A 72,089-nucleotide genomic window follows, 5' to 3' on the forward strand; every position below is an offset into this window, starting at 1 on the left:
GGCCTATTCTTTGCACGAATGCTTGTTTCTGCAGTCTCAGTGGTTCTAAAACATTTACCAAAATTCAAAGAAGAACTTTGAAGAGCCTTACAAACGTCTTGAGTTGATTACCCAACTGGCAATGAGTGAATAACAGATGTCTGTGACATGGCAGTGCATCAACTCGAATCCCCAGAAATGCAATCCTTCTTGTAGCCCTTCTGATTTCACCTGAATTTCAACATGTATCTGATGTTAGTGTTATTCTATCATGTTGTGTGCATCATAGAATTTCATTATAATGCTTATAATTGTATATTTGCATTCCACTCCACTACAGGTAATGAGACATTACCACATACAATTACAAATGTGTGCTCAAAACCAAGGTCCACTTCACCCTGTCAAATTAAACTGGGTACCAGATCTACATTACAAATTGTATAAAACATGTCTAATATTCGATAAAGCAGAAGTATTTCTACCTCTAAACCATCTACATCATTGCCCCGATAATATTGGTAAGCACGAAAAATATAAAGATCAAGAGAGGGAGGAAAGAGGGAAACAGGAGGTTGAGACTCACCCTCCTCTATACTGCGTAGCAATCAAAAGACAGTCAACCTTGGATTATGTGAAGGGCGCTCACTCGTTCTAGAAGGAAAACCTTTTTCTTAAAAGGAACTCTAACTCACTGTATGTTATTATGTGGAATATGACACTTTACAACGCACGTGTTACAACGCGTGTCATTACAACTAATGTTTTACATCGCAAAATCCATTACAACGCAATTACTATTCTAATTCTGCCAGGGTGTTACTTTGGGGAATGCGTTGTAATGGATTATGCGATGTAATGAAATGCGTTGTAATGGTTTTCGCGTAGTCAAACATTTGTTTTAATATTTTTTTTTTTTTTTTATTTTTTTTTTATTTTTTTTATTTTAATGCTTATTAAGCGCAGCTGTCACCCAGCGGGTATCCTGGCGCTGAGATCAGTTCCACCATCTGTTCTACCATTTATTCTGCTCTAGGGAAGAGAAAGGTTTTAAGGTCCTTTTTAAATAGAATCAAATTTTGACTGCTCCTCAGTGTTAGAGGTAGAGTGTTCCACATTGTGGCGGCCGTAAAACTGAAGGCGCGGCCGCCCATTCTCACTCTGTTTATTCTTGGGATTTTCACTAAGAACGCTGAGGCGGATCTCAGAGGTCTGGCAGCCTGATACCACGAAAAGAGATTTTGCAATGGTATTGGTCCTTGACCATGCAGTGCTCCAAAAACCAGGCACAAAGCCTTATAGGAGATCCTCTGCTGGACCGGTAACCAATGTAAGATTGCCAGGGCTCCGGCAGAAGAAGCCGAGCGAGGCAGGGATAGGGCTAGTTTAGCCGCCATGTTTTGAACCCTTTGTAATTTATGGATCAAAACCTTTGGGGCTCCTAGAAGTAGTGCGTTGCAGTAGTCTAACCTACTGAGGATGGTACTACGCACTACTTCTACTCTGGCTTCCCGCGGGAGAAGCGGCAGTATCTTCCGTAGAGCACGGAGCAGGCCCATACATGTCCCAACAGTCCTGTTCACCGAGACGTCCAATTGCAGGTTCGACTCGAACATGACTCCCAGATTGCGGGCCGAGTCTGCTGCCTCCACCGAGCCTGGAATGGAGCTAGGCCAGAAGTCTTCCGGCAATGGGCGAGGGAGTCGGTCAGAAGAGCAGTGCAATATCTCCGTCTTTGCGCCATTGAATTGGAGTGAAATGGCTTGCAACCACTCTGCTGTGGCCGACATACACTGATGGAAGGTGTCCCTCGACACTGCCTCTGAACCCTCAAAAGAAAAAATCAATTGGGTATCATCGGCATAGTTGATGACTTGAATACCGAAAGATCTTATAAGTTGTATCAGGGGGCGGAGGTACAGATTAAAAAGAATCGGACTTATCGCCGAACCCTGGGGGACACCCTGGTTCACCTGGCGTATGGCAGAGCGGAACGGTGGTAATGTTACTGCCTGTTGTCTGTTATCCAGGTATGATGATAACCAGGCTAGTGCTGAGCCCGTTATTCCCGCATTACCGAGACGGCCCAGGAGGACCTCATGGTTCACCGTGTCGAACGCGGCCGACATGTCAAGCAGTACTAAAAATGCTGACTTGTCCCTGTCGACACGCGTTCGCAGATCATTCAACACGGTAACCAGAGCAGTCTCAGTACCGTGGCCCGGTCTGAAGCCAAATTGAGCTACATCCAGACTGGAGTTGGATTCCAGGAAGTTGGCCAAGGCTCTCGTAACCCACTTCTCTAAGATCTTTATCGCGAATGGTAGCAGCAAAATAGGCCTATAATTGGCTGGGCAGAGGGGGTCCAAAGTAGCCTTTTTTAGCAAAGGTGTTACAATAGCCAATTTCCAGCAGTCTGGTACAGATGCAGTAGCTACCGATTGGCAACAGATTGAGTGGAGCGGGGGAAACAGCTCGCCCTGAAAGGCCTTCCAGATCTTGTGCGGCATGGGATCAAGGGGAGAGCCAGATGATACACAGTTAGCCAGAGCACAAAACTCCTCCAGCGAGGGTATTGGAAAACTCGGCAACTGACAGGCAGACTCCTTGTTCATACTTGACTCAGAAGCCGGGTGGGCTGGGGACACAGAGGGACAAGAACCAGATGGCATAGGCTGCATAGAACCCTCAAAGCCCTTCAGAATGTTCCTAATTTTGTCATCAAAAGCTGTGGCTAAAGAGTCACAAAGCTCCTGTGACACCGGTGGAGATGGTATGGCACATGTAGGGTTGGCTAAGCTCTTTATCAATTTGAACAGGGTCTGTGATTTATTCGATGCCTTTGCCAATGTCTCTTCCAAGAATTTGGCTTTGGCATTTCTTAACTGGAGCTTATATTCCAGTAAGATGCCTTTATAGATAGCCCTGTCCTGCTCTGAATACCCTTTCCTCCATGTGCGTTCCGCTTGTTTACAGCGTAGCTTCACCTGGCCGAGTTCCTCTGTGAACCAATCATTGGTCCCTCTGGATCTGTCCTTCAGTTTCCGTAAGGGTGCTACCTCGTCCAAGGTTGTTAAGATTCGCTGACAGAGGGCATCATAGCTCTCACCTACGCTGTCCTTTAACTCAAATGTTCGGGACAGGAACATAGGTTGCTTAATCTCCTTTAACAGGCGAGTCCATGATCGATTGAATGTAGTACTCCCCGAACTAACTGGTTTTGATAGGGCCGGCTGAGCTACAGTAAAGAGGATCAATGAGTGGTCGGTCCAGCATTGGGTTAAAATGTCCTTCACTAAGATTAGTTCATTATCCGCAAACACCAAGTCCAGTATATGCCCCTTCGTGTGGGTAGAGGAGAGGACAAGTTGTAACACATGCATATTAAACAATGTTTCCCTATTATGTGACACACTTCATCACCAAGTTCTTCCCGATCCTCTGAGGATCCGGTTATGCTACAATCTTTTACCTTACGAGGGTGCACTTTTTAAGGAAAATGGTGTGGGATCTATATGAATATATGATTCAAATTGCCTAGGCAGTGTCCATATCAGTGTTTATTCGAGGGTCCGTCTGGCAAGATTAAAATCTGGGAAAGACGTGTTACATGAAGTTACTATCACTCCTTAGCCACAATTATGATCAACTAGTTTCTGCCACATGCACCAATACAGAGGCTTTCATCGGGATTTGTGAGTCCCTATCAGTACCTTTTGGGAAGGGGTGACTGGTTATATAGTGATCATTCTTACCATGCCACACACACACACATGCACGCACACACACAGTATAGTGCAATGCAATACAATAATATAGTTCAAAGAAGTGGGTCTACCCAAGAATATTAAAATACGTTAGTCGAGCAGTGGACTAAGGGTATTCACAAACAAGTCAAAGGTAATTAGCTAGAAGACAACAATCGCAACTCTGTTTCAAAAAGTGAAATTCTGAGTGTATTCATTGACTCATGCTAGCCTCTAAAGCCACAGATAATGTCATGATCAATGTTAGCAACTCCCAGACATTGATGATTCATAAGACCCCACCATGTGTGAGTTAAGGTTTGCATGTCTAGAGTGCAAGTCTTGGACTGAAGTCCCAACTATAATGTGTATTTATTTTATTTATATGTATTTTGCCGCTGAAAAACAAAAGCTAAAAACCACTGATATTAAACAGTTAGAATTAAATTGGGCATATCTTGCACCTCTGGTATCACACGTGTTAACTGACATCATTGATGACATCACTGATGAAATGACATCTCAAATGACATCATCTGTGTCATCGCTAATAACTTTTCCTACGTTTAAAAAAAACATTTTGTAACTATGTTGTTCAGTTCTTTAAAGCTGAAGACATTTTTTTATGCCATTTTTTGAGGTACTGGTTCAAGGCACGTGAAATGATAGTTATGTTGATCATTCATTTTGTTTCCATTTATTGCACTATGTAGAGAATAACTACAAACCTGGGTCTTATTCCTCTTCTATCACTTGAAGGACTTTGGTGGTGTACTTTTCTCCACCCCTTACTCCTTTCCCCGTTTTTAGAATTCCATTCGAGAGTGTTCATTTGGGTGCATGACTATCAGATGTTTGATCACAACTCTTATGCCAAACGAGTTCTTCCCGGGATGCCCACACTGCAGAACCTGATAAGACAAAGAGCACATCGGTGTTCAGACATTAATTTTTTTCTCCACTGTGGGGTATGTGAACAGTTTCCACACCAGAGATTCTCTTCCAAAATTACCAGAACCAGCAGTCCTTGAAGATGTTGCCACTTCAACACCATCTTCTTGTTGTAAGGCATCAGATGGCTACCCTGGGCTTAATCTTCCTGTGTGCTTGCCTTGTCCTTGTCTAGACATTTTAAGGTCAGCACAAGCTTTCCTTTTTTAACCTTGAGAGTGAAAGTCAAAATAGTGTCCTCCAAATGGTTGGCACATTTTTTGTAAAGGTTGCAGATTTGTTTTTTTGATGGTGTGAAATGCTTAACTAATCAGAATCTCCCTTTCTTTTTATTTCGGTGTTTTCATATTTGCGGATCTTTTGCATCTCCAATAGAACCAATACCATGAAGATGCAAGTCTTTTTACAGTTTCACAGCTCTTGTGAGGCAGGAGAGGCAGGACTTCCTTTCCAAGAGCCACAAACCTGAAACTGGAAGCAATGAGTCCTGCACTTTTCTTTATAAAATTGATTCTGGTAAAACAAAAAAAAATGTTATTGTTTGAGGGTAAATGTTTTGTAATTGCAACTTAAATCTCATACCTATGGAGGAACATTGCAAATATTCCACATTTTAGCCCTTTCCTGGAGTTGCGGTACTGGTAATCAGAACGCATGATTCCTGGGCACATGAATCCACCCATACCCATTTTCCAAGAACTGCAGTGGAGGTTTAATGTGTTCCTGAGAACTATTGCTCCACTGTCAATTCAATATATTTCAATTCTTTCTTTATTAGAAAATAGGTCATAAAAGATACACCATATTAAAAACATAATATAAAATCGTACACGTCTCAACAATACAAAACTAATTTTCTATTTAAAAAGAGTACAACAGCAGGCAAATACTGTAATTTTTCTCTGAACCAAAGTGACAATGCAAAGCGATTGGGTTCATAAGTAGCAGCAGATATTATCTAATAGTGCAAAAGACAACAGCAGCCATCAATAGCAGCAAATAAATAACCAATAATACATGTATAATAAAAATCAATCCTATAGAGGAGTTAGCAGCAGGGGTGGACATTTTAGCAGCAATACAAATACAATCCGATTCGATTCGAGAAATCTTTATTTCGATCACAAGATCATAAAAGATGCATTACATTTCATACAAAATTTAAAAACGTATTAAACAACAGTAGTGATCCAATGATAAAAAACAGTGATAAAATAAAGTGACGCTATTTCAGTCTATCTCAAGTCGACCAATCTTTTTATACAAGCCTTTTTACCCATCGACTTCGAGCATACCACATTGAAGTTAAAAATTTAGACAGGGCAAAAACTACAATAGGGGATAAGTCTGTCTTTAAAACTCTATAGGCGGTTTGGAAAGATCTAAATCCCAAATTCCTGAGTAAGGGGACTAGCCAGTATTTCCTGCTCCTCTCATAGCCCTTGCAGAAAAAGACTATATGAACATCGTTCTCCTTGGGATGTGCACATACAGGACAAGTTTCTATGGAGGAGCGACATGACCAGGATGCAGTGAATGATGCTAAGGGAAGAGTTCCGTATATCCATTGGAAACATAATTTCCTAGTTAGTACAGGAGACATGGCGTCTAAAACACTTTCAAGATGGTAGGAGTCTTTAGCTTTTATGAACAGGTAGGTCAAAGATCCTTCTCGTGTACCATCGATGGCTCTGGTGAGCTTCAGTTCTTGATAGGCTCTCACAAGTACCTTTTTTGGGATCTTTGAACAGGTGTTTAGAGGGTCCAACCATAGTTCCGGGAAACCAATTTCCTCCAGTATTCCCTTAATGTAGGTCATCCACGGGATTCTCCTGGCGTTGGGTAACTGCAGGAATTCCTGTAGCTCCGCTCTATAGTTTGAAAGATCTGGGCTACACCAAAGATGCCTCCAGAATGTCAGAGGTTTGAGACCCAGCTCCTCCGTTATTGGTCGGATGCCCAAGTCCAATCTAAGAGGAAATAGTGGAGTGCTCTGAGGGAGGGCAACAATCTGTCTCAGGAATTTATTTTCAGTTGATTGTAATTTAGACGATTGAATATGACCCCACAGCTCGCCCCCATATGTGACACCCGCCCGGGCTTGAGTTTTGTAAATATGAATAATGGGGGTAAGTGGCCGATAGGGAGAATTGTTTGCCAGTCTCATAGTGCCACCCGCCAACTGAGCCAGTTTGATGGTCACTTTTGTCTGGTGAGTCGACCACGTTAAATGTTCATTAAGAGTGATCCCCAAATATTCAATAGTATGCACTCGTTCTAATTGGACCGTGCCTAGCCAAGGTGGAGCTCGGTTATGATGGTTAGGATTGAGAATCATGTATTTAGTTTTCTGTGGGTTAATTTCATGTCCCCGCTCTGAGCAGAACTGCAAAAATCCGTCCAGGACACGTTGAATGCCCATAGGGGATTTAGACAGCAGCAGGGTGTCATCTGCAAACATAATTGCAGGCACCCTGCTGCCGGTCAATTTTGGGGCATCAGTGTTGGCAATCCTGTTCAGGTGGGCAACGACCCCGTTCACAAACAGGCAAAACAGGGTTGGTGCAAGCACACAACCCTGTCTTACCCCTCTGCGAACGGGGAACCTTTCGGTTAATTTGCCACCTCTGCCACACCTCACGCGGGCATAGTTGTTATGATGTAATCTCATCAGGATTGCCAAGATGTCTCCAGGGACATTCAACTCCTCCATGACTCTCCACAATTTCGCTCTAGGTACCAAATCAAAGGCGGCACGTAAGTCTACGAAGACAGTATACAAAGTACCGCCCTCAATTACAGCTGTTCTCCAATAAAGGAGATTCAGCCTAAAAATTTGGTCTATTGTCGATACACCCTGTCTAAAGCCCGCCTGGCAGGGGGACAGAATACCCATCTCGTCTATCCAGGCCTGTAGCCGGTCCAAAATCAGTCTTCCAAAAAGCTTTTGGGATATATCAATAAGACTGATTGGACGATAGTTGGCTGGGAGCAGAGGGGACCCCTTTTTGTAAATTGGGACCACCTCTGCTCCCATCCAAGTATCCGGAACCTCCATTCCCCCCAAGATGGCGTTGAATATCAATGTGAGATATGGGGCCCATATCCCTGGTTCCTGCTTAAACAGGTCCCCAGGCACCCCATCGAGGCCAGGGGCTTTCCCTGCGGCTAGACCAGTAATGGCCTCCCTCACCTCTTTTTCAGTAAAAGGAACCCCAGTTGGATCAAGAGCCATTGTACTGCCTGCTATATTGGGAAACCCTTCTTCTTCAGAATACAGCGCCTGGAAATGACTCTGCCATATCATAGGGGCTATGTTGGGCTTGATTGCTGAGGATAAATCCTCTGTGCCATTAGAGACTATGCGCCAAAATCTGCGCGAGTCTCTGTTGGTTAGTGATCTAGCGAGGTTTTCCCAATAATCTTGGTCCCATTCCGCCCTCGCGTTCTCCAGGAGCTTTTTGTAAGATCTTCTCCTGGCTTGGATTTCTTCCTTATTATGGCGTTCTTTTATTGCAAGTAGCAATTTGGCCTTGGATTCCCTGCAGGTGGCGTTATACCAGGTTGTCTTAACCGGGGGGCCTTTTCTTTTCCCTGACGATGAGAACAAATCCAGCTCTAAGGTACTAATTATATCTGCATGTGTTTGTGCAAGCTTTTCTCTGTTATAAGCACCTTGCACCTCCTTCCCTATCTGAAAGCCCTCTCCAGAAGCTGGATAATCCTTGCGTATAGCTGTGGTATTCTGTCTACGCTATTGGCCAATTTCTCCCACTTGACTTTTCTCCGATTGTTTTCAAGTAATAGTCCCGACTTGTCTTTGTCCGTTCCATAGGATGTGGCCTCATGCCCCAGTATGGAATATGACAATTCCAAGGCGTTGTGGTCGCTATCCATTCTTTCGGTGACTTTAAAGTCAACTATTTGTGGCCACATAAACAATTTAATGAGGATATAATCCAGTCTCGATTCACTGCCCATTTTGTTATAGGTGTAAGTGCTAGGAATGTCCGATTTACAGCGGCCATTGCAGGCCCTTAGGCCTTGGTTTAAAGTGAGGGCAGTTATCTGTAGGGCCAGGGGAGTCCAGGCCCTGGGGGGAGGGGCCACTGTCTCTGGAACAAGCCAGCATGAATCTTCCTCGAAAGAGGGGCCATCACGTAGGCCAGGTAGTGGTTCGTACTGTGAATTTAAATCGCCTCCCACCAGGCATGCAAGTTCCCATGGAATGCCTTCTAGGAACACAGAAAGTTCATCTATGGTACTAGATTCTTTTGACATGGATACCGGCCTTGAATATATGTTAACAACTACCAACTTCGAGGAGTTTGGCCACTCTAATAGGACAGCCAATATGTCGTCTGAGGCGGTCTCTAGACAGGTAGCGTGGCAGCCTAGGTCCGTTGCTACCCAAGTCGCAAGTCCTCCCGATGGCCTGCCCCTTCCCCCCCACTTAGCGGGTTTGGAAAAGGCTGCGTAACCCTGAAATGATAATTCCTCACGCGCCCAGGTCTCCTGGAAAAGTAATATGTTATTGGAGCTGATGTAAGAGCCCCACTCTGTGGAGTCAATTTTATTAACTAGGCCTGCCACGTTCCATGAAATCAAGGTTATGGGGTGCAGTTTGGGAGTGGCTGGTCCTGTAGTGGAGGAATTGTTAACGTTATGCTCCATGGACGCCAACTGACTTATGGGGGAATGGCTCTTGTCGGATATTATATCAATAGGGGTCAGAATAGGATCCTCCATGCTTGATTCTGGAGCTAGGTTTGGTTCCACTATATTTTTTACCCTTGTTTGTATAACGGGTGGTGGGAGTACACTAATCTCAGTCCTAGGAGATACTGGGAATTCTCCCCCCTCTTCGTCCGATTGTCAGTCTACCATTTCCAAAATACTGTATCTGTTATAAGTAGGTAAATAGGCTGGATAATGTATTCTGTGGGGCCCCGGAATTCCTCTCATGTATCCTCCACCACCACCCCTCCTCCTTGTGACAGTTTCCCAGCCAGCCTCCTCCCCATACGGTAAGAAATGGTCTGTAGGTCGTCCCCTATGATGAGGAAGAACATTTCTCTCCCTATGGCAACTTTCCCAATCCTCCAGCAGCTCTTGATGGTGCCCCCATCTCTGGTCCTCTAAGTTGTAAAGGCTTGATGGGTAGAAAAATGAGAGAGGAAGTGATTGAATGTTACTGCCAAAATCATCAGAAGCCCAGGCGCAAATATATGCAGCTGTGTTCTGCTCTCTAAAGGTAACCAGAATGCAGTCTCCCCTTATAGATTTTCTGGTATAACCCACCTACGTGGCCCGCCTGACCATGGAGATATCGCTGGTTATTCCTCTTGGGAGTGGTCTATTTATGGAGAGCCAGCTAATAACTTTATTCCTAAGTGAAGTTGTTGATTCAAATGTCAAGGGTTTTAATTCCGGAACCCCCGCCAGGACTAAGGTGTAAGGGGCTGCTTCTGGGGGGAGGTTAACGGATTTTTGTTTGCAGGTGGGGTTAGATTTCTCTCCCGTAGATGGTGGATCGCCCTTAGTATCGATCAGAGTCAGAGCAGTATCTTTTTGGGGGGGGGATTGTTTTTGGAGTGGCAGTTACTGTGTGCTGAATTGTAGTTGGGGCATTATTAGCGTTTGGGGTTGCAGTGTTTTGTTTGGAATGGCTTGAGGAGTTTTGAGGTTTGTGGGGGGTAGCTTGTTTTTTGTAGCTATGGGGGGTCCGTTGCCCTTATTGGACTTTGGTTCCGGTCCCCCTTTTGCTGCTTTAGCTCCACTGATGTTGAGTTTCCTTGAATCAGCGAGTTGCACAGTAGATTTCTCAATGATGACTAATCTAGCTTCAATCTTGATCAATCTAGCTTTGAGGGGGCTCAATAGGGACCTAAGAAGTGCCTATGTCCTCCAGTGTGATTTCATCGGAGGAGTTATCCACTAGAGCGATGTTAGTAGGCGGTGGTAATGGCGTTATATTGCGGATTCTAGGGGGAGTTGTTATTCCCGACTTCTCTAGGGTGGTAACAGTGATAGCTCCTTTCCCCCCTTTACCTCTCGGCTGTTTGGGTTTTGGCGACTTTATCCTATTATCTTCTTTATTTTAGACCCCCTCTTCTTTTTTTATATTGCCCCTTCCCTCACCCCCCTATCTCTATCTAAGCTAGACTCTTTATCGTTAGCTGCCTCTGTATTGTTAACTAATATTGTTTGGGGGATTACTGCTGGCGTTTGGTGGATTTGGGTATTAGGTAGAGCCATTAGGCTCATGTCCTCAAATTCACTCGGGACTTCGATAGTAAACTCAGGGTCAGTTGTTGTGATACATGGGAGTGGGCGCGGTACTAGTTCAGTCCTTTCGCTGTTTGACACTTCGGGTCTGCCTTCTGGAGTTCTGGCTTGAGCCATTGGGCCCATTGAGGATCTCCTGACCCAGTCTATTTCCTGAGAGATTCTTCTCTCCAGCACCTCGATTTCCTCAATCAGAAGGGATCCAGCTTTGGCAAAATAAGTGTCAATAGGACCCTTTACTGCTCCAGCCGCAGCTAAGGAAGTTTTGCTTCTAGTTTCTCTAGTGCTCATTGTTCTGGTAGTTAGAAGTCCTGAATATAGCAATGAAAGGGGGGGGGGCCCGGACCGGACTCTCACGTACTCGAACGGCCTCAAACGGCCCGCTCTTTGCCCGGTCTTCGCCCGCGCCTCCGTCCGCGCGCGTCCCGCATTCGCGTAAGGAGGCTGGGCTTAGTAGGAGGAGGGGGGCAGGAAGAGGCACCAGGTGCGCGGAATGATGTTGCTGCAAGCGCTCCTGGTCCTCGCAGTCCCGCTCCCGGTCGCTGGACGTAGTTTCCTGGTTTCAGAAGGTGACTGAGCACACGGGCTCCCAAGTCACAGGCAAGTCACTGTTAGGCAGGCTTCAGGGCAAGAAAGGATCCTCAACAGTCCGACTGCGAGCGGCTCCCGCGAAGCGGGGGCCGCGAGTCGTTTTGAGCTCACAGGGAGGAGGGGGCGGGAAGAGGCACCAGGTGCGCGGAATGATGTTGCTGCAAGCGCTCCTGGTCCTCGCAGTCCCGCTCCCAGTCGCTGGACGTAGTTTCCTGGTTTCAGAAGGTGACTGAGCACACGGACTCCCAAGTCACAGGCAAGTCACTGTTAGGCAGGCTTCAGAGCAAGAAAGGATCCTCAACAGTCCGACTGCGATCGGCTCCCGCGAAGCGGGGGCTGCAAGTCGTTTTGAGCTCACAGGGAGGAGGGGGCGGGAAGAGGCACCAGGTGCGCGGAATGATGTTGTTGCAAGCGCTCCTGGTCCTCGCAGTCCCACTCCCGGTCGCTGGACGTAGTTTCCTGGTTTCAGAAGGTAACTGAGCACACGGGCTCCCAAGTCACAGGCAAGTCACTGTTAGGCAGGCTTCAGGGCAAGAAAGGATCCTCAACAGTCCGACTGCGAGCGGCTCCCGCGAAGCGGGGGCCGCGAGTCGTTTTGAGCTCACAGGGAGGAGGGGGTGGGAAGAGGCACCAGGTGCGCGGAATGATGTTGCTGCAAGCGCTCCTGGTCCTCGCAGTCCCGCTCCCGGTCGCTGGACGTAGTTTCCTGGTTTCAGAAGGTGACTGAGCACACGGGCTCCCAAGTCACAGGCAAGTCACTCTTAGGCAGGCTTCAGGGCAAGAAAGGATCCTCAACAGTCCGACTGCGAGCGGCTCCCGCGAAGCGGGGGCCGCGAGTCGTTTTTAGCTCACAGGGAGGAGGGGGCGGGAAGAGGCACCAGGTGCGCGGAATGATGTTGCTGCAAGCGCTCCTGGTCCTCGCAGTCCCGCTCCTGGTCGCTGGACGTAGTTTCCTGGTTTCAGAAGGAGACTGAGCACACGGGCTCCCAAGTCACAGGCAAGTCACTGTTAGGCAGGCTTCAGGGCAAGAAAGGATCCTCAACAGTCCGACTGCGAGCGGCACCCCTGTGCAATAAAGGAGAATAGTAAAGTGCATTGAAATTAAAACAGCATGCTTCTTCTCTTTGCTAAAATACACTTCAAAAAGCTCCCAACAGCAAAGCAAACATCATGGTTATTGATTTGCTGCAGAAAATACAAAGCTGCTTTGCACTTGGAAAATTTGTGTCTGCACGAGAGAGGTATTAAAAATGTCCTGGTAAATGGAAGATAAAACTGACCAAAAAAGACAAAATGTAAAATGGTTTGACTCAAATGTTCATCACAAGGGCAGATAGTAATAGATTCCGAAGAATACTGACCCAAGGGAAAGCATACCAACCATCGAAACGACCCCATCCTGAATCTAGTCAACAAATTCCTTTTGTGCACATTATTTACATATAGTAAATACAGGGCAATATAGGGAGGTCCTTGTATAAGGCAATAATCCCTGACAGTGGGTTTGGCTACTTCGGACAGTTCCCTGGATGAGTCTTTATGTTTTTGAAAACCCACCAAAACCCTCTGTCGATCCCCTTTGCCAATTAGATCTGGGTGCTCAAACAAAGAGGAGTAACCAAGTTCTGTAAGGCTTGTTTCAATGTATTGGAGCCAGGGGATACAAAGACCACAAGTACAGCTTAAACAGACTCTCATAATTGCCTGATTAAAATCAGCCACTTCAATTGTCCAGATAGAACACCAGGTAGCTAGAGGTGCAGCATTCATGTTATCTTGGACATACTCAAGACCTAGCTACAAATGGAGGGAAAAATGTGGCGAGGAAGGGGGCACTCCTAAAACTCTACGGCAAAATCTATTCACCTCCAGCTGCATAGCAAAAACATCCTTACAACCCCAGATCCCCATACCATATGTTAAAATCTGAATACATTTGCGATTTTAAATCTCTAAAATTGGGGCTATGGGCTTTTTACCTATGGACATAGTAAGTGAATATGTAGTGCCAACAGCGCGTGTCAATCTTATTATTCTAATATTTATGCAGGTATTCCATGTACAGCCTTCACCAAAATCCAGGCCCAAATACGGGAAGGAACTAACCCTTTCCAGCTTTTTACCCTCTATATTCAGGCTACAAGACTTAGTATTTTTGGGGCCACAAATCATGACAAATTTTCGTATAGCTTGGCTCCGGACCCAAGTCCTTCATTAAGTTGGCATAGCTAGAAATCCTTGCCATAAGGACTCCATCATCCACATAAAGAAGTGCTGGCACAGCATTTTTCTCAACTTGTGGCACGTCAGCCCCAACCGTAACTAAAGTTTTCTCCAAATCATTAGTATAAAGGAGAAATAAGATTGGGGTGAGAACACATCCTTAACACAACCGGCGCTTAATGCTAAACTGTTCTGAGCATTCGCCATCATTGCCATACCTCACTGAGGCAGAAAGATTGTGATGGAGAAGCCTCAGAAAGGAGACCAGACCTGCATTGACACCCATGTTTACTAAAATGTCCCACATCTTAGAGCATGAGACATAGTTGAAAGTGCTGGTCAAATCCATAAATGCTGGATGAGTAGAGGTGCCCTTCACATATTTATATTTAGCCAGGATGAGGTGCAGATTAAAGCACTGTTCGATAATACCTAGGCCCTTCCTAAACCCGTACTGGGTAGGAGCTAGGATATGGTTAGCATTTATCCAGTCCAGGAGGCTGTCTAGCATTACTCTCCCAATTACTTTGGCCTAGGTGTCCAAAAGAGATATTGGTCGATAATATCTGGGATCGTGCACATCACCTTTTTTGAAAACAGGCACTATCACAGATGTACGCCAGGATTTTCGAACTCCCTCGCTGCAAACTGAATTAAATACAGCTTTAAGTACTGGGGACCGGAATTATGGGTCTTCCGTAAACAAATCCAGAGGAATTCCATCTGGGCCCGATGCCTTCTTTTCTTTATTGTTGAGAATTGCTTTCCAGACTTCCCTTTCATAAAAAACAAGATTTTGCTTCACTGTCAAATAGTTGTTGACTTTCTTACTTACATAGATAACTGCACCTTCTGCCTTAGGGGAGCTCTGCATCAGTGTTTTTCTTTTTTGAGTAACCAAACGTTTTGATCAGAAAAGAAGGAAAACAGAGGAACACTATGAGGAGAGAACTTAAGAACTTGGAGATGTCCAAACTGAGGATTCAAGATCACAACCTGAATCTATCTAGTACTATACCATCTGGGGAAAGAATGACCTCCTAGCATGTGACATGCACGTTGTGTGATAAGAAGCTCAGCAGGGTCACATCTTTGAGGCACAGGCATCTTATTGCTTGTTATGAAAGTCAGTTCAATGCCCAAAAAAGGAAGAGGGACAAAGAAGAAGCATCTACATCTGCATTGCGCACACCATCCTTCTTGGTAAAAGATTGCAAGAAGATGTTCTGCAGCATGTCCAAAGTGAAATGGATCCCTGTTTTGCCATTGTAAGCCAGCACTACTTAGTGTGTGGCACTGTCATACCTTATGGAGAGCTAGAAATAAGTGGGAGAGCATAGAAACATCAGGTGCTTCTCCAAAGGAAAATAAAATGCTTTTCGATCCAGTTTTTTCTCCACTGTTTTTTTCAAAATATTTACCTGAGGGATTGGTGTGCCAGAGGCATGGTTCACTGCATTCACCTTGCAAATGAAGGGGTTGATATTGCTTTGATCGAGGGAGGCCTACAGTGACTCCATCAGCTCCCATTAGTAGCAGTGTGGCATTCTGTAGTAAGAAAATATCACTTTCATGCTACACTAATTCAAGGTACTGAAACAGACAGACCATAGATTCACACTGGACCTTTTTGCAGGCGTATCCCCAAACGTTATGCCTTCTTGCATCTATTTTTCTGACCGTTTTATTGGGTTTAGGACTCTGGGACCTTTACCAATGCTAACCAGTCTTAAATTGGATGTGCTCTCTCCTTTAAACATGGTATGATTGGTTTACACCTGTTTGGCATATTTAATTTATTTGTAATTCCCCTGTACAGTGGCATCCCATATACCCATTGCCTGTAAATTAAATGCTACTAGTGGGCCTGCAGCACTGTGTGTCCCAACCACTGACATAGCCTTTCAAACCTGTCTCAGCCTCCCACTGCCAGACCTCCATGTGCAGTTTACTGCCACTTTGATTTGGCATTTAAAACTACTTGTCAAGTCATAATCACCTCTTTTATTACACGTAGGTCACTCCTAAGGAAGACTCTAGATAGCCCTAAGGGCAGATGACTGTGTACGTAAAAGGTAGAACATGTGCCTTTAATGTGTGGCATGTCCTGGTAGTGACAAACAGCATATTTTGGTTCTCACTGCTGTGAGGCCTACTCCTCTCATAGGCTAACATTGGAAAATCCCTAACATGTGTTTAAGTGGTAATTCCTGATCTGAAAGAAATGCGTTGTCATGTTTGGTATGTTTAATATTGTACTGGTGTAGATGGATTTTGAATTACTATTTTAGAAATGCCACTATTAGAAAGTGGGAAGGGAGTGTCCCTACTATGGTTGGGAACACACTTCTCGGGTCTGAACGATGCCATTCCCTGGGTCTACTGAATACTTGAGCCACTTACATAGGAAAAGATATCCGTCTGATGCAGTCTTGTGCAACTGTCAAAGGGCCCCTTCTGAACGAAAAGCCCTCTCTATTTGAATACATTTTTATAAAAAATGTAATTAAGAAAAGAGAATCATAATATACTGAGCCCAAAATACTCCGTAGTAGATATGTCAAAATAAAGGAAATTAACCCCATTGATGCTTGTGACGGAACCATTCCATCATCAGTCACGGTTGGGCTGTGCTGATGACGGAATGGTTCTGTCACGACCACACCCATTTCAATGAGGGGCAGCACAGGAGGGGAATCCCATTAGCAGCAAAGGTGTTAAGTAAACCTAGTTAACAGGAGAACTTTTATGAGACGTATTAGACTAAACAATAAACCAACTCCTCCTTATCTTTCACTTACATGCCTAAGTAAGAACTGAAGTTACAACTTTATCGAAATCGGACTGACCCGATTTAATAGAATTCTGACTTTGTCCAAAGTTAGATCAATAAAAGAGTAGGCACGAACTCCCTCCTATTAGTAACAAGATTAGCGAAAGTACAAACCATTCCAGGCATGCATGTTGGATAAAAGTGCCTCTTAACCAAACGCGCATGCGCACTCTTTGTAACACGCGACCACGCATGCGTGGTCGCGATAGGAGCGAAGAGACGGGCCCCATTACCGGGAAACCAAATATGGGCATACCCGGTCTACTATATTGCCAATTATTCAATTAGGGGTGAGTCACAAACGGTATAAAAGGGCTCTTTGCAACACCTCAGCACAACCAACGGAGCCGGCGTAAGGGGCAGCGAAGAGGGATTCTCCTCATAGACTCGTGAGTAATGCAAAAACCACAGAACCATCTTACCGCCTCTTCGAATATGTAAGTACCGGGCAAAGCAGTATCTCTCTTTTATTCCTCACAGGCAGCAAGGAAGCGCGAGGGATCCCTACGTTAACACGGTATCATGAAGTAGTAGACTCCTGACAAAACAGTATGTTAAGCACACTGTGAGCCTCACAGAGTATTTTTTCCACGATATGTATGTGATCCAACAATAACCACAGGGGCTATCTACAACCCATAATCCGCCTAAAAATAGAGTATGTGTTTTATGTTCTATGTGTGTTTGTCTAGTATTTGTCTTTTTATAAATTTTCACTACAGGCACGTTCTTCATGTGTAGAATGACACCAACGTGTCTAGAAATTCGAACCGCACCTTTTTATGACTGTATCCACAGGTCAATACACCTTTGTTTTTTTTAAGGAACGGACCACCTGAAAAAACTTTTTGTCCTTTTCCTTTACAGGTTAGCTAAATAGCGGTTATCCAGTAGGTACATTGTATTACCTGCACTATTAAATTTCACTTTTTTAGTATAGAACATTCTGAAAAAGTAGAGAGACGTGAGGAAGGTGGGGATTTGTGTACCCCAGTCATGAAGAAGGAGTTTTTACACCGAAACATGTTGACACACACATAGGAGGTGGCGCACATAGGTCACGCCAATACCTCCTCTCTCACCCCTTTTTATTAGAACCAGCCCGGGGGCCAAATAAAGTTTTTTGTTACCCCACAAGCCAGGCACTTTTTAAACTCCACTCACTATCAAACCCCACCACAGCACTCACATAATATTCCCTCACTCACACCACACATAGCCACCATAAGTGCCCCCATGCAACCGTAGGTCGCAGCACGCCGCATCCCGTAGAGGGATGCGAGGACCCCAATGATGAACCATGACACCAAGGGGCCTGTTGGTGTGTGAGGGGTACCAAAAACAACCAGTGTGTTCCCAACCATCGTAGGGACACTCCCTTCCCCCTTCCTAATGGATTCTCTTTGTTTATAAAACTAACCCAGGGAGAACGAATCCATTTAAGATTATTCTCTCCCTCCCCTTTTTGTTAACATTACCATAAGAAAGTGAGCATTTCTCTGTTCTTATGGCTCTTCGTGCTTTGCAGCCTGAATTCAATAAATGACTCGGCCTGGGTGACAGCTACACTTTGTGCATACTTCAGACAGCCATGACATAGGAAGGGTTGGGTGTGACAAGGTTACATCTACATTCATCTGCATGCTGATTTTCATTCTGGGCTGGCAGAGAGCATTCACACTTTACAATTGTATAGGTTGTGTCCTTCCCTCACACAAAAAGGCTGATATACCCCCTACTGTTGTCTAGAGCCAGGGGTGGGTTTAAACAGAATGGTGCACACCTTTAAAGGTTCTTTTTGAAGTTCTTGCTTGAACAAAGACAATTTTGAGTATAAGTGCAGGGGCACTGACCCCATGATTTTAAACACCCCATGGGACTTGTAACAAGATGCTGTTGGCTCTACATGCTGCACATTGCCAAAAGACTGCTGTGCTACTAGGAGAACCCACCATTTGGACTAACTGCTTTTTTGTGCTGATCTGCTGCCTTTCTGATTGCTGAGCTTCAAGAGAGACTGACACTTTTCAATGTACCTTATGTGTTGGCCTGCTACCTGCCTCCCTGCTTTGGTGGCCCATAGTTGCTCTCCAGGGATCAAGTGTCTTGCTTCCTCCCGGTTTGTGACATCTTAAATTTACTTCCAGCGTCTGATTTGAACTTCTCGAGACCAGTGCGAGCTGAGCACTTTGTGCTCTCCCACTTTCCATGAGAGAGCTTTCGGTGGGGAAATGTGTGTGGAGCACTTTTTCTTTCCATGAGGAGCATCCTGACCAGCCAGGGTTGAGCACTTTTGTTTAGACTGATCCATCTGCTCTGTGATCACCGGAACCTTTGTCATTGCCAGCGAAAGATATCTGTGATGTGCTGGTTCAAAGGGGAAGCACTATCCCCATGTAAAGCCGCTAACTGTCAATAACCTCCTCAGCGCGGCCCCTCGCACTGATGAGGTTGCAGGGCTCGGCAGCCGGCATACAGAGGGAGACCTGGGTTATGAGAAATAGCAGACCCCACTCCTGAGGCCGCAGATGCAAGAGGTCACCTGTGACCTAAGAAGTTCTGGCGGGCCCACTCCCCAACGGCCACCAGATGCTGACCTCCACCTAGAAATCCCTAAAAGGTACAGAATAGTGATTCTTGCCCTGCGTGGTCAATAGCAGGGGCCTGAAAAGTTTCTCTTGTACCCCGCAGAGTATTGAGGGTGAGTGGGGTCGGGGAAAGCGGTGAATCCATCCCACACTCCTCCGTTCCATGGCAGGAGAGGCACCCTTACCAGTTCTTCTCTTTGAGGGCATAGGTGGTGACCCTTTGAGGACCTGAGAAGGCTCCATAGTCGCTAGAACTTGGGGCATTCATTTACTCTATTTTATGTGGTTAAACGTTGATGAAACCCACACCCCCTATAGCAACTTGGATACAATTGTACCACCGTATGTCAGGTAGTAGGCCCACAGGTATTCCTGTGCCCTATGTCTTTTATCCAAGTGCCACATAAAAGTTTAACAAAAGCGCAGGTGCTCTGTGCCCTACTTTTTGAGGGTAATAATTCGGGATTTAGGTACCTTTTTATAAACTTCAGCATTTTCATGCTTTAAATATGCACAGTATTCATGATTCATGTGGTTTTATTCCTTAATCTGTTGCATTTTATGCCCTGAGGTTATGGTGTATGTCATTTGTAATTCATGCTTTGTCTGGATAATGAGTTTTTAATGCCGGTGGACAACAAATTCCACTCCACCAGTGGACATCACTGAGTTTTTGCTCTAAAGAACTCCATGAAGCGTCCAAATTGGATTTTTCCTCTCGCGCAGCTGGCCAATGTTACGTTTGTGAGCCAGAAATATCATACGCTAGACCACCTCCAGGCAATTGAAAGCAGATTGTTGCAAACTTCTAAAGGTTCTTTTGATGTTTCCCCTTGAACAAATGCAATTTTGAGTATAAGTTCAGTGACTCTGGCCCCATGATTTTAGGCACTATCTGGAACTTGTAACCGGATGCTGCTGGCTCTACTTGCTGCAGATTGCAGAGGACTGCTGTGCTACCAGGAGAAACTGCCATTTGGAATACCTGCTTTGTTGTGCTGATCTGCTGACTACTGATTACTGGACTGCAAGAGGGACTGCCACATTGCTATGTCCCTGTGGCCTGCGGCCTGCCTCTCTGCTTTGGTGTCCCCCAGTTGTTCTCCAGGGACCAAGTTGCTTGTGCCCTCCCTGTTTGTGCTGACTTAAATTCACTTCCAGTGTGCGTTTGTAACTTCCCCAATTTACATGAGAGAGCTTTTGGTGGGGAAGTATGTGTGGTGCTCTTTTCCTTTCCAAGAGGAACATCTTGACCAGCGTGGTAAGAGCGATTTCGTTAAGACCGAGCCAACTGCTCTGGTCTGTAATCACCAGAACTTTTGTTGCCAACAGCAGGGCCACCAAACAGGGGAACAGTGACATGCAGGCTCAAGATGGAGGTAGCATCCCCCTGCAAAGTCATCAACTGTAAATAACCCACTCAGCGTGGCCCCTCGCAGTGACTCTGTTGTAGGACTCACAAGTCACCGAACTGAGAAATATGTGGATAGTGTGACATAGCAGGCCCCACTCCTGAGGCCTGCTGACACTTGTTGCCTAAGGCAGGAGGTCGCCTGTGAACTAAGAAGTCCTGGCCAGCCTGATCCCCAATGACCACCAGACACTGAGCTCCACCCAGAAGTCCCTGGAATGTATGGAGAAGCGATTGCTGCTCTGCGTGGTCAGTAGAAGTGGCCTGCGAAGCTTTCCCCATGCACCCGCAAAGTACTGAGGGTGAGTGGGGCTGGGGGAATCCATCCCGCCTCCTCTGTTGTGTGGCAGAATGGGTGCGCTTACCAGTTCATCTCTTTGGGTGCATCAGTGGATGAGGACCCGAGAAGGCCCCGGGCTTCTGAGACCTTGGGGCATTCGTTTTCTCGACATTAAGGGGTAAGAACTCAATGGAGGCCCCTACCCCGATATGAACTTGGATAGCATTGGGTCACCCTATGTCAGGAAGTAGGCGCAAATGTACTCCTGTGCACTACGTCTTTTGACCAAGTGCCAACTAAAAGTTTAATAAAAGCGCCGGTGCTTTGTGTCCTATGTTTTGAGGGTAATACTTGGTGATATAGGCACCATTCTATTCTATAATTTGTTGCATTCCATGCCTTGATGTTGTGATGTATGTTATTTTTTAGTCTTGCATTGTCAGGATAATGAGTACTGACCTAGGATTTGCATAGTATGCACAGTATTTATAATTTGTCGTTTTGGTCAATTATATGTACAATATAGTTTCTTTTTTACAAATTTCTGTGTGAAGTCCTTTTCGTCGTGTATTCATTGTGTCACTGGTGTGACTGTGCCTCGCAAACACTTTACACATTGCCTCTGATGGAAAGCCTGACTGCTCTTCACCAAGCTACCAGAGGGTGAGCACGGATTATCTTTGGTGTGTATCTGACTTGCCTTGATTGGAGTGGTGGGAACTGCCTGGCTTAGGTGCATTCCCCAGCCAATTTCAAACCCCATTTCTAACACACACCATAGCCCACACATTTAGAAACAGACTCATGGTTCTGGTTATAATAACAGGTGTTTAACATTATCTATTATCACTGCAATAGTGAGCTGTGCTATAAACTACAGATAACCAATGTGTTTGAGCTAAAAACCCTTTTGCAGAGTCTTCATAGTTGATGAACTTGATGGGTCCAATTCATGTTTATGTCTCAAAATATCCCCTTTTTCGTGTGCTAGTAATTCACAATAGGATTCCTGTCAGGCTTAATAGATTTACCACATTGAATTTCTCTGCCATGAGTGAGGAGCAGTGGCAGGCTACATGGATCAGGGTTGGTGAGGTGGAGGAGGGGGGCATGTAAATAAATAAATAAATACATAAATGAATAAAACCTCTTACCGTATCGCCAAATCCCTTGTCTCTCCTCTATTGTACAAGGCTGAACCAAGAAGCACTGCCAGTCTCCCCTGACCAATCACAACACTGCAATGCAGTTTTGTGAATAGTAAGCACCCAGGGTCCCCTGACCCCTCCGTGGCTCGGCACTCAAACAGTAACTGGGGGCTTGGGCAGTGCTGAGTTTATTTACCTAATCCAGCTTTCTCCTTAGAGACCTCCTGCAGAGGTGAAATAGGCAACCTTTAAAAAAGTCATGACAGGTGTAATTGTACCCTCCTAAGCCTGGACCTGACTTTAATTTCCAAGTGTACTATTCCACTTGTTTTGTGAATGGCAAAAGTGTGTAAAAGTACTTTGATGCACCAACATAGTTCTCAGTCAGTATTTTTACACTTTTCTTTGTGAACTGACTGTTCTATTTTTCCAAACTGCTGCGACCTTGGTGACACTAAGGAGAAAGCTGGATGAAGTAAATAAACTCAGCGCTTTTGACGTCAGGGGGTTTTGTATGCCCAGAGTGGTGGGTTTGCGCAAGATGCTGCTTAAGCATTACAACATTACAGCAGCTTTGGCTCTGCTAATGATGCTTCAGTTTTTGGGAAAGGTTTCTCCATAAATATAAAGTATGTAGCTAAAAGGCTGTAGTGGTATTATTGAACAGCTAGAATTCATGAAGTGCTCTTCCACAGTCTGCACATTTTTGTTTTTGTTTTCTAATTTCCTTACCCAGCTTTCAAAAAGTGAATTTCAAAGATTAGAGTTAGTTACTACGACAATGCTCAAACTGAACATTTTTTACGGAAATGTGCTTTATGTTCTACTGTTATGACAAAACATACCTGTTGGACTTGGCCCTTAAGGCAGGTTCACCCCTAATCTTTTTGCTTTTAATCTGTGATATGTGTGGATGATTTTCTGGTCTGTGCGCACTTTTTCTCTGTGTCCCAGAGTAAAGTGCGTGCATGTAGTTCGGCTGGCCTGCTCTCCCATAGGGATGCATGGGGAATGTCTGTGTCCCTAGTAATTCCTGATGTGTGGGGAGTGCATGCTCGAGTTTGGTATGTGCGTGTTCGTGGGAATGAATGCTTCGCAATGATGTATGTTGCGTGAATGTGGCATGTGTAGAATTGCCATTTCTGGGACTTGGCATATTGCTGTAAAATATGCCTGCAGTGTGATTGGCTGGAGCCAGCTGGTGAGCCTGGCTCCAGGAAGGCTGGATGGGTCTGCCCGGTGGTGAGTGCGAGATCAGCATGCTTGATGGCTTGGGAGGAGTGCACTTGGTCCCTGATGGGCCTGGCCTTTCCCCGGACAATGCTGGCTCCACCCCCTGTAGTGCGACTGATGGCCCTAGCCCTGCCAGTGAATAGAGAGGGTGGTTGGGGTAAACAGAGTACTTCAGAACCAGCTGCAACTGGTTTCTCCCCCACCCTGCACCATGAGACAAAGGAATTTACAGTATAAGAAGGGGCTGTGTCCCCATGCAATTTGTCCTGTTCTTGGTTCTGCCTAGGATCTTACCAGAGGGGGCTGCTGCTGCTGCTGGGGCCAAGAGGACCGCCACTTGGCTGTCTCCCTGCTTGGAGACCCAGTGTGCTGGCTCTGGCCCTGCCTTGCCCCTCTGCCTGCCTCCAGACCCTGCTGGAGCTTTGCTGCGCCTGGAGGCGCCATGACATTGATTTATAGCGCTAGGAGCGCTTTCCTTGTGCCCCAGCGCTTTGCCGATATTTCCAGCGCTGAGCGCGCTTCTTCTTTGTCCCCGAGCGCTTGGGAGCGCTTTATTTTGCATGGCCGGTGCCCACCCGGCATTGGGACCGAGATTGCCGATTTTGCGGCATTAGCGAGTGCCACCTCGCTGTATTTTTAATTAGAAGGCCGGTGCCACCCGGCATTGCCCCGTGGTATTTATTTAATTACGAGCCGGTGCCCACCCGGCATTTCCAAGGAATCACCGCCGCAGCCCGGGAGCATCGAGAATTGTTGCCGGGCCGCCGCTCTGCCTTCAGCGACCCGGAAGTCCCGCCCCTGACCCCCAGGGCCGCGCTGCCATTGGCGGCCCCGGCGGAAGTCAGGCGGGAAGACGTCGTGACGAGGCCAGGCGGGAGACCGAGGAAGCCTGCTCCCGTGTCCGAGAGGCTCCCCGTGTGGAGAGGAGCCCCGCGCTGCTGCTGGGAGGCTCCCCGTGAGGAGAGAGGAGCCCCGCCCGCCCTGAGACAGCCGGTGAGTGCGTGAAGGAGGGAGAGGGGCCGCGGGACACATTGCCGGTGTCCGCCCCTCCCCCATAGCGCGATCTCGCGCGCACTACTGCGTGGAGCCTCGATAGGCTCCTGGGGGCATTATCTGTTTCTGAGTCCCCCGTGAGGGACTCCAACGACTCGCATTTTTGGTGCTTGGAGCCCGAGGCTCCCGGGGCAAATTGTTTGTTGAGCCACGAGAAGGCTCCCGCCCCAGCCCACTTGGTCTTAGAGCCCCAGAAAGGCTCTTGAGCGCCCACATGTGTTTAGAGCGCTGAAGCTCTTTTGTGCATATTTGTTTTACGAGCCCAGAGAGGCTCCTTGCCCACTTTGTTCTTGAGCCCTCCTGGCTCCAACGTTGTGCATCATATTTACAACTGTCCAGCACTTAGTGGACAGTTGCCACGTTTAGGCTTTGTGTTCTGTGCTGCCTGCACAGACCCCCTGACACTGAGACTCAGGGCATTCCGCCCCTTTCGAGGCCAGTTGGCCTGAGGGACATTTATGAGTGTTGTGCTTTGTGCACCCCGCGCATTGTAATTTCTTGTTATGTAATTCTTGCGTATGTGTTCTAACCTGTACCTTTTCTAAAAGTAACCTGATTAGGTATTCTTATGGTTATCCCTCTTTGCTAAAAGTAACCTGCATAGAGAAATGTTGATTCCGCTTACCTTTTCTAAAAGTGACCTGATTAGGTATTCTTATGGTTATCTCCTTTTGCTAAATGTGACCTGCAGAGAGGATTGTTTATGTTTATCCATTATGCTCAATGTGACCTGCATAGTAGATTGTTGATGGTTCATTTTATGTTTAGGTTTCCTTCCCTTTGCTAAGAGTGAATTGCTTAGGTGTTGGTATTCCGTCCTTAGGTCCTAGTTACCTGCGTGATTTACCTACAGTGTGTTAGGGTTGCGTAGGAGGTCCTTACTTTTCCAGTGACTACTGGATGTGTGTTGCATTTATAATTTTGGTGCTACTCATTCTATGTTTACGACATAAGTGTATATCTACCAGTATTATTTTCTAACAAGTGCCTACCCCTGACAGTGGTCCATGTGGCCCTGTCCTGTACATAATTCCCCTTGTAAATTCTGCCCGTGCCCCTGGCACATTGTAAAGTTTGTGTTATCTAATGTGTTTTGTTTTCTATAAATACAAAGGTTATTTTTGATATATATCCTTGTGTGGAGTCTTTCTTTGTGGTGGGCCTTGGGTGTTGTTGCTGGGGTGCGTGCGCAAATACTTAACTCATACCGCCTCCAAGTTTAGCCTAGACTGCTCGCGCCACACTACCTAGAGGGCGAGTGGGGGTTGCCTTGGTGTGTGACTCCCTTGCCCTGACTTTAGAAATGGTGATCCCTGACTGACCTCGACGCGAGTCTTGGCTGGCCAGGGTCCCGTTTCTAACATTGGCGGCAAGCGGTGAGGATAAGGATTTGTGTTTGCGCTGTACCACAGTGGCGACAGGCCACACTTCAAAGCTCTGCATTTTTTAGATAACCGCATTTTGGGAATGATTGTTTTTTAGGGAAGTTCAGTTTTGCTTCTCCTGAAGGTGTCATTTGTATTTTGTCCAGTACCTTGTTCCCCGCCCTGCTCCCAGAGTTTGGTACCTGTGTCGCTAGTGGTCAGGTTGAGAGAATCAGGGGTGGTAGAAACTGCCTTACCAGTCCGAGGGGAGGGTTGTGTGTGAATGAGTGTGTGTTACGCTGGACAGTGGAGTGCAAGTTCTGAGATAGGAATCTTGCTGAATTGTGATTGTAATCTCCTGTTTAGCTCAGACCCCCAGGTTCCCTGTGTCAAACTTTTCCTGAGAACGTCCGCAAAAATGGAGCCAGTTTTTGATCTCTGTAGTCTGTTTAGGTACAGTAGGTTAGAGCTGGTCAGATTCTGCGAAAAGGGAGGCATAGAGGTGAGTGAGTTGGTTACTCAGTCCCAGCTTAGGGACAGCCTGATCCTGTGGCAAAAGGATCAGTGGGATCTCGAGCACAGTGAGAGAGATAGGGCCCGGGCCGCACGCCATGAGGGTGGTGAGTCTGTGGGGAGCCCTGAAGATTCTGTTGATGAATGTGAGTTGGATGGTGATGACAGTGGATGGATGTCAGCAGAGAGTGAGGACCCCATAGATAGGGAGTCCCTTGCTGGGTCCAGTGTCAGTACCAGCGCCCAATCCCTTTCCCTGTCCCCAGAGGAGTGGTTGGATAGGAAGGAAGAGAGGGAGTATCAGCTAGCGTTGGAACAGCTCAGGTTGGAGCATGCCAAGCTAGAGGCTGAGAGGGCCTTGTTCAGGGAGAAGGTAGCCCAAGAGAGTAGGTTACCCCCTGAGTGCGTTTGTAATTGTCTGGATTCCCCAGGGAGGGTGGAGTCCAGTGGTGGCAGCTTTTTAAGTGTTGGTGTTGACAGTCCCACTCCCAGTTCCCCGAGTATGGTTCCTGTTTCCCCCGCAGAAGAGTTTGGGTTGAAGTTCAGGAGACTTAGGAAACTGCCTCATCAGTCTTGGGAAGACTTTGAAGATGAGTGTTGTGGAGCACTGTTTGATTGGGAAAAGGCTCACGTGAACGACAAGTCTGGCGGATTGTTTTGCATGGTTGTCACAGAGCACCTGCTCAGTTATTGTGTGCCAGAGTTGCGACAGCACCTGTTGAAGTTTGGATCGTTTAGTGCATGTGAGCTTGCAGCGGAAGCCGACCGATGGGAGAGTGCAAGAGGTTCCTTAGCGCCGCTAGTGAGTAATTCCAATAATAGTGGGTCAGGTTTTCTCCAACCCAGCGTGGTGGAGGAGGGTGAGAGTAGCCCAGCTAGGTCTCAGTATAGTGAGGAGGGTGTAGGGGCTTGCTGTCTGTCTCAGTGGAGCGGAAGTGAGTGTGAGACCGAGAGTCCCCAGACGCCCGAAGCCCTGCCTCAGAGCCTGGATGGTTTCTTTAGGGAACACCAGGGTGGGGACCTATGCTTTCCTGTTAGTCCACTTGAGGGAGATCTCCTAGTGTGTGGAGGACCTGGAGCATCTGTGAGCGGAGCTTCTATAGTTGTGGAGTCTGGCAGTACTGCTCCAGTAGGGAGAGTACAGAAGTCCAGTGAAAGGAGTGATTTGGGAGTGACCTGTGAGTCCTCAGAAGTCCTGGAGTGCCAGGCAGTGATTCCACCAAAGGTTCTAGACCGGAGGTTTGAGGTCCAGGTTCAGGGTTTGCCTGACCTGAAGGGTGGGAGTACTGTAAGCAGTATCCTAACCAGTTCTTTCTCCAGAGGTACCGCCCCGGTTGGGAGGGAGCAGGACTCTGGAAGGGGGTGCAGAGGGTGGGAAAGCCCACCTCTGACCCCGGTACCACCTGAGGGGTTAAACCCTAGGTTGGGAGAGTGGTGTTTAGAGGGTACCCCTCGCAGGAGGCGGAGGAACCCTAGGAGAAGAGGTAAGGGGAGGAGAGCCTTCCCTGAGACTCCTGGTCCACCTAAGGTTGTAGACCCTAGGCCGGAGAACCAGTGGCAGTCTAGCCCTGTCTTGCAGACAGGAAGAGTGGAGCATGGCTGTTATGTGCCAGGGGTTACTACCCCCCACTTGGTGAGTTGGCAGGATCCAGTGGCACCTGGGTGGCCTAGGGCCTGGTCCTCGCCGAGGGCAGCTGGAGAGTACCAGTGGGGTAATCCAGTGTGTCCCTACAGTAGCTTTAGAAAGAACCCCAGGGGTTCACAGTGGCGTAAAACAGGAGGGTGTCCCTGCAGTTGCGGGCCCGCGTCCGTGTTTTATCGCCCCAAGCAGGTAAGTCCATCACGGTGGTGATTGGTCTGCCCTGCGTTGAGGTTCCGTTACAATTGTAAGTGGTGTTTTCGACTCGCACGAATATGGTCGAGTCTGGTATCTATGAACCGCAAATGACGAGTTTAGTGGGTGTACGCAGTTTCCCTGCGCTAATCTAAACCGTTCGTTTGTTACGTGGGTATTTCTATCTGTACCCACGGGTTCCATCTTAGATACGGCATCCATTTTGTCTCTTGCCCTCAAGTAGCCAGCGAACGGACGCTGTCCGCTTCGCGACCCTGGGACTCCCAAGATATTTGCGGAAGACACATGTCTTTTGTAAGTGTCTTTATGATGAGGGGGATGATACTGTAAGGCAAATGGCCCCGCTCGAGGCTCATCTCGCCGTGCCGGTTTATTGTCTTAGCCGTGCATCTCATTAGGCACGTCCCTTTGATGCCTGTATCTCGTGTTTCTCGATACCTCCCTTTTACACCCTTTCCGATTTCCCCACTGTCTCCGTCTTCCTCTACACCTGTTCTTGTTCCTATTTTGATCTGTTTTATTGCCGATTGGAATGCACTAATGTTGGGAAGATGGGTTTTTACAGTTGGGAACCGCCAAATGTTTCCGCACTTATGCTCCGGGCCTTGTGTGTATCAAAGTGACCAAAGTGACCCCTCTGGGGGATAATTATGGGAACCGGGTCATAAACTTTTGTGTTCAATGTAACTCTATGGGAAAACCATGTATAAAAGGAGCGATCCGCAGAACCAATTTGAAGCAGACACTCTGAACTACACTGGTTGTACTTCCGTGATTTCTGTGTTTCCCTGCAGCAAATAAACCTTGAATCTTTGACGCCGAAGGAAGTGTCCCGTGTCTCTGTGATTCGTACGCCGGAGCAGGTTACCCACGAAGGTTTCAGGTGTTGTGCCCTGGCACCGCTGGGTTCTAAATAACCCAGTCCTTCAGTTGGCGCCCAACGTGGGGCTGCATCAGTGGTACCGGTCCAAGCCCGACGATCGTGAGGAACTTCGTGCGAAATCTCCGAGGGAAGGTGCACTCCGCTTCATCGATCCTGTTGTCGAAATAAGTGGCCCGAAGACTTTTCCCGCGAAGATTCCCGCCTCCGGACGGCTGCGACGGACTGCTGCCCTGACTGTAGACCTGTTTTGGCGCCTGGCGTAGACCTTGGTAGAGCGAGACGATTGACGGGCCTTCCTGGTGACGCCATCGATCTTTGAGTTAAGTATTTGTGGGTCGCTCCCAGAGTTCTTGGTTGTGGTTGCTTAGTGGTTGCATGGTTCCATTGCATTTGTAGTTCTTGGTCCTTTGTTGTATTGTTTGACGACTGCAGCCGCCAAAAACCGAGGGTTTTCGCTCTTTGCTGGGACTTGGTAAATCCCGTAACCCTTGAAGTTTGTGAAACTCGGCTAGTGTGCAAGATGCCTAGTTGCAGTACTTTGTTTAGTTGTTTCAGACCTTGTGGTATGGATTCCCGATTGGAGGACTCGTGTCGGTTGGAACTCCGACTTATGAATTATACAGTAAACATGGGCTAGGCCCGATTACTTTTAATGATTATTGGATCCGCTATACGAAGAAAGACGGTGTCCTTAGTTGGCCACCTCATGGTAGCTTTGAAACCCCGATTTTAGATAATCTAGAGGCTAAATTATTTGCGAAAAAGTCAAGGCCGGCCATGTTTGATGCCTTTCGGTTGTGGCGTAAAGAAGCCAAACAGAAAGAAATCAGACAGACTAAACGAAATCAGCGAGATAATGTTGCTACCATTGTAAAGAAAGCAGAGCAGTTTCAGCGTGATAAGGAGGTTAAGGAAAAGGAAGTGTTTGATAGGCTACAGCGTATGTCCATAGATAAATGCTATCCTGCTTTGCCTACGGAGTCGGATAAGAAGGAAGAACCAGTTGAGGATCCTTTGATGTCCTATCTTATGAAGTCGCCACCTCCGTATGTGCAGGGTACCACAGCTCCTGTGCTTCCCCCTGTACCTGTCCCTGCACCTATTCTTCCTTTGCCTGTTCCCCAACCTGCACCCGTTCTTCCGACTGTTCCTGCTCCTTTGCCCGTCGCTATCCCTACTGCTCCTCCGCTTCCACATACTCCTGCTCCCGCTACTGCACCTGCTCTGTTAACTCCTGCTGTTGCTTCTGTTTCTACTCCTTCACTTGTTAGTCCTGTGTCCTATACTTCTCCCTCTACTCGTAGTCGTAATTCTCCTCTTGCGGCTAGTTTCTTTCATTCGCTCGGACCTGTTCTTGGGTCCGCTGGTTCGGATGGTCCTCAGAGACGTAGTCAGCTTCCTGGTAACAGAGAACGCGCTTCGCTATATAATATGGCGATGGGTTGGATGATGCATCCTCTTCGAAATCCGCCACGCGTTGTACTCGACACATTTTGTCAATTTAATATACCAACCCAGAGATTTGTGTTCGAAGAAATGTGTAAGGTCCTTCGCGATCAGATAGCGGCCGACGCACCTGACGAGGTGCTGACCGCTTTGTCTGATCTGCAGCTTCAGTTCTCAACTGGACTGATAGTGGATACCAACGTTCGACGTGCTGTTGAGCGGTTGCTATCTTTTCGTCCCACTCCTATACCCCAAGCCTTGTTTGTTGAGGACGTTGAAAGACTGCCAGATGAATCTGGTCAATTTCCTATGCGCGAAGTCCCGCCGGTATGGATGCCAGCTGATCCTAATGCTAACCCTGCGACATTGGCGCATTTCCAGAGAGTGTGGATACATCTCCCATGGAAACGCTCAGAAGTGTTACAGGTGAAGCAATCTCTGCCTGACCCTCGTAAAAATCCTGCAGGGTACTATAAGGAATTATCGCAGCTCGTAGACGCTACGATAATGAATCTTGCCGATATTGATATGTTGTTTGGCAATGTTGTTCCGCAACCGGTATGGGCTAAGATTCGTCAGGAAAACCATCCCAATGAATTAGGTGGTGATTGGGCGGCCATTATAGCGGCTGATGGGTTACAAACTGGTGGTGCTAAACCCGACCAGTTGGTTGCTGCTCTCCCTCAAAGAATAATAACGTTAATGAAAACTCTTATGCCAGCTATGAGGGTAAATTGGGACAAATTATCAGCTTGTAAACAGAAGAAGGACGAGAGTGTTTCCGACTTCTTTACGAGGTTTGAGGAGGCATTCATTGATCATAGTGGTCAGGATATGAGCACTGAGGGTGGTCAAAGGTTGTTCGTGGATAAATTTGTTTCCAACTTATTGCCCGATTTGAGCAATAAATTAAAGAATTCAGAGAGTGCGTGGGCCGTTTCTACTTCAGCTCAGATATTGGCCACGGCACAATATTATGAGAACAGAGAGAAAGAAGAGAGCGACCGCGCTGATAAAAAGACGAAAGAGCTTAAAACTAAAGTGTTGCTTCAGCAAGCGTTTCCTCCACGTTCGAATCAGAATGCGCCCCAACAGAATAGATCGCAGTCGCAATCGAACCGATCGCAACCTCGTAATGACTCCTCTTTCCAAAGATCCTCGTTAGGGTACAATCAATGTGCCTATTGTAGACAGGAGGGTCATATCAAATTCAATTGTCCCGTTCTGAGCGATCGAAATATTGGTAATTCGTCTAGAGGAGGTCGTGGTGGTTCACAGCAGGCACCACGTGGTAGGGGTCGCGGTGTTCAAAATGATCGTTCAGACAACTCATCAAACTCTAATAACTGTTTTGATCAACGTGGATCATCGCAAGGACGATCTGCGCAGTACAATGTAGACGATTATTACGTCGATCAGGGAACTGACGACAGTAATTACTAGGACAGCCAAAGACAAGGAGAGGGAGTGGTATCAGTTCCGGTTGATCAGAGAGGGCCTTACGTCGCAGTTGCTACATCGGGCGTCGTTGAGCCTTTTCTGTTGGACACTGGTGCAGCGAAAAGTTCCATTAAGCATTCGAAACTCCCTGGCGCACCTTTGTCTGGCTTAACAAATGTTTCCGTTGGATTCTCTGGCGCCCCCGTTAGCAATCCAGTTTCTCGCCCTTTGCCCCTTACAATTGGGCCTCGTGAGCTAGAAGCTTCGTTGATTTTGACTACTGGTTGTGGTGAAAATCTTTTGGGCCTGGATTTGCTTAAACGTTTGTATGCAACTTTGTATTGTTCTCCTGCGGGTGTAAAGCTTACGTTAGGAGAGAGGGTTGTCTCTCCTATGTATTTGTCTCTCGATAAGCTTCCACCGGAATTGAGTTCTCTTCCTGCGTCTTTGTGGGCAACAGGTCCCAATGATGTGGGCCTGCTTGACATCTCCCCTTATGTTGTTCAGTTGAAATCTAATGTGCGATTGCCACGTATTCCCCAGTATCGGATCTCTCTTGATGGTGAACGAGCATTGTTAGCGATCATCTATGATTTGATCGAGAAAGACGTTATTGAAGAGACTCGGGGAAACGTGTGCAACAGCCCTGTACTGCCCATTCTTAAACGTACTGATCCTTCGAAGCCACCCGTTTATCGTTTTGTTATCGATTTACGGGAAGTAAATAAAATTGTGATTCCTCAGTTCCCCGTTGTGCCTGACATCACGGCGCTACTGACTCTGATTCCAGCTTCTGCATCGTGGTTTTCGGTGATTGACTTGAAGAATGCGTTCTTCAGCATCCCGATTGCAGAGGAGAGCAGGGACCTTTTCGGTTTCTCTCTCGGTGGACGCAGCTTCCGGTTCAAACGCGCTCCTCAGGGCTACTGTGAGAGTCCATCGATTTACAGTCAAGCCTTGAAGGGTCAGCTGGATGCGTTTACGTTGCCGGCTGGTGCGGCCTTAATCCAATACGTCGATGACCTATTGGTGGCTGCAGATACTCAGGACGTTTGTAAAATTTCTACGGTGTCGTTGCTGCAACATCTCTGCGAGTTAAATCACAAGGTGTCACCTTCTAAACTCCAATATTGTTGTCAAGAAGTAACCTATCTAGGTCACTTGTTGTCAAAGGAGGGAAGGCGGTTGACCCCAGAGAGAATTGCAGCAATTGCACGAATGGCTGTGCCAAAAACCCAAAGAGATGTGCGTGCCTTTCTAGGTATCACGTCGTACTGCAGGCAATGGATTCCTAACTTTTCATTGCTAGCGAAACCATTAGTGGCTCTTACGTGCAAGGATGTTTCAACTCCTTTACCATGGACGGAAGAACGTCAGAAAAGTTTTTCTGAATTACGTGATTCATTGTGTTCGGCTCCTGTGTTAGGTACTCCTGATTATAACAAGCCGTTTACATTATATGTTCACGAAAGAGAAGGTTGTGCGTTGAGTGTCTTAACGCAACCTTTTGGTGGTAAGCAACGTCCATGTGCATATTTTTACTCGACCTTGGACCCAGTAGCTAGAGCATTGCCGAGTTGCTTGAGAGCAACAGCGGCAGCTGCGGTCTCCATCCGACAATCAGCAGGATTGGTCATGGATAATATGCTTACGGTGATGGTTCCGCATGCAGTCGACACTCTTTTGAATCGTACGAAAACTCAGCACTTGACGAGTGCGAGGTTGTCTGGGTACGAGTTGACGCTGTTGGCAAGCCACATTCAAATAAAACGTTGTAATGTCCTGAACCCGGCAACTTTGTTACCAATTAGCTCAGAGTCAGATGAAATAACAGAACATGATTGTTATTTGAGGACAGAGGAGGAAACAAAAGGTCGAGTGGACCTTAAAAACACCCCGTTGGAGGACCCAGATGGAACGCTGTATGTGGATGGTTCGTGTTTTAAGTTGCCGAATGGTGATGTGACTACTGCTTATGCTGTTGTAACGTTGAATACTGTTGTTGAGACTGCAAGATTGAATCAGAATTCTGCCCAAGCTGCAGAGCTGATCGCTCTCACCAGAGCGTGTGTGTTAGCGAAAGGGAAACGTGTGAATGTGTTTACCGACAGCCAATATGCGTTTGGCGTCGCCCATAGTTTTGGACGGTTGTGGAGAGAGAGAGGTTTTTTGACATCGCATGGTACGAAGATTCAGCATGGCCAGCTTGTGAACGACCTCTTAGATGCACTTACGTTGCCTAAGCAGGTTGCGATTGTTAAATGTAGTGCGCATCGTAAGGTGACGGACGATGTTGGTCGTGGTAATGCGTTTGCGGATGAGATTGCTAAGGAGACTGCCCGGAACCTTAGCACTCGAATGTATGTGACGAGTTTGGTTAGGTGGCCTATAGAGTCGAGTATGTGCGAAGACACTATTGAGAGTGTGAAAGAAATTCAGAAAGAGGCCACCGAGACTGAAAAGACGAAGTGGAAAGAAAGTACGGGAAAGTTGGATGCGAATGGTTGTTGGATTGATTTGTCGGATCAGAAAAGATGGTTGTTGCCTGATGCGTATGTACTGGCCGTTGTGACAATGGCACATGGGTTAGCACATATTAGCGCGAAAGGTATTTGTAAGTTGTTGTCTCCGGTGTGGAGGAATGATGGTATCGCGAAATGTGCTGAACGCTTGGTTAAGAATTGTATGGTGTGCATGTTATACAATCCTGGCAAGGGAACCCCAACTCCTCCTGGCAGTTTTGCTCCCCCTTCATGTCCCTTTGAGGTGATTCAATTGGACTTCATCCATATGGAGCGATGCAATAACCTGAAGTACGTTTTCGTTGTGGTTTGCGCATTCTCCCGATGGATCGAGGCCTATCCTCTCAAAGACAATACTGCTTTGTCTACTGCGAAAATCCTACTGAAGGAATACTTTCCTCGGTACGGAATGCCTAGAGTCGTGTGGTCAGATAACGGAAGTGAGTTTGTGGGAAGTGTGATGAAGAGTGTGTGTAAGGGCCTTGGAATTAATCAGAAATTCCATAGTGCCAATCATCCCCAGTCAGCTGGTTTGGTTGAAGGGTATAACGGCACCCTTAAACTAAAACTAGCAAAGATTCAGGCTACGACTGGTCTTTCGTGGCCTGACGCTTTACCCTTAGCATTACTGTCAACTAGGGCGACTGTACACTCCCGAGTAGGGCTTAGTCCCTATGAAATAGTGTTCGGTCGTCCTGCGAATGTTTGGGGGGTTCCTAGGCCAGGTATGTTCTGTGATCTTGAGTATCCAATGTTGATCGATTATCTTCATGACTTGACTGCTAAACTGAGGTTAATTCACCAACAGGTTCACGACGCACTGCCGACGCAGACGGAGGGTCCAGGCCACCAGCTCCAGCCCGGAGATTGGGTGGTGACGCGCAACTTTTCGCGCAAGAACAATTTGGATCCGAGGTTCACTGGACCCTACCAGGTTCTCCTTGCCACGAGGACTGCTGTTCGTCTTGAGGGACGGAAAAACTGGGTGCACGCCACCCACACCAAAAAGGTCCCTATCCCTTTGCCGGCAGACCCGTGGGTGAGGAGAGGCATTGCATCAACGGAAACCGAAGGATTGCCGGCGTTTGTACCTTTTAGCGACGCACAACCTGTCGGAGATTCCTCAGTGCAGCAGAAAGACACTATTGAACATTTGTCATCAAAAGACTCAAGACCGGAACACTCAACTGATCAGCAGGACGTTGTCTCATCAAAGGATCCTTTGTTTGATGAACAGACACGTCCTGGGAAAGCCCGATACTTTTTGCGATCTAGCACCAGAGACTAATAAAAGATCCTGTTCTGTCCCTTGACAATTGTATTATCCCGCTTTCCGTGATCAGTTTGAACATTTGTATTATTGTGATTATTTTTGTATATATTCATTGAGTTTCGTTCCTTACACCTTTTGCTTCCACAGCTGAGAAACATTGTTTTCGCATAAATATATATATTTGTGAAATAAAGGCCGTAGGGCCGCGCGCGTACTTCCTTCTGCTTAGTTGGTCTTGACGCTAGGTTAAAGACCGTCGGTTCCTGGGAACCCCTAGGGATTGACTACTGCTACGCAGAACGAAGTGCGTCAAGAAACGTTGCGGACGGTCGTAGGGAATGGCATTTTCGAAGTTGATGGATTTGGAAGAAGCTCAAGCTCGAAGATTCAAGCTGCAGCAACTTAGTCGTACCAAATGTTTTATGTTTCAAATCTTCGTATTGTTTTTGATTGTTTCTGCACTAATGGCGGGTGGGGTGTATTACACAATGTCTTACTTCTTACCTTCTGCTATACCTACTCCTACCCCTGACCCTAAACTTACCTCCACTGTTTCCCCTCATTCTTTTCATATCTTACCTGAACACGAGCAGGCTAGACGTGCAGAATTCCGCAACAATTCCTTTATTCAGCTTCTCCATCAGCATCAGTTAGTGGTTAACACTACTAATTGTTGGGTGTGTGGGTTGATGCCTCATACTACGGATAAGGGAATCCCATATCTGGTGTTGCCGTATAGTTCCCAAGGGTCTGCTCGAGCATTTCAAACAATGTTTCGAAGCGCACTAGGATTCCACCCCATTCGAGAACCACGCTCTCCCTACTCTGGTCCTACCTCGTATCAAAAACCTTTGTCTATAGCAATAGAGGATTTAGATAGTGATATCTATGATCCCTCGCTTATTCCTGAAGAAGAGGTACAAGCTTACAGGGTCCTGAGTAGGGGCGAGTATATCGTGTTCACTAGTGAAAAACAGCTCAAAAGCTCACCCCCGATATGGGTCGTACCCCACATTGGTAATTTTTGTCTCATAGGTCGTGGCCGAAGATCGAAAGCCCGACTTGGAGAGAGTGCTTGCACTGAAAATTACATTCTGCCGATGGTCTCGTCCCCTGTGTTTCTGGCTGCCAAGGGTACATATTTTATCTGCCATGATCGTGCGTACGCATGGTTGCCCTCTGACTTTATGGGCTCATGTTTTATCGCAAATTTGTTGCCTCCGGCGTTTACCGTAGATGCAGATTATCACAAGACTAGAGTTGTGAGAGGCGTAATTAGCGAAGAGGACACTGCCGGTCAAGAGGCAGGAGACTTTTTCAAGGGTTTCCTCCCGTTTTGGGGACCTATGGTTAATAGTAGGAACCTGAGACAGTTGACTCGAGTGGTGGAATCGACAGCTAACATTACTGCCAGTGCCCTTGGTAATATCACCACAGAACTTCAGGCGGATAGACTTATGACGTTACAAAACCGTATGGTTTTAGACGTGATCTTAGCAGATCGTGGTGGGGTATGTAAGGTGATCCATTCGAGCTGCTGTATTTTCATTCCTGATAATGCTCCGACCGTTTATCAAGCCATCTCGAAGTTGCATAAGATCTCCGAATCCATACACGTGGATGTAGGGGATTGGACGTTACTTGGGTGGTTTTGGGGCCTGATGTCAACTTGGGGTTGGAAGATTCTGATGATCATCGGAGTCGTTGTGGCGTTCCTGTTCACGTGTTGCCTTTGTGTGCAGTGCGGTCCTGCCTTATGTGGCCTCTGTGCTACAACGTGTATGAGACAGCCTCCTGTTACCAAGGGGACTCGGTTGGACAGAGCTATGCTACAGCAACATCTAGATGGTCTGATGAATATTGAGTATGATTCCGACTAGTGCTTGCCTACATGAGGGCAAAAGGAGCGTCTGAGGTTCCGTGACAATTGTAAGTGGTGTTTTCGACTCGCACGAATATGGTCGAGTCTGGTATCTATGAACCGCAAATGACGAGTTTAGTGGGTGTACGCAGTTTCCCTGCGCTAATCTAAACCGTTCGTTTGTTACGTGGGTATTTCTATCTGTACCCACGGGTTCCATCTTAGATACGGCATCCATTTTGTCTCTTGCCCTCAAGTAGCCAGCGAACGGACGCTGTCCGCTTCGCGACCCTGGGACTCCCAAGATATTTGCGGAAGACACATGTCTTTTGTAAGTGTCTTTATGATGAGGGGGATGATACTGTAAGGCAGATGGCCCCGCTCGAGGCTCATCTCGCCGTGCCGGTTTATTGTCTTAGCCGTGCATCTCATTAGGCACGTCCCTTTGATGCCTGTATCTCGTGTTTCTCGATACCTCCCTTTTACACCCTTTCCGATTTCCCCACTGTCTCCGTCTTCCTCTACACCTGTTCTTGTTCCTATTTTGATCTGTTTTATTGCCGATTGGAATGCACTAATGTTGGGAAGATGGGTTTTTACAGTTGGGAACCGCCAAATGTTTCCGCACTTATGCTCCGGGCCTTGTGTGTATCAAAGTGACCAAAGTGACCCCTCTGGGGGATAATTATGGGAACCGGGTCATAAACTTTTGTGTTCAATGTAACTCTATGGGAAAACCATGTATAAAAGGAGCGATCCGCAGAACCAATTTGAAGCAGACACTCTGAACTACACTGGTTGTACTTCCGTGATTTCTGTGTTTCCCTGCAGCAAATAAACCTTGAATCTTTGACGCCGAAGGAAGTGTCCCGTGTCTCTGTGATTCGTACGCCGGAGCAGGTTACCCACGAAGGTTTCAGGTGTTGTGCCCTGGCACCGCTGGGTTCTAAATAACCCAGTCCTTCAGCGTTTTGGCTGGTAGGGGGTTGTGTTGGACTTGGCCCTTAAGGCAGGTTCACCCCTAATCTTTTTGCTTTTAATCTGTGATATGTGTGGATGATTTTCTGGTCTGTGCGCACTTTTTCTCTGTGTCCCAGAGTAAAGTGCGTGCATGTAGTTAGGCTGGCCTGCTCTCCCATAGGGATGCATGGGGAATGTCTGTGTCCCTAGTAATTCCTGATGTGTGGGGAGTGCATGGTCGAGTTTGGTATGTGCGTGTTCGTGGGAATGAATGCTTCGCAATGATGTATGTTGCGTGAATGTGGCATGTGTAGAATTGCCATTTCTGGGACTTAGCATATTGCTGTAAAATATGCCTGCAGTGTGATTGGCTGGAGCCAGCTGGTGAGCCTGGCTCCAGGAAGGCTGGATGGGTCTGCCCGGTGGTGAGTGCGAGATCAGCATGCTTGATGGCTTGGGAGGAGTGCACTTGGTCCCTGATGGGCCTGGCCTTTCCCCGGACAATGCTGGCTCCACCCCCTGTAGTGCGACTGATGGCCCTAGCCCTGCCAGTGAATAGAGAGGGTGGTTGGGGTAAACAGAGTACTTCAGAACCAGCTGCAACTGGTTTCTCCCCCACCCTGCACCATGAGACAAAGGAATTTACAGTATAAGAAGGGGCTGTGTCCCCATGCAATTTGTCCTGTTCTTGGTTCTGCCTAGGATCTTACCAGAGGGGGCTGCTGCTGCTGCTGGGGCCAAGAGGACCGCCACTTGGCTGTCTCCCTGCTTGGAGACCCAGTGTGCTGGCTCTGGCCCTGCCTTGCCCCTCTGCCTGCCTCCAGACCCTGCTGGAGCTTTGCTGCGCCTGGAGGCGCCCTGACATTGATTTATAGCGCTAGGAGCGCTTTCCTTGTGCCCCAGCGCTTTGCCGATATTTCCAGCGCTGAGCGCGCTTCTTCTTTGTCCCCGAGCGCTTGGGAGCGCTTTATTTTGCATGGCCGGTGCCCACCCGGCATTGGGACCGAGATTGCCGATTTTGCGGCATTAGCGAGTGCCACCTCGCTGTATTTTTAATTAGAAGGCCGGTGCCACCCGGCATTGCCCCGTGGTATTTATTTAATTACGAGCCGGTGCCCACCCGGCATTTCCAAGGAATCACTGCCGCAGCCCGGGAGCATCGAGAATTGTTGCCGGGCCGCCGCTCTGCCTGCAGCGACCCGGAAGTCCCGCCCCTGACCCCCAGGGCCGCGCTGCCATTGGCGGCCCCGGCGGAAGTCAGGCGGGAAGACGTCGTGACGAGGCCAGGCGGGAGACCGAGGAAGCCTGCTCCCGTGTCCGAGAGGCTCCCCGTGTGGAGAGGAGCCCCGCGCTGCTGCTGGGAGGCTCCCCGTGAGGAGAGAGGAGCCCCGCCTGCCCTGAGACAGCCGGTGAGTGCGTGAAGGAGGGAGAGGGGCCGCGGGACACATTGCCGGTGTCCGCCCCTCCCCCATAGCGCGATCTCGCGCGCACTACTGCGTGGAGCCTCGATAGGCTCCTGGGGGCATTATCTGTTTCTGAGTCCCCCGTGAGGGACTCCAACGACTCGCATTTTTGGTGCTTGGAGCCCCGAGGCTCCCGGGGCAAATTGTTTGTTGAGCCACGAGAAGGCTCCCGCCCCAGCCCACATGGTCTTAGAGCCCCAGAAAGGCTCTTGAGCGCCCACATGTGTTTAGAGCGCTGAAGCTCTTTTGTGCATATTTGTTTTACGAGCCCAGAGAGGCTCCTTGCCCACTTTGTTCTTGAGCCCTCCTGGCTCCAACGTTGTGCATCATATTTACAACTGTCCAGCACTTAGTGGACAGTTGCCACGTTTAGGCTTTGTGTTCTGTGCTGCCTGCACAGACCCCCTGACACTGAGACTCAGGGCATTCCGCCCCTTTCGAGGCCAGTTGGCCTGAGGGACATTTGTGTTGTGCTTTGTGCACCCCGCACATTGTAATTTCTTGTTATGTAATTCTTGCGCATATTTTCTAACCTGTACCTTTTCTAAAAGTAACCTGATTAGGTATTCTTATGGTTATCCCTCTTTGCTAAAAGTAACCTGCATAGAGAAATGTTGATTCCGCTTACCTTTTCTAAAAGTGACCTGATTAGGTATTCTTATGGTTATCTCCTTTTGCTAAATGTGACCTGCAGAGAGGATTGTTTATGTTTATCCATTATGCTCAATGTGACCTGCATAGTAGATTGTTGATGGTTCATTTTATGTTTAGGTTTCCTTCCCTTTGCTAAGAGTGAATTGCTTAGGTGTTGGTATTCCGTCCTTAGGTCCTAGTTACCTGCGTGATTTACCTACAGTGTGTTAGGGTTGCGTAGGAGGTCCTTACTTTTCCAGTGACTACTGGATGTGTGTTGCATTTATAATTTTGGTGCTACTCATTCTATGTTTACGACATAAGTGTATATCTACCAGTATTATTTTCTAACAAGTGCCTACCCCTGACAGTGGTCCATGTGGCCCTGTCCTGTACATAATTCCCCTTGTAAATTCTGCCCGTGCCCCTGGCACATTGTAAAGTTTGTGTTATCTAATGTGTTTTGTTTTCTATAAATACAAAGGTTATTTTTGATATATATCCTTGTGTGGAGTCTTTCTTTGTGGTGGGCCTTGGGTGTTGTTGCTGGGGTGCGTGCGCAAATACTTAACTCATACCGCCTCCAAGTTTAGCCTAGACTGCTCGCTCCACGCTACCTAGAGGGCGAGTGGGGGTTGCCTTGGTGTGTGACTCCCTTGCCCTGACTTTAGAAATGGTGATCCCTGACTGACCTCGACGCGAGTCTTGGCTGGCCAGGGTCCCGTTTCTAACAATACCCCAAGTACAAGGTCACGAAACTGTAGAGAGTAATACATGGTGACCCCATTAACCTTCCTCAAAAAGCCTAAAACCACTGGCTCCTGCTTTCAAGTCAAGATTATGTTTATTATGACCATAGTCTTTAAACAAGAACAAGAGACAATATCACAAGTTTAAAATATTCACATAAGACCCATAAAACAGTATAAAATTAGTCCAATAACAGGTAAAACTCAACATGCCTTTTTACGTTAACCAACTTCTCTAAAATTTACATCTTGAAATAAAACGTATTCTTTCATTTAAAACACATTACCTTTTTTAGTTCTTGTATCATTTCCTTCATATAAAAGTGCATACAGTACTACAGATTATTCCTAGACTCTTATTGCACTTAATATCACCTTTATGTATTTCCCTAGGGCGATTGCAATATCAATAGTTGGGATTTCAAATAGTAGGTTTGTTGCCTGCACCCTTGTTCTTATTTCATGTTTTACAAATACAGGTCGCAGCCACATTTTCCGCTGTTTTAAAAATAACAGACAGTCAAGTAGGATATGTACCAGGTCTCCTTTGCATCCTAAACCACACCTGCAACACCCTGTCTGATCTAGCATATTTGCTTTCAGGTCTTTATTCATTAACCATGGGTGGATCCCTATCCGCAGCCTTAATATCTCCTGCCTGTATCCACGGTTTGTAAGAATGTCTAGGTAGGGAAACCAGTTTTCATTTGACCAGGCAATCAACATGTGTGTTACTGATTTCTTTTTCGCTAGGTATCCCATATCAATGTTTCTGGATGTTTCCTTCCCATTTAGTTTCAACTCGCTCTTAGTACATGATACTTGGAGCGTTTCCTTGGACACCTCCACCTTTAACCTTGTACAAATTTGCATCAGCCTTTCTCTACATGCTTTTGCCGATTTTAGGTCACTCTTTTGAATTTCTCTCCTGCACCATTGGGCCACTTTTTGCCCTTCTGAATCTTCAATTCGATTCCAAAGTCTAATTAGTGCCATTTGTGTTTGTATATCCCAAGACTTTGTACCTATTTCAGTTCTTATGGCTTGGACCATCGATGATTTGGGGAGAGATAGGAGGCTTTTTAGACATTTTCCCTCCACCAATTCCCAGGCTCCTTTACCGCTCAAATAAAGGATTTCTGCTCCATATAGGACTTGGGGGGGAGGGGGGGTCATTGCCTCAAAGGCTCTTAGCATAGGTCGGTGTGGCATTTCTCCGTAATCCTTATTAAACATTTTTAGTCCACAAATTGAAGAGTGAGCTTTTGCTTTTTGTGAATCCAAATGGGTGCACCAGTTCAATGTTTTATCAAACCATATACCTAGGTATCGGTATTCATTTACCGTCTCTAGTTTAAGCTCCCCTAGGTACCAGTTAAACCTGCTTGTCTTTTTTCCAAAACATAGTATTTTTGTTTTATCTAGGTTTACTGTTAGGAATTTCCTGGCACAGTATTCGTTGAAAGCATTAAGCTTTCTTTGGAGGCCTCTCTCGGTCTGGTCCACTATTACCAGGTCGTCTGCATAGAGTAAGCAGGGCACTTTGTTACCATCCATTCTCGGACCTGCTTCTTTATACGGTTGCAGATCTCTAGAATACACACAGACTCTGTAGTGAAAAAGTAAACAAATGAATGTGAAGCTATTCACTTTTTGCCAAAACGTATTAGAAGCGTTTTAATGCAAGTTCCTTTCTCAAATGATTTTAGTTGCAAATATGTGGTAACATGAAGAGAGATTCCTGTATTTGCAAAATAAACTATGCTCAGGGCCACTGATTTTCGCATAATTGTAGATTTGCTGCATTTGCCACATAATTCATGTTATGTCGCATAAAATAGAGATTTTAACAACAAAAGTTTGTTTCCGTGCAGCAGAAGGCCCTTTGCAAAAGATAACTGGTCACCTTTCTGTAGCTTATTTCTATATTTGGGTGGTAAACTGGTATTAATGGGTTACAACTAACACCCAGACATTGTTAACAAGCTTAAAAATGCCAAAATAATGAAGTAATACTATGACTTAATGTGACGCATATTGCAGCATAATCTACTTTTTCTTGTTGCATAATTTACTCAAACCTGCCACATAATTTGACTCTCCACTGCCGCATAATTCAAGAGGTCCTGACTATACCACAACAAAAAAGGAAACGTGCTACCATAAATGTCCCATTTCTGGTTATGGCTGTTCATTGCAGTGAAAATTACCAGGGACCTTATCATACTTGGGGTTGTATTTTCCTGGATTGCGCTGGGCTCGCATTTCTAAAGGCGGGCCCAGCACAATCCAAGAAAATGCACCCCATTATGGTGAGTGTGCTGCCCCCCGGGCAAGCATGAACTGATGCTGCCCCCAGGGCAGGCGCAAACTCGCACTGCCACCAAGGCAGCACATTCAAGTGAAAAACAGCACAGCTGCTTTAAAGCCGCTGCATATTCTCACAGTGCAGGTTGCACTCGCCTGCATTTTTAAAGGGTGTTAGAGATCCCGGTGCAGGCGGGTGCAGCCGCTGACTGCACCTGCCTGCAATGGGATGTCTGGGGGGGTCCTCTAGAGGGCCACTCTAGAGGGCCACTCTAAGGGGGCGCACTGACAGTGTCAGTGCAACCCCTGGCAGCTTCTTTTTCACTGCGCCCACATCTGTAATATTGCAAAAAACACAGGTGATGGACAGAATGCAGAACAATGTCTTACATTCACCCCAGTACAAAGATCTGGGCCTAAATCCATCGTTTTGGTTTTTTTTCCTAGGAAAGACATGGCTTGGTAGTTCGGGCTGGACTGTTCCCATGAGGCACAGGGTCAAGGCTGATTTGCATATAGCCATTGTCTAACCTAGGGTGGTGTGGAGTGCAAAAAAACGATGGATTTAGACCCAGATCTTTGTACTGGGGTGAATGTAAGACATTGTTCTGCATTCTGTCGATCAACTGTGTTTTTCGCATCTGTAATATGGCGCGGGCGCAGAGGCAAAGGAATTCCCTCATTAGCATGTGACACGCCCCCATGCAAATGGGGCAACCCCCCCTGATGATAGCGTTGGTGCTTTATGTGCGCCAGCGCAGTTGGTATTACAGAAGCGGCTTCAGAAGCATATGTTGCATCTTCTGTAATACCAAAGTGCCCCGGGGGCATGCAAAGCAGGCGCAAATGCCTGTTTCGTCCTCTGGCACTTATGTAATATGGTCCCAGAAGTAGGGCCGGACTCGCTACCGGGAGATTTGGTGCTGGGGGCTGATTTCGTTGATGGGGACCTGAGTGTGCTTAAAGCCATTCGTTTTGCTTTGTTTATTTAGAAGCACACGCAGGTCCCCATCAACTAAATCAGCCACCGCCGCAGTGAAATCAGCACACCAAAACGCCCGGTAGCCAGTCCGGCCCTGCCCAGAAGAACTAAAAAGTTAGGTCTCGTTTTGTTTTCATTGATTAAATAGCCATTGTAATTCCGCTCCCTGATCTGCCTGTGAGGGAAGGCTGATTGATGTAATCACTCAAGAGTAATAACTCCAGAGTTGAGGAGGCATTTTCGTTTCCTTAGTAGAAACGACTAGCGGTATTACAAGGAGTAAGTAATAAAACTAGAGACAGGTATTACATATCAATTTCAGCTCACCAGCAAACATTTTCCATCAGCCCTAAGTGCATCCTGCGAGTGAGCAAGCCCAACCGTCTCTATGGATATGTGGAAGGAAATTCTCCAACAAAAGAATATCTTAACAAAAATGGAAAAACAAATTTAAACTGATAAATTGTACAGTATATATTTTTCAAATGTGTTTCGTTAAAAAGCCTTAGGACATGCAGATATATCTGAAGAGCAATAATGATATATGAGAACAACGGGTCTGCCAGAGGACACAGGAGACATTTTTCTCCAATGAAGTAAATGAAATATATGGCTGTAAATACATTATGTTCAAAATACATACAACTGAAAGCACAGCAGGCAAACAGGAGTTACAGTGCTCCACTGAGTGGACGAACACATATAATACTATGCTGAGACAAACAATGCTACATTTAAATGGTTAGACAAAAATACTAACCAGTGTCCCAGTGCTAGTTAATAGCCAATCAGAAATTTGTAGTCCTAACAGTATCTTGATGATTATGGCATAGAACTCTAAAGGTCTTGTCAAAAGGCCAGGATGTCATGAGAAATCCCTAATACTCAAGAAGGTCAGTGGTGCTCATTGTGAGAAGAGTCAACTCATTGTGTGCGGGGGAAGGATGATTTTCTGTCTGTAATGACCCTTTCCCAGGCTACTAGGAATAGTGTGCATTACTTAGGTGCAGATCTCAGACATAAGAGTAATTTGTTAGTTTACAACACTGTTGGATGTGGGTTGGTTTCAGTGGCACAATATTACCAACCTGACTTACGTGTATTTTGAACTGTCAGCATGCTGCTTATTAATTTCTTTGCAGGTGCAATGTCAAATCCCTCATTAGCTAGAGAAAGGCCCATTATTATGTACTAGACTGATAGTAAGTGTAACGTAGTGGGCAGTGCTGGGGCGCTAGGACCTGCTCGGCTCCCTGTAAATGTAGGAGTGAGTCGGGCGGAACAGGAGGAGCCCAGACAGGAAGAGGGCAGTTGGATAGTGGGATAGTAATGAGTAAGCACGAATAAAGAAGCTCCTGATATAAATTACAGTGTTGGCGTGATCTGTGACCATAGACACTACATCTGGCGATGAGTAGTGGTCACGATCGCCCAGGAGTGCGTCTGTGTCACAAGGCTAGTGGCACACGCTGGAAATTGTACGCCAGACCGTTCGAATCGCCGTGGGAGTTGTGGTGCGAGCGGGGGCGGCTTATTTGCTGTTTGCGATCCGGGAGCCTACCCCGGCCGCGTGTATCCTGCATGGTTTGCTGGAGTCCGGGAGCCCACGCCGGTTATTTGATGCGCGGTAATGTCGCACTGTGCATGGCTGTGACGCGAGCTGGGAGCCCACCCCAGTTGCGTTTACTCTGAGTAGAAATCTGGGAGCCCACCACACTCGCTTGCTGCGAGGGACGCCTTACCTGACGGGGAGTGCTCTGCTGTGGTCCCGAGTACTGGAAGCCCTCGTTAATGTGAGGAGGAGGCGAAGTCCCGCGAGATTTCAGCGGCGGCCATCTTAAGGTCAGGCGCCTGCACCTATCCCCTGCGAGGGTTGATTGGTGGCCATTTTGGAGTCAGGCAGAAAGGCAAAAATCATCAAACATTGGCTAAAGCAACTAGGAAATGTCTTTTCAAGACGAGTAAGAGCAGGTGTGTCTACTCAGAAGTACCAAAGGCCTTGGCTACTTCAAATTAGAAGGTGGTGCAAGTGATAGGAGCAAGCGTTTTCCGTTGAGGACTACAAACAAACTTGGCAAATACAACTTGGAATGTGCTTTGCTTCGTGCTTTCAAAGGCTAAGTTTGTCTTTACCTTTTCACGTCCAAGTGAGGAATTTTGGTGAACTGTTAACTGCGATATCAGCAATAGGTGTGCTACAGGAAGGTTGCTGAGTGTCCTGTGTCTGTGACTGTCGTCTTCACACCTGGAAGTTCCTGCCTTGTTACAATGTCCAACACACCACCACCTCAGCAAGGCCCAGCGCCAAACACCGCTGGTCATATGGCGGTGCTGGGAGTTTCGTTCCTGCGCCCACCTGAAACTCTGGTTCTTGAGACAGGAGGGGGAATGGGCCTTCGATGGAAAGAATGGCTTGAGGTTGTTGAAGACTTTATGAAAGGATCGCACGTATCTGATGAAGGACAGCAATTGATTGCATTGCGCAATTTGATAGGGAAAGATGTTGGCTAGATCATAAAGAACTGCCTGCGGAAGTGATGTCGTCTTACACGGATGTGTGTGAGGCATTAAATCGGAGGTTTCTGCATAAAAAGAACATTGACTATGAGAGGTATACATTTAATCTAGTGCCTCAGGAGAAAGATGAGTCCATGTGTGTCTTCATCACACGCCTGAGACGCTTGGCTCGCTATTGTGACTTTGACTCATTTTCAACAGAGGATGCTCTTCGCCTAAGAACTATTGAAGGGTGTCAGTCGGAGTCACTGCGCAGGAAACTGCTAAAGAAGAGTTATTCATTAGATGAAATTGAGGAGATGACACATGTACATGATCAAGCCGAAGACCTTGCTAAGAAATGTAAGCGGGCGGAGTGAAAAACGGGAAGAAGCATTCAGGCTCCAGTCTCGCAACACACGCACATATTCACCTAACAAACCGAGGTCATCCAGGTCCAAAGGTCAACGTCAATCTGCTGGCTACCAGCATCGTAGCTTGAGCACAGCCAACAAACGACAAGAGCGTCAACTCAAGTGTTATCGCTGTGGCTATGATTTTCCCCAAGCTGATGCCTGCCCTGCGCTGGGTCAAAGATGCAGAAAGTGTGGGAGAGAAAATCACTTTGAGAATGTGTGTAGCTCATCAGGAAAAGAAAAGCAACGGGATCATAGAAGACAATCTAGACCCACGAGCAGCCGTCATCATGCCAAAACGGTACGAGATTGTAGAGATTCATCCACAGGAACGTCTCAATCCAGCTGCCAGTCCCACAGAACATATCGGTCCCGGCCCTCGTCTTCACAAGAGTCAAGGTCACTGTCACCCATCTTGCAAGACAGTGATGGATACATATGTATGGTCGCTGACCAAGATCGTCTGAAGAAAAACCCCGGGCTCAATATCGGAATTGGTTCTCATTGGGCAAAATTTGTATTGGACAGCGGGGCGTCTCTCAACTACATACCAGTGGCTGAATATCGTAGGATGGAAAGACCACCTCAGCTAGGCAAAGCTCATGTGTGAGTATATACCTGGATGTCCAAAAACCACTTTCGGGCCTAGGAAAATTTTCAACCAACTTCACATATCAAGATTGCACGATAACTGCGTACATCCATGTCATTGATGGGCCTGAGGCAGACTGTCTTCTAAGTCTTCCGACTGCTGAACGACTTAGACTAGTGGATATACTGTATAAAGTTGATGATGAACTGGATGTTGTTCTGAAATTTCCCAAATTGTTCAAAGGGCTCTGAAAAATGACTCATTGTAAGATCAGGCTACACATAAATGAACAGGTCACCCCGGTAGCCCAACATCACAGAAGGGTCCCTTTTCATCTTCAGCAAGCTGTAGAAAAGGAACTGTATGATCTACTTAAGGCAGACATCATTGAACGAACAGAAGGACCCACACCATGGGTTTCTCCAGTAGTATTTGTACCAAAGAAGGGAGAACCTTGACAAAGTCCGTCTGTGTGCGAACATGAGGGCACTAACACGGCCATTGAGAGGGAACGACACCCTGGACCTCACATCAGTCATATGATTGCCTCACTAAATGGTGCCAAGATATTTTCCAAATTAGACCTTAACAAAGGTTATCATCAAATTGAACTGCACGAAAGATCCTGTTATATTACCACTTTTTCAACACACGTAGGCCTGTTCAGGTACAAAAGGCTAAGCTTTGGGGTTTCTTCAACGGCTGAAATCTTTCAGGAAACCATAAAAAAAATCATTCATCACATTCCAAATGCCCTAAATTATAGTGCCGATATCCTGATTTATGGATCAACAACACAAGAACATGACACCGCCCTGGACCGTGTTTGTCACGCTGTCATGGAAGCCAATCTCAAGTTAAACAAAGAAAAATGTGAGTTTCACAAGTCAACTCTGAAATTCTTCGGGCACATTTTCTCTGGGGCGGGAACGAGACCTGACCCCGAAAAAAGTGGCTGCCCTTAAGGACACTCCAAGTCCCCGTGAAGCTGGGGATGTGCGTTCATTCTTAGGGATGGCAAGTTACTGTGCCCGATACATACAAGATTATGCGACCATCAGCTATCCCCTCAGAAAACTCACCAAACAAGGGCATACGTTTCAGTGGTCTTCCCGATGTGAACAAGCATTCAGAGAAATTAAAATGGCAGTAGATTCAGCAAACAACATGGCTTACTTTGACCCAAAAAAGAAGACTGAAATCACGGTTGATGCTAGTCCTGTAGAACTGGGGGCCATCTTAGCTCAATACAACACGGACAGTGATCAACAATACATCATTGCTTATGCCAGCCGAAGCGAGAGAGCATATTCTCAACCAGAGAAAGAAAGCTTGGCTGTTGTGTGGGCGTGCGAACATTTTCACATATTCATATATGGCAAGCACTTTACGTTAATCACGGAACATCAAGCACTAATCACAATCTTTGGCAATCCCAGGGCCAAGATGCCACCAAGGATAGAGAGATGGGGTCTACGTCTCCAAGAGTACACATAAACCATTGTGCATAAGCTGGGAAAAGCTGCACACCCTGCTGACTACATGTCAAGGGTCCCAGACTGGGAAAAGGAAATAGAATCATACGGGATTGTGGACATAATTAATCATACTGAAGTGCGAGTTGCGCGCAGATAAAACGTTATAGGTTCGTGGGAGGTGTTGAGTAATCACACTGTGGAGTGGAGGCAATCGCGGGTCAGATGGTTAAAAGGCGAGTAGGTCTGAATTTCGAAATACAGCGGGAGACATTAGTTCCTAGTATGGGTTTAGCACAAGAGCTCCATAAAACAAAGATTCTCCAGCTAGGGCATTTACACGTGAGGTTACAGAGGCTTTGTTTATGCACATGGAAGGAATAAACAAAGCATGAATAACGATGTATGTCAAGAAGGAGGCATCATGATTCACAGTAATTATTTTGTTTTTTTATAAATGCAAGAATATTAATCAGTCAGTTTATAATATAGCCTTGTTTCTATTGTTAAATTACAGTGTCCCCTGACGAAGGGCGTATCTCGCTCGAAATGCATTGGGATAGAAATAAACACTGCTTGCAACGAACCCTGGCATCTGTCTTGTTTAAGCTAGAGGCCTGAATGGGCACAGTTTATACATAAGAAGCATGGGAAATTGCCATAAGAAACCCCTCATGTAGAGCCTGATCTAGAAAGTGGATAAAGAGGATTGAAAAACGAAGTATATTTGAAATTATGGAGTAATTTGTAAAAATGAAAAAATGATGGATTACTTTTGGAAAATTGGAGCCGAGTTGGCACTTTTCTGCAGTGCACTTGATTTGGGGCGTAAACTTGCCTCATCGCCATATATTTGTGCGAACATTTTCACATATTCATATATGGCAAGCACTTTACGTTAATCACGGATCATCAAGCGCTAATCACAATCTTTGGCAATCCCAGGGCCAAGATGCCACCAAGAATAGAGAGATGGGGTCTACGTCTCCAAGAGTACACATAAACCATTGTGCATAAGCTGGGAAAAGCTGCAAACCCTGCTGACTACATGTCAAGGGTCCCAGACTGGGAAAAGGAAATAGAATCATAGAAAGCTCAAATCAAAATAATCAATGTTCAAGAATTGAATTTCAACAGGTAGGTTGTTTTTATTCACAACATACTGAAAAACTTGTAATTGTGTATAGAATGAAATGCAATTCTATGTGACTTTTGACCAATAAAGTTTCCCTGCACTGTTCACTGAATTCCTTCAAAACACCAGCACTTCCCCACCCCCTTCTCCTTTTGCGTGTGTGGGCACAACTGTGTTACAACAATCAATTAACTGTGTAGATTTGCAATGTATAAAACAATTGTAGGTTTTTCGGTATGTTGTGAATAAAAACAACCTACCTGTTGAAATTCAATTCTTGAACATTGATTATTTTGATTTGAACTTTCTATGATTCTATTTCCTTTTCCCAGTCTGGGACCCTTCTACTTGTAACGCTCAACTACCCAGGTCCCTTTGATTTTTTCTGGGTCAACCCTTTCATTGTACCGACTACATGTCAAGGCACCCCAAAGAAACAACCAAGTCCAGACCATCAATAGCTGAGGAATATGTACACTTTGTGGTGGCTCATTCAAGACCTCTGTCGGTTCCTCTTGAGGCCATCTGTGATGCCACTCGAGATGACAGCACACTGCAAGCCATAAAATGGTGCATACAGACTAGCAGTTGGCGACACCTGGATGACCAGAAGCAAGATGAACAGATTGACGTACAAGAACTAGCCTCTTTCAAGCATGTGAAAGAGGAACTTTCAATTGCTGCCAACGGCCTGATTCTATGAGACAATTGGCTAGTCATGCCGCAGCAACTGCATCAAGGAGTCATCAACCTGGCGCATCAAGGTCATCGAGGCATTGTAGCCACTAAACGAGCATTGAGAGAGCGAGTCTGGTTCCCGCTGCTAGACCAAATGGTTGAGCTAACGTTAAAGGACTGCCCCCAGTGTCAACTGGTAAGCTGACCTGAGTCACCTGCACCCTTGCTGATGTCCCCACTGCCGGAAGGTGTCTGGCAGCATGTTGCAGGGGATTTCTTTGGGCCATTTAAATCCAGCCAGTACATTCTAGTCATCATGGATGAATACTAACGTTTTCCCATTGCACGCTTTATCTCATCAACCAAAGCTTCCAGTACCATACCTATTCTGGATGAAGTATTTGCAGCGTGGGGCATTCCAAAAGTCGTGAAGACTGATAACGGGCCCCATTTAACAGCCAGGATTTCGCAGACTTTGCAAAGTACCTCAATTTCAGACATCGTAAGATCACTCCCCTATGACCACAGGCCAACGGTATGGTCGAACGATTCATGTCTACACTCAAGAAAACTATTCAACAAGCTGAACTATCTCGAAAATATACTCAAGTAGCATTAAATGAGGTATTGCGAGCATACAGAAACACGCCTCATTCCACCACTGGCAAGTGTCCGGCAACCCTGATGCTGGGTCGGTCAGTGCGCACCCGCATACCCATGGTAGAATGGATTGAAGGAAGGTTCTCTCATGACTCCGAGCATGTAGAGGTTGCTGTCAATGACCAACAGAAGAAAGAAAAGATGAAGTCCTATGCTGACAACCGAAGGGGAGCCGCACCCTCATTGATCCGGGAAGGAGACTGGGTACTAGTTCAACAAGAACAACAAAAGAAGACAGACTGCCGCTATCATAATGCTCCATTGATGGTGACAGGACAAAAAGGGACTATGATTACTGCCGAGTCCGATGACAAAAGAATTACTCGAAATGTTTGCACTTTCAGAAGTGTACTGCTAAAGTCAAAGAGATGTTGAGCAGTCCCGTTAGTGGAGAACCAAGAAATAATGAGACCAGTACCAACGACCAGCTCGAGTCTCAGAGCACTGACAGAGATGTGTCGAATCCTCCGGATACACATCTGCAGCCACGACGAACTATTCACAGACCGATTCGTCTGATTGAAGAACTGTAACTATGTTTTATGTCTTATATGTGTTTAAATGTGCAAGTAAGTTGTGATTGTTCTTTTGCTAAGAAAGGGGGAGGTGTAACGTAGTAGGCAGTGCTGGGGCGCTAGGACCTGCTCGGCTCCCTGTAAATGTAGGAGTGAGTCAGGCGGAAGAGGAGGAGCCCGGACAGAAAGAGGGCGGTTGGGTAGTGGGATAGTAAAGAGTAAGTACGAATAAAGAAGCTCCTGATATGAATTACAGTGTCGTGTGATCTGTGACCGTAGACACTACAGTAAGGTTTGTGGATAAGATGTTGGCAGCATGGATGTAACAATGGAGATTAAAGGAGCTTTCCGTACCCTGTGTACTAGACAGATGCAACTTTCAAGGACGAGCAGATGTGTACCTAATTGTGTTGGGATGGGAACATAGGGGCTTGCTGGCTCTCAGCAAATGCTGTCATAGGATTGACTCGACTGTGTGAGTGAGATATGGATGTTCTGGGACATTAAACTGTGCTTTTACTCTGTGTTCCATAGCTGTTAGACTAGAGAACCTCTCTCGACTTTGAAGAGAGCAGACCTCTTCACCTTTCTGATTTGAGTGTAAAACGTCATGCTAAAAACCATTTTGTTTCTCTCTGAACTTCTACTGAGGTTCACATGATACCAAGATCTTTCTCATTCCCTCTTTAGAAGTCCTCTTCAAACTTTCAGTTACTAATTCAGCTAGAGATAGTTTCTTTAAGGAATATTTGGTATGGATAACTTGCATTCTTTTTATACTGGCTATTGCATTCTGTGTTTCATAATACTCAAATTTAGAGTGATCTGGCACCATAATAGTGTTCCTATAATAATACATCTTATGCATCTTTGCCTATTTATTTATTTATTTGTTATTATTTACTAATTCAAGAATAAATCTATATAGTTGTACACCATCCTCTCAATCACTATTGTGGAACCGGATTTCCTTCATTTATATACACGTGGATTCACAATTCAGCTCTCCCTCAATGAGTCACTACCAAAGGTCCTTATGCCCAGAGGGAGAATTCTGTTTCATGACTATACCAAGAGATTGAGGTTTAAATACCCTTGCTCCATCAGGCCTTAAAATTTCATTATTTTCTAGAGTCTCAAACCTGCCGAAATTTTTTAAAGGTGTTGGTGTATTTCATGAGGGGGTACAACACAGTGAAGATCGCCATGACACTGTCAATTAGCCACCTTCTTCCTGACACTCATGGTTAAGTGTTACGGATTATATATTTCTTGCACTATGACATTATTGGATGTAGGTTCAAGTCGTATTTCCCTAGTTAATAAAAAAAATGTAACACATTGTGTCCATTACTGCCAATACAGTGCTTTGCATTTATAAAAAGTGAGATTCATTCTACATTCCTCTTAAAACAACCAAAGAGTCTTTGTAAAATATTATCAAAATGAAAAGAAAAATATTTTTTTAAGAACGTAGTATGTGCAAAAATGTCACGGTGAACAGTAAGATTCAATCAACGAGCTTGGAAATCTTTTAAAACATTTTCACAGTGACAGTCCAGTTATTTCCTAATACCTGTAGGCTTTATCTTTTTCTCTACTCTCCCACGGAACTTTACTAGGGACAGTTGATTTTCAGGTCCATTGGATCAAAGCACGCAATCACTCCCTCTCTGCACGTTCTTATCTGTCTTCTGATGATATCTTTGCGAAGTATTGTCTTTCAATCCTGTAAGGAAATTTGGCAGAGGCATAGCACATTAATGATGTCTTCAGGTGCTTCTCTGCAGAGTTGGCATTGATCTCTATATTCTCTTCTTTGCCATGGCGGGTAATACTCTAATATTGGCATACCTCCTAGTCTGATTTTAAGGAATTTGTTCTTTGTCTGAATATTATAGGTTGTAGTTAAGTAGCCTTGAGGTGTACATTTTTTGTAATTGCATAGTGTTATCCAGCCATGTCTTCTTTTTGCTAGACCCTTCTTGTTCTCTAATTGAGAAAGAGCTTTGGATCTATTTTTATATTTTTTTCAGCGCTTCTTTGCTCAGATTTTGGTCCCATGTAGCTGTAAGGTCCAAGATCTTGAGTGATCTTTGTGGCTATGTCCTCATGGCTGATCGTTCTCCTCCCTGTATTTCCCGCCAGATGACCTAGGGAGCAATCTTTTGCATGTCTGAAGTTTTGACAGCATTTCATGATGCTGTATGTCTTACCAGAGTTTGTTTAACCAAGCCAAACTCTAATCTGAGTTGCGCAGGTGACACATACGTTGGTAGATTAAAAATTACTTTGTATATTTTTGAGACCATGTTGTTTAATAGTTTGCGGTTCCTGCCTCTCAGAGCCTCGCTTCCATAGGTTAATGTAGGTAGAATTTTGGCTTGGGCTACCTGTAGTATAAGGTTGAAGGTCGATACTTTTATTTTCTTATGGGCTGTTTCTTGGCCAGCACTAAGCGCCTGCCCTTTCGTCTTTATTTCTTTGATATGAGCTGCGAAACTTTGGGAAGAATAGTACACCCAGATACTTGTATACGTCACTTTTGCCCACTTTTTCCGCTGCCAGTCACCAGATGTCCCCAGTGTTTTCTTCTGGAACATGATAGCTTTTGTTTTGATCAAATTGATGATTAATCCATTTTTGTTTGAATATACCGCAGGAGTCATTGCAATGTCACTGTTGTCTTGCTTATCAGAACTAAATCGTCTGCATCGAAAAGGTTGGATGTCGTAAAGCCACCTAGTTTGGTGATTCACTGTGTTTAGCAGAGGTGGGTGGTCCGCAAGTTAAAAGGTGTTGGGGCGAGAACGCACCCTTGTTTTAGGCCGTTTGCTGCTGTTATTCGCCTAGACAGTCGAGATCCATTTACAAGCTTTATTCTTATCCTAGTGACAGTATCCAGCATGTGCTGGGCTTTTAGAAGGCACTCTGGTATTTTCCAACCTGTCAATTATTGGATGTAAGAATTTGTATGATGTCTATGTCCCAAACTAATTCATTTCCTTAAAGTGTACAAATGATCAATTAGATAGCTGTCCTACCTTTTTCTAGAGTTTGATGTTTTTTTCCACTATAAATGTACAACAAGCGGGTTAGTCTGCATCATTCACTTGTGCTTCTTCTGTTTTATCACCAGTGAAAACCTTAAACTTATAGGTATCAGGAGTCCCTCTACTCTACTGACCTGGTTGACCTGTAGAGAGCAGCAGAGAGCAGCGGCGAGCCAGAACGCCAGTCGCCAGTCGTCATTCCTTCTTTGTGAGCAGTGAGCAGCAGTGAGCAGCGGGCGGCAAGTCTTATTGAGTCTCTTAGCATCCCTCAGCATTTCAGCGTTTCAGAGGCATTCCCGCCCGCCGCCCGCCTGGCTTACACCTGGTTCCGGCACTCAGCAAAAAGTTCTCCCGGCTTCTTGCTCCCGGCCCTTGGCTCCAGCACCCTTGGCCCCAGCGCTGGTACCCGGCATCCGGCAGGGGATTGAGCAAGCGGTGGGAGCCAGCGGGTTGAATTGGCATCCGGATTGACGCGGCGCTCAAACTCAATCTCCCCGAGGCACCAATTCTGGCAGGCTGACTGCTGTGGACCGCTGCTGGCAGTGAGCGGCCGCGGGAGACCCGGGTTAGAAGTCACGGCTGCAGACATCAATAGAAGCGACCAAAGCCATAAGGTCCAATAGTGTCTTCAGAGATTGCGGCGTGCACATAAGCCATAAATATCAAGCGGAGGAGCATCAAATAATAGCAAATAGTAAGCAAGCAGTAAGCAGAATATTTAGCGGGGCTTTGAGCAACTACCTCTCGTATAGGAGAGCTCAGGAGAAGTGGGGCGCCATTGTGATTTGCTTTCCTGGGTGTGTGTAGACGGCCACAGGGAACTTTACGGCCTAGGTCTCTGAGTCTGGGTCTTTGTTCTACGCGCCGAAGGTACAAGTGGCTACCCTGACTAGACCAGACCAGAGCTTTGCTCCCCCGCCTCTCATCAGCTGTCTACCCCAAGCAAGCTATCCATAGTGCGTGCATCGGGCCGCATTATTATAGCCTCAAATACTGATTCCAGCACAGGATAAGAGCATAATTTGGAACATGAGCTAAAGCCCCAACGAAGAGAAAGAGTCATGGGCTGAACCTCTCCCCCCGCAGACGCACTACAAGGGGGTTGGCATTGTATTAAGCGCGCTGCTTCTATAAAACCCCTGGGCATTTTGTGCCTAAGCTGAGCCGAGCCGTCCCCTGACCTCTGACTAACCATGCGGCTCGGCAAAGTGAGGAAGGCACCGGGAGAAAGGACAACCGCCCCAAGGGGAATTGCCAAACGGAGAAGAATTGATAAAACTAACGCAAATAAGGCTAATAACACTGTGAAAAATCCACTAATCTCACCAATTGCTTCTTTATTTGAAAAATCTGCCGCAAACAAAAATTCTACTCAGATCTTGCGATTCCAATTTCTGAAGGAGCCTGGATCAGCACTGTTCTCCTCAACAAGAGACGTCACAGGACTATCGACTCCCATAGCACCCTTAAAAAGCTTCGTAGGGAACGATCAGGGGCTGGGCGAGGCCATTCATACGCCTACCTCAGGGACATTAAACCCTCAACTCAGCGAAAATAGCGATTTTCATAAGGGGGTAGACGAAACGGAAAATTTAGACTACATAAAAAATCCAACTAAGTTGAAACGCAGACTAATTACATCAGCGATAGTACATTCGGCCTTCGACGATCCTAATAGCTTATCTATGCAACATGATCTTTCAATAATCATAAAAAACCTAAGTCCGACTCCGGCAGCACTGACATCGAAGGTGCAGGAAACAGAATGGGTTACTTTCCTCTCTGAAAAATTTAAAGCAAAATTATTAACAATCCAAGGGAATCAACATATTTTTAAATATTCCAATAATACGATAATTGAGGAAGAATGTTGCAGTCCAAGTAAAACTTCAATCCCTGCTGCAGCACATGGTACCTATTCTGCAGAGGAGATAATAAAAATAATTAAAAAGGGCAAAAGTAATGGGGCACCTGGGCCGAATGGCATTCCGCAAGCCGTATATAAATATGCACCTGAATACTAGAGCATACATCTTGAAAAACTCTTTGCAGATGTGCAGACCTATAATCTAGTCCCGGATAGCTGGCAAGGCTCTATAATCATGCCCATATTCAAAGGCGGAGAAAGAACTAACCCACTCAATTACCGATTAATAGCACTGCAGGATGTTGAAGCTAAATATTTCGCTTAGCTACTTTTAAAAGATTTAGTTAACTGGTCAGGAGAAAGAGAACTGATTCCTATTAATCAAACTGGGTTCAGAGAAGGGATTGGAACCACCTCGAATATTTTATCTATTACTATGGTTGCCGAAAGATGTCAGCGTACTAAACAGGGTTTGCACTTGTGCTTTATAGATCTGCAAGCCGCCTTTGACAGTGTGGATCGGAACCTGCTGTGGGCAAAGTTGAGAGCATGGGCGATACCTGAGAGTATATTAAGGGGCCTGTTATTATTTTACTCTGATACATGGACGCAAGGAAAACTTGGGGATGGATCTTGTTTATCGAGAAAAGTATACACAACAATCGGATTAAAACAGGACTGCGTCCTGCCCCCACATTTATTCAACCTTTTTCTTTCAGATCTCTCTGACAAATTAAATAACTGTAATGCTCACTCCCCGAAATTAGGCAACTTACAACTTACTCACCTGGCATATGCAGATGATATTGTGCTTATGAGTTTAACAAAAGTTGGTCTGTCCAGGCTGTTAAACGTACTCTCAGATTTCCTGTCTACAAACAAGCTGGTCCTTAATTCATCAAAAAACAAAACAATGTTAATTACTAATCGACGATCTGTACATCACAATATCTGGTTAGAAGGCAATTGATTGGAACAGGGATCCCTCTATAAATACCTGGGATATTATATTGACGATAAACTTTCCTTAAAAGAACAGAAGAATTATTTGACACAAAGAGGAGGGGCCTTAATATTTTCACTTAGTACCTTGTCAAAAAAACTGGAAGGTCTATCGTTAAAACCACTCTTAACTGTGATTGCCAGCAAAGTGCTTCCAGCCATAGCCTATGCAAGTGTTGCAATGCATGGCAAGGATTCCGAATTTCTGAACAATTTAGTAACTAAAATTTATAAAAAGGTTTTCCAACTCCCCAGGTCAGCCTCACCAGCGCAAATGCTCTTAGAATTCGGTTTAATGAATGATTCACTGGGAAGATTCTATACATGCATCATGGCGTGGTATCGAATTAAGAAAAATGCCAGCGATAATAATCTCAACCAATTTCTATGGCAGGAACTGGAAATGCAAGAAAAATCAGAGGCAAACAAATTCCTGTCACACGCTCTGGAGCAAACTTGCTCCTCCAACTTATGTGATAAAAAATTTCCCTTTATTTCTTTTAAACGGGCATTAAATAAAGCCGCCAAATTTAATTCGCTGATCACTGATAAGGAAATTTTTTCTCATTGTTCCCATTCATGGATTGTGATCAACAGCTACAAAACTCTTACTCCGGCGGCATATCTGGACACAACTGATTCTATTTTTATTAAAAAAAGACTTATGGCCCTGCGCTTCGGCAAATTTCCAACTCTTGCCGACGAGCCTACCTGGAAGTACATCGATTCTGCTGATTGTCATCTTTGTGGTAATAGAAAGGAAGATTTAATACACATAATATGCCACTGTAAGAAACTGAATAAGGAGCGTGCGTTTTTCTTAAAGAAAATCTTCCAGATTAAGAGAATACGCACATGCAGGTCTGCAGTCATTGGTGGATTGGTCTCAATAGCTCCCCAAATAAATTGTGAGATGGTAAAGTTTTTGTTGGCCTTTGAAAAATACATGAAAGCAAGCCCCCCAATGACCATATAACATCATTAAGACTTATCAGGACAGAGGGCAAATTCTGAAGGAAGTTTTTATTTTAAGATTTTAGGAAATATATTCTTTTGGAATTATTTTCATTGAAATTATTGTTTATGTGATTTCCTTTTAAGGCTATTTTATTTTAATTTCGGTTGTATATTGCAAAGGAAATTTGTTATGGTTTTAATTAACTAAATAATAAAGACTAAATTCAAAAATTCAAATTCAAAATTCCCTCTACTCTGGGCTTAAAGAGAATGACATCTCTTGTCCCCAATCCCAGTGATATATTCCAAATTAGGAGAGAGTGAACAAATATGTCATCATATTATAACATTCACACAAAAAATTTTAAAAGCGGTTTTTAGACTTCCTAACCAGCCAGTAATGGTGCGAGTGAGCAAGCTGACTTTCAAAGAGATGGCTGAGGGGTCATTTTGGGTTATTTGGAGGTATCCAGCCCATTGAAGAGACCTGGTTGAGATAAGACTGAGCCACGCTGCGTCCAGCTAAGTGTAAAAACCTTTGCACTGTCTCTGAACACCGTGAAAAAAAAAAATCAACAAGACTTTTTGCTTTATCAAGGCAAAAAAACATTTGGAGAAAATAACACAATATGATGTACTTGGCTTGGAGAGCTTGCTTGTGGGCACTTTTCAATCTGTTATTTAGCCTGACTGCAGTGACAAATTTCTTAGCATGAGCCATTACATAATCTGACCAATGATCATTCGGAAAGACCATTACCACATCTTGTGTTGATTACTTAATAAAACACAGCGGCCAGGGAGGCAAATCCAGACCTACTAGGGGCCCGCAGGAAACCTCCACCGGCAGAGGGAACACCAGAAGCATTGCGGGTAAAAGCCTGCAAACAAAAATGCGCAAAGATTGGGCACACCTTTTGAAATCATAAACCGCTAAATAGAAGAAGGAGGGCGTGGAGGCCAAGGAGGTCAAAAGAGGGCAGAGGTCCCCTCTTGGCCACAGCTGACCATCACCTCATCACCTTGGAACCCACCCACACCAAATGAATACGGTTGTTGCAGCCATAAGGACTGTGGAGAAGGGCGAGGCCGAGGTAGCACAGAAAGAGACCCAGAGGAAAGAGTAACCTGGGTAGAAGAGATGCTCAGTGTCCTTGGGATGCTACACAGCAGGGACATAGGGAGCAGTTGAGTTGTCAGCAAGGGTCCAGGGAAGCAAATCAGCAATTTCAGCCTGGGCCAGGTCTGATGGCCGCCCACGAGTTCGGTAGCAGGGGAAGCCTAGAACCCACAGAATCCCGAGACACCTGCAAAAGGGGCCATCACTCAGGGTCAGTGCTGTCAGCCAGAAATGGAGATAAAGCCATTGAAACCATGGGGCCTATTAGCAAGAAATAGTGATATTTATCGCTAAACGTGGTTAGCGACTTTTTTTTTTATTGCTGGCTATCGCTGGATATTTTAGCGGAGAAAACATGCTATTAGCAACGTTTTTCTCCATTGTGCTAATATATTCATCGATAGCGGTGAAATGCAAGAATATCGCTGGAAATCCAGCCATATTCTCGCATTAACGCCAATGGGGGCTTAATCTGATAATCCACCCCCCCATCGACTATACAGGTAAGTCAACTTTTTAGCAGGCGTTAGTTTATAGTGATAATCGCTTAGCGCGATTTTTTTATCGCTTTGCCTGCCTTGCTAATAGGCGATAGCTGTGTTAGCGACTGTTTTCAGTCGCTAACAGTTTGGGTACACCCACTTTGTGTATCATTAGTGATAAATATCGCTGACATGCAAAGCGGGCTCCAAACCTGTAGCTATTGCCTAAAATCTGTTGCTAACTGCTGTTAGCGTGAAGAAGTCCAGCTAAAGCAGCGATATTGCCCTTGCTAATATGCCCCCATGTTTTGACAGATAAGTATGAGATGTAATACACAAACATGGGTCTCGAATGACCAACCATTAAGTTGCCAAATGTATGATCCATGTTTCGAAATAAACTGCAGCCTTTTATGCACCACAAACTGTTGTCCCCTAAATGATTGGAAGAGGGGATGTGGCATGGCAAGGCCAGGCAGAATGGGGTGAACTTGAATGCCTGGGAGGGGTAAGTGCGGTAGTCTTTGAACAGCTCTTACAGAGACACCGCTTCCTACTTTGAAGCAAAGCACACATGCCACTACACTCTGTGTCACTTTCCATCAAACATGCAGCACTGGAAGCCTTATTTCGAATGAGGAGCATGTAATAAACTAGAGCACTCCTCAGTAACAAATATTCTTGGGCTTATCTCCGAGTCCCTTGCTCAGCCAATGCGTCACTTTTTTGTTACAAAAAGAGTGACGCACCAGTGGTGTAAGGAGCATGTAAACAAGCCCCATAATATTTTGCCTTCGTGTTGCCGTCATTTACCAATAATTTTCAGTTTTCATTTTCTTGGTGATTGTGAAATAATTTCTTCTTTTTGCAAACGTTGACTTTCGTTTACAACGAGCTCTAAAAACTCGGAATGGCTGGTTTCATTTGTTTATATTTCTTAAAATCTCCCACTTTCAAACATTCAATTTTACACAGCTAGTTACCCATTCCCCCTATTCATGTTCTGGCTATATTAAAGGTAATTTGTGCATATGTATGCAAATCTGGTGCAGTAGTTGGCAGCAGTAAATGAAAACTTCACCTACGGGAAGCAATCACTGAAAAGCACAGAACATTTAAATAGGGAACATTAGTGATTGGATTTGAACCTGGGACAATCACAAACAACTGGAAAACTGTAACATTTGTGAAGAAGCAATTGCTACCAGAAAACACAACCTTACTTGTACTAAAGACAGAAAGCAATATAGGCATCCTTGGAAACGAATATATATTTTTTTTGCTTTTTTTAACTAAATATCTGATGTTGTAATTATGCACCTATGGATAAATAAGAATGAGTTAAAGTGCAAGCAATGAAGCTTTTGGAATCAACGGGTTCGCATTAAGGGGCATATTTATAAGGGGAGTTGCGTCGCTCTTGCACCACGCAACGTGGCGCATACACGACACAAGCCCAAAATGTAATTTACGAAGCCATGCGAGGCCACCCAGCGAGGCTCAGAGTGGCTTCATAAATCAGGAGTAAAGCAACACAGCGCAAATCACTGTGTTGCGCTACTCTGCCATGGGAAGGTGTTCCATGGACAATGCATGCGTGTTCCCACGGAACTCATTTTGATGCATTCCTAGATTTTCCAAAAGTGGTAAACCTGGGAGTCCACTAAAATTATACGCCTTCCCAGGAGAGGCTTTACGAGGGGAAATCCCGTAAGACCCATCTTTTCTGCCTATAATCCACGTCCCTTTCCTATAGCATCCCTGTTACCAAATTCACTAGCGCCGGGACGCCCCGTTGGGGCAGCTGTGCGCTCTATAAATGACACAAATAAAATAATAAATAAATAACTTTATTTCTCCTCATTGCTTCCTCTTTCTCTGTGTGCTGCATTCTGCAGCCCACATAAAAAGAGGAATATGCCTCTGAATTTGATTTTTAATTTTTTGGGATTTGTGATCGCTCGAATGCCCGAAGGTGTCTTGGCGCTGAAGAGATCGAATCTGTCTGCCAGAAGAAGTAGTGCCGTTCTAGTTTAAGATGAAAACAGCCAGGTTTTCAGGTTCTTGCGGAAAGACCATAAAGAGGGACTGTTGAAGATTGGTTTTGTGCAGGAAGGTGCCCCTGCCTGCACAAAAACAATCCTTACAATGCCGGCACCCTTTTACCATGGTGCTAGGGTGTCTGCATTGGCACTAGGCAACCAAAATGGCACCAGCCCAGGGACAAAGGCAGGAATAAGACCTATTCTTTTAAATACACTGCATTCTTGGATTTTCACTGTTAAAAGTGTAGGGCAGGAAGGTGACACACTGCATGACTTTCTTATAAATATGCCCCTTAGTATTTACTGGTGTGTACTTTGGCCATTTCTGTCCTTTACTAAACAAACTTTTATTCTTAGTGGATGTGAAATAGAAAATTTAAGAATAGGATAAGAACATAAAAATACTGGAAAACTAAAAGAAAAAGAGGTCTACATATAAATAGATATTTGCATTTATTGTTTAAAAGTATTTATTTCAACAGTTGTATCCTATTACTTAGTCCATGAGTAACAACCACACAAAATACAATTAGAAGAGTACTAATGTATGTTACTAGTAGGGAGAGTAATATGAACATTGTTAACATGGTTGTAATGTTCCTAGCATCCTAACACCCTATCTACTACTTCTATACACTACACTGTGAGAGGATGGAGTACCTAACTTGCCGGTAGAGTAGCTTGGGAATCAGCACACTGCGTACCTTTTCAAGGTGGATTAGCTGTGTTTATCATACTTCAACCTGGGGAGAGTGTTGCTTCAGAAGGAAAACACACATCAGCTTTGCTCAGCTGCTCTCCTCTCTGTTCCAGCTCTCAGATTAGGAATGGTTGTTTCAGCAGTCTGGCAGGACCGTTTGTGATAACCAGAAGTGAAGACCTCTCTGATTCAGTGGTCATTTCATGAGGGTAAATAGGGTTGACCACTGACAGGAACCCTCCATTGGGGCACTTTCAATTAATCAGAGACATAACTGGTATATAACAGTATGAGTAAAATAAATCAACTTGGACTACATGTTTATTTTGCACATTCATTGTCAGACCTTGAGATGAGATATCTTGGACCTTGTAGCAGATTTGTGTTTCCTTATGTGTTTACAGGTCATTGTTTGAATGAGATGACACTTTTTGAGTTCTGACATGATACCTGTGGGTCAAAGGCAGACAGGTGAACTTAACATGATCAAAACAGTGTCTGGTTTCGGGAGTTTACAACATCAGAGTTTGACATAATTGATTCAAATGCCTGTAGATGACAATAACACTAGGCATTTAGTTGTGCAACTTAAATAAAATGAACTAAAATCCATGCACACAGAATGGAAATGTAATACTTCATCTCTAGAATAAACTAAAATAAACTAATTCATAAAATCAACATAAAATTAATGTATTCAAAACTGCATGAAATGATGCAGTAAGCTTTGCACAAATACTTCCTTTCAAGCCTCATATGGGTTCAAGCAGTAATATAAAACGACACATAAAATACATTATCACATCAGGACACCAATTAGCGAGAGATATGTTTTATTTTTAATATTTATTTTTATTATTAGAGGGGTTCATACAAGCCATCAATTCCTCTTAGAATGAAGAAAAAGCCAGTTCTTTTTTCACATTGAAGGAAAAGAACTTTAGATTTTCTACTTTCGGCTTATCACAACATAATATAATGAAATAGAAGTGAATACTGCACATTATCTCTGATATTAGCTGCAACCTATTATTCCAGAAAGAAATATAGACAAATATTGCACATTGTCCCAAATGTTAGCAGCAATAAACACAGCCCTTCCTATTCCAACTCACCCTATAGGCCCTGGAATTTATTATATGTGCCTGACCTCTGTGAATAGCAACATTCTAATCCTTTACTTTTTTATATTTTACACCGCTAATGTTGAGAAATGGGGATAGCTTCTGGGCCGCCAATTTTGCAGGATATTTGAACTTACTATAAGAGTAATGAAAAAAGTTGTTCTTCTGTAGTGTTCTCATATTGACATCTAACAAATAGCCCACTACTTCTGCCTGCATATCATGTGAAAATATTTTTTTTTACTGTACGCAAATAATATTACTGTTTATTGGCACCGTACATAATTTTTTGTAGGCAATTCCAGCTGATATGTGTCCAATTGCCCTCACCCTCCATCAAACATCTAAAACATCTTGCCGATGCCTGGAGGTTGCTTCTATTCATGACAACTGGTTTTCAGTAAAGCAGCCATTTCATATAGTATTGCATACTGAGAAAATTCACCTCCTTTAATAATGAGATATTAAACAAATTGATCTTGTTCCAAGTCTCTGCCGAAATCAAAAGGCCCTTCTTTGAATGACATTTCTCTTGAGCTTTACTAAATATATTGGTCCCTTGTATTGTCTGAAAGTGGCTACCAAATATCTAATGAATCTACGTGTTTAGTCCCAATCAAATCTTCAGCTAAATCTCAATTCGCCATTTTTCTTATAGGATCTAATCCTGTTAAAAAGTATTTTACACGAATAACCAACCATTGGATCAACATTTTTGAATGTCTAATGGTGAGTTCAACTTGTGCCCATCCATTCCATTCCATTCCAGGTGTTAAAATTTAAAAAATCTGCAATGCTATAATAGCCATTGCTCTCCCATCTGAAGGCAGTTTTTTTGTCTATTAAAGGAAGATTGCGAATTGAAATATCCTTTAAGCGAGTTACACCACTATTGGCAGGCACATTATAATATGTAAACAGTTGCTCCTTGTAGCACCTTATATCTAAACTTTTTGGGCAATGTATTCAAAAGTAAAAATTGTCTATCTTGTAGTCCTGTAAAATTCTATTTAAAAATAAATTATCCATCCATTTTGGAGTTTCTTGGGACTTAAAAAAATCTATGTAAATATAGTGCAAAACCTGCAAAGTAGTATTGTTTCAGTTTGGGAAGAGCAAGACCCTCATCTGTCACTGGTCTATATGAAGTGCTTAGTGCCAATCTTGGTATTTTATTAGCCCAGATAAAAGTGAAGGACATTCCTTCTATTTCTTTAAAAAATTTCATCTGAAGGTCACAAGGGATCACAGTGAATAAAAAACTGCATAGAGGTAAAGCCGACATACGGATCAGTGCAATGCGTCCCATTAAAGATACTGGTAAATTAGTTCATCTCAAAAAGATTGCCCTAAACTTGCTAATTAGAGGGGAATAGTTCAGTGGATATAAGTCATTCGTACTCTCTGTTGTGTAAATTCCTAAATAGCGCTTAGATTTAGAGTTGACGAGCGGTTGTAGTTGGAATTCTGAAGATAAAGGCCCACAAGTATCAAAAGAAAAACAGGTCGCAAACAGGCACATTCCCAGAATCTGCCCCTTTGCGGCTGGTATTTTTGCATTTGGAATGCAACATCCCAAATGCAAAAATTGCAATTTAAGTAATCGCTAAAATCGAAATTACTTAAATTGAGATTACATTTAAGGAATAGCAAATTGAGATTCCCTAAATGCAATGCATGATGCAATCGCAAATAGGGATTTCGCTATTAGGGGTCGCAAATTATCATCAATTTGAACTTGATGGAAATTTGAAAAAACTTTGACAAATGCACTAAAGTGCATTTTTCAAAGTTCCATGTTACACACACGCATGCCCTTGGGGCAAGTGTGTGTGCAACATCTACACACATGCATATTTCAGGGGTGCAACAGGGTGTCCTTTTGGTACCCTTGCACCCTTGAAATTCCTAATAATCGCAAGTAAGGAATCGCAAAATCCTACCTTGATGCATGTGCAATTGCATAATAGAATTTCAGTTTTGGAAATATTTTTAAAAAATCCTCTTGTGATTCTCCAAACTGAGTTTCAAAAACAGAGCAATATCGTCAGCATACTATTTAATCGTAATAATTCCGCTTATCAGGTGTTCTATGCTCCTGTCTGTTCTTACGGCTATGGCTAGAAATTCTATAAAAAGAGCAAAAGGCAAAGGTGATAGGGGACATAACTGTCTCGTTTCCCTATTAGCCTCACAGGAGTCTAAAACAACTGAGTTTATAATTTGTTAAACCATTACATCTTTGTACATTTTAAATATTATCTATACAAAACCAACGGGAAAACCAAGGGCCAGATGTAGGAAGCCTAATTCCGGTCGGTAGCGGCCAAAATTATCGAATTTCGGCCGTTACCAACCGGAGTTAGGCTTTTCAGATGTAGGTGGCCAAATTGTAGGAATCGGTAATTTACCGAATCAGTAACTCAAGGAATCGGTAAATTACCGAATTCTTAACATACCGATTTGGGAAATTACCGAATCCTTAATGTAGAGAGCACTCAAGTGAGTGCTTTTTACATTTAAGGATTCGTTATTTACCACCAACTATTAGTTGGTGGTAAATTCCGAATACCTTTCAAAAAGCAATTTTTTGCGTTTTATTCTGCCATGTGGCAGACATACATGCCCTTAGGGCATGTACGTCTGCCACATGTGCACCCATGTACTATACAGGGGTAGAACAGGGTGTCAATGTGACACCCTGCCACCCCTGTAGGTCTACCCCCTATTACCGATTTGGTATTTACCGAATCGATAATTGTCATTCATTCCTATGGGCCTCCAGGCCCATAGAAATTAATGGGGAATACTGATTTGGTAAATACCGAATTGGTATTTACCGAATTTTACTGATTCAGTAAAATTTAGCAAATCATTAGCTACATACCATTTACCGATTCTAAAATATCGAATCGGTAAAATTCGGTATTTTAGAATCGGTAAATGATATTTACCTACATCTGGCCCCAAATTCTTTAAGAATAATGAAAATACTTTCCCAGTTGACCAAGTCAAATGCTTTCTCGGCATCTAGCAGTAATGCTTGGGCAGGAACCTGCATTTGTTTAAAGTAATCTAGAGCCTCAAAAAGGAAGATAGTGTTGGAAAACAATTGTCCACCCGAAATAAGTCCACATTGGTCCTGATTGAAAATTGTTCCAACAATTTTGCTCCTGCAATTTGCATGTAGTTTCATTACTATCTTATAGTCTATGTTGAAAGACTAATTGAACTATATGACGTGATATTTTTCCACATTTATCCTTCTTTAAAAAGCTAACCATAGTTGCTGTAAGAAATGATGGTGGGATTTTGTCTCCACCTGTAATATGATTTGGCAAGCTTAAGGTTTTCAGGATTCAGAACAGATGAAATCTTTTTGTATATTTTGGATTGTATACCATCTCTGCCTCATGCCTTACCATTGGCCAAACATTTGGTCACCCCCTCAAATTCTCCAAAGAAGAATTTATCCATCAAAGCCTGTGATTGTTTCTGTTTTAACTTTGGTATGGAAATTTGGTTCAGGAAGAGTCTGAGTTGGGCAGTATCTACCGCTTGCTTCATACTACACAGCTGCGCATACTGTTTTAAAGCATTTTCTTGGATTTTTTTCGGGCCTGAAATCTGGAACTTTGTTTCTGCCTCAAAGAACAACGTGACCTTATTCTGAGCCTGTCTCTCACAATTCTGGTAGGCGAAAACTTGCCAGCATATTTGCTCTCTTTGGATATTCTTTTGAAATATGCATTGTTAGAAATGTATTCTTGCTAATAATAATAATTCTTCATTAGTTGTTTTGCTTTCTTGAGCTCCATTTTATTTGTGTAAGATTTAATTCTTAAATGTTTTTGACTGGTCTAATGTAAAGCAGATTCTGATCCTGCTCTCCGGTCTGCAAGATACCTTTTTCCCCTAGATGTTTTGCAAGCATGAATTGCTGATTTAAACTCTTTCCATAAAATTCTCAAACTGGCCATGTTAGTGTTTGATTTAAAATAATTTACAATCTTGTTATGAATCCCATAACAGCAAGCTTCATCTTCCAATTTCACTTTACTGAAGGACCCTCTGCCAATTGGCCTAATTTAATTCCTGTCACTTCCATTTCAAGCAGAAAGTGTTTTGAAAAACCATTTTAACCATGACCATAGCTGCTGAAACTCAAATAAGATGAAGAGAGAAAATACTCTAATCTTGCTGCAGATGTATACCTTTCTGAGACGCAAGAATACTCACTCCTAGCCAGGAATTGTACTCGCCATAGATCAGCCAAGTTTAGGATATTCATATATTCAGACATAGCTCTGGCCATTTGGGGCTTATTCTGTTTGCAAGTATTTTAAGAAGAGTCAAGCACTGGATTTAGAAGGAAATTGAAATTGCCACCCTGAGTCAATTTCCCAGGGATAGTTAAAAGTGTCTGACAAAGCTCTAGCAGCAGTGCTGCGTCATCTGCTATCAAGGCATAAATTGTTGCAACGGTTATTCTAACATTACCCCCAGGTCCCTTATGTCCTCGTCCCATACATTACAAAGTGTAGATGATCATCTCCCGACAGAAAAAAAACTAAAGGAATGCTGGGACACTAATACTGCCCCTCCCCCCGGGAGTACATAAGCAGTACTTACCCAGCAGCCCTCCTGTTCTTTTTTTCTGTCTGTCAACAGATTGGATGGTGTGCTGGTGCTGCTCCTGCTGGGCTGGAGTGGCGGTGCCTCTCTTCTTCCCACCAGGATAGTAATACAATAATCGATTAAATTTTCATCTCTCCGGGCATGTTACAAAATGTTTTGTTTTATAACGCTGTACAGACGACCTTCAGTGACCATAATCCGGTTATACTAGAAGTAGATAATAGTAATTTGTTTTTATTCGCCAAAGTAAACAATATTGATTTGATCACAGTAGGAATTACTGATTTGATAGTTAAGGACCAGGGGAGACGGGTCAAATGGAGCGATATCATCCCGGAGGACTTTCTCTACTCTCTTAACCTTAAGATGGGTGAAGAAATTAATATCTGTATGGATCCTACAAGGTATGAGGGGAATATAATCCAGTCATTTGAAAAAATTTGCTGTCAAGTATCGGACGACCTCAAAAGTAGCACGAGAAAGAAGGAGAAAAGGGTTATGGGATGGTTCGACAAAGAATGCTCCAAATCCCATAGGGAATTACATAAAGCTCTAAACAAGACCCCACGTGATAAGCAGGAAGTAGCCAGTAAAAGGCAAGAGTATAAGGCAAACATCCAAAGACGTAAAAACGAAATTAAAAAAAATGCATGGGAAGATCTATATGACAAAGCCACCCTGAAGGACAGTGCCAAATTTTGGAAAATTGTTAATACCCCCTTATTTAGCGGGATTGAAAATGCACCGTTAGAAGTGAATATTGCGGAACGAGATTGGTTGGAGCATTTCCAAAACATCTATGGTAGCAACATTGCTGCAGACCCCTTAGATCCAAAACTGTTTCAAACAGAAGAGGTTTTGGCCAGCTTCACCATCAAAGAGGTGCAGAAGGCAATAGAGGACACAGCAGGAAAGAAGGCCCCTGGCCCTGACGGCGTACCTGCCGATATGTTTAAATCAAATTCGGGCATGTGGGCAGTGGTTCTCACTAATGTCTTCAATGTCATTAGCTTAGAAGGTACAAAAGCACCAAATACTTGGTCGCAGTCTGTTATAATCCCCATTTTTAAGAAGGGGCAAAGGGGAGACCCTAGATGCTACAGACCCATTTCTTTGTTAGATTCTTCTTTTAAAATTTTGGGTAAAGTTATTTTGGAAAGAATTTCAACCTGGGCGACAAATAATGACATTCTGTGTGAAGCCCAGTATGGCTTTCGTGCCGGGAGAGGCACAGAGGATCAGTGCCTTAATTTACTCCTTACCCTGGGCAAATACACTGTAGCGTCTAAGGGTATGGTGTATTTGGCTTTTATGGATTTGTCCACAGCCTTTAACCTAGTAAATAGGTCAAAGCTGTGGACAATACTTTTAGAACTGGGGTTAGACCAAGCACTGGTGAATTTTATGGCACAACTGCATAGTGATCTGAGGGCAACAGTACGTATGTCACAAGAGGGAAATTGCACTGCCTTTTTTAAATCAGGAAGGGGGGTGCGCCAAGGGTGCATTTTAGCACCAATGCTCTTCTCACTTTATATTAATTCTCTGGGAAAGACCCTGGAAATGGCCTCCATTGATGTACCACGTATGGGTGACTCTTTAATGCCGGTTTTACTTTATGCCGACGATACGGTATTGCTGGCTAGAACCCCAAATGTTTTACAACGCCTTTTAAATTCTTTTGGGGCTTTTATGCAAGGCTTGGATCTAGCAGTTAATATTGAGAAATCCCACGTTATGGCTGTAGGTAGTCGCAAAAATGGTATGAAAACCCTTACCTGTAATGGTTCAGTGTTATCTAAAGTAAAAGTTTTTACCTACCTAGGTGTGGTGTTCGATGAGAACGGGACATGGGCTCCACAAATTAAAAGTAAGGCTGCGGCAGTAAAAAGATCGGCTGCCGCCATCCTAGGCTTTGCTAAAAGGTTGGGTGGTAAGCCACCTGAGGCTATATTAGCAATTTATAAAGCTAAAACACTGTCCATTGCAAGGTATGGTGCCATGATATGGGGTTATAAAAATTTGGACCTCATACAAAGAGAAGAAAATTTATTTTTGCGATCCCTACTGGGCCTCCCAAAATCCACCCCAGCTTTTCCCGTACATATGGAACTGGGGATAGGGTACATTGAGGACTCTTTGACCCTGGCCCCATTACTGTCATGGATTAGGATATGGCTTAATCCAGCTTTAATTTTAAACCATATGATTATTAGGGACTGCATGGGGAGAGAAAACGTGGCGAAGATCCGGTGGCTACAATACATTAAAACTACATCAGAATATTTAGGCCGTCCAGAGTTATATACATACCCTGAGAGCATTATGAGAGAGGACATTGACTGGGTAAAGAAAAACTATATTGAGAAAAAGGTTTCAGAGCGAGAGGCTATCGAAATCGTGAAACCAACTGTTAGGGCCCACTACATGACGATTGCTTCGCTATCTATGCAATCCTATCTAATGATAGTTAATAAACCTTTTCATAGGTGGGTCCTCACCAAATTTCGGTTTAATCAAGCACATTTTTTGTTAGGTGAATTTGAAAAATGGTGTAAG

The sequence above is a fragment of the Lissotriton vulgaris genome, chromosome 10, assembly GCF_964263255.1.
Source record: "Lissotriton vulgaris chromosome 10, aLisVul1.2, whole genome shotgun sequence".
NCBI classification, from domain to species: Eukaryota; Metazoa; Chordata; class Amphibia; order Caudata; family Salamandridae; genus Lissotriton; species Lissotriton vulgaris.